This window comes from Mixophyes fleayi, chromosome 1 (assembly GCF_038048845.1).
Source record: "Mixophyes fleayi isolate aMixFle1 chromosome 1, aMixFle1.hap1, whole genome shotgun sequence".
NCBI classification, from domain to species: domain Eukaryota; kingdom Metazoa; phylum Chordata; class Amphibia; order Anura; family Limnodynastidae; genus Mixophyes; species Mixophyes fleayi.
In genome coordinates, this window is record NC_134402.1 from 426,333,563 (window position 1) to 426,385,328 (window position 51,766).

The window sequence follows — 51,766 nt, forward strand, 5'->3', positions numbered from 1 at the left end:
TGACCCCCATTACCTAGACGTATCTAAACATTGGGACAAGGATGACCAATGACATGTCCTGATTCAGTGCCAATTCAGAGGGAGCACAGATTCAAAATATGCCATTTTTATGTGTATTGAATAGGCACTTTTTTACACCAGCTTGATGATCTCTCCAATGTTAGGTATACGGACCTCAACAGAGACCAATTGAATTGTATGAGTATAGAGTTGAAACCATTTTTAGCTAGGCATTTTACCTGATTATATAACTACTGTGTTATAGCAATATTGAATGGGATAATAAACCCCTAGAACCATGTTCACCTATAGCAGCCCCCTTTTCAAGAAACGCTTTATGTTACAAAGGTACTCTGTTGCCCCCAGATGTTAACTCATTGTAGTAGAGGTTTTGCCGATGGAGTCAACAGGACGCTGAAAGAGGTAGCCGCTGCCTATCATCCGGCTAGACAGCGGCAGTCCGAGATCCAGGAAGCTGGTTACCATTACCTGGCAGCCATCTGTAACCGAGGCAGCTCCAGCTGAATTTCTATAGGGAAACTGTGGTCATTGCCAGGCAACTGGTGGAGAATGGTACCCACTGCTAATATTAACACACTGTTATCATTTTTATGTTTGTTTGGTCGTAGTATGTGCAGTATCACTTGTATTTGTAGAGATGTTATGGTGCTCATTGGCAGTATCTGCTTACCTCTAGTCTTAACTTCCCAGTCCACTCATGAGTAACATCTCATTATGGGCAAGTTTGTTTGATTTTTTTATAGTGTATAATTTATTTATATTGTCTGATTTAACAACTGGCATACATACTGCAGTTAAAGATGGATGCCGTTTAGATCAGATCGGTGCCCTGGCTCCCACATTTTCATCATCTCATAAATATAATATCAGTTAAAGGTTTGTGTACACAGTGGGAGATTACAAAGTGGTGCCGGGGAGTGTCCTTAAGACAAGGACTGGGTTGTTTAGAAGATCTGCTAGATTACCCTCTCAGTTCAGCTGCCGGGGAGTTTGACTGCCATGCTGTCAGTGTTCATTGCTGTTACTATCTTCTTGGTGACAGCAGGTGCCGCCGAACATTAGGAAAAACATTCTGGCTCTGTTCCCAGCAGTACGCATGGTACTACAGTAAGACACCAGGGTACTCACAGCTACTCTAAGTTGTCAGTTAATCACAAGAGTGGACAAAAGCAAAAGTCTCCACATCCAAAAGTGGATGGAGGTAGTATTATAATTGAAAAGGACAGTTATGTTTGGCAGCAGCTGCCTATTTAAAGATTTCTACAGTTTTGTGTTTCCACTTTCTGATGTCTTCTTATTTCGTCCACGACGCACCACCGGTAGCTGACCAGAGACGCCATCCACCAAGGACTGTTTTATTAGTGGCTGCTGATTTTGCTGCTGTCTTGAAATAACAGCGCACACTTTCCCGTCCAGCTGCCACCATTAGTATTCTGCTTCCTTATGTATCAGATATTTCCAAACCTCTTAGATTGTAAGCTCCTTTGGGCAGGGCTGTCTTTACCTTTTGTTTCATGTCATTGTATGTAATTTGTTTATGTCAAAATACAAATTTGGGCTGTAAAATACGTCTAACCCATCCTACAACAAGATCCTGATCACAATCAGAATACATAGAGCGATATTGTGGAATCTGGTCTCTCTTCTGGAATTTGGTGTCTTTCTGCTTTGATTGCTGAATTAGTACTAAATTGAAGTGCTTAATGTATAGGACTTGGTGAGCCTTCCCTGCTGACACATCTGATTTGAATTGTAAGTGTGAAGATTTTTTTTTTTTTTGTTTTATGATTTTTAATTTACAAATTTTCACTGCGTGTACTTTTCTTTTTACTTCATAAAAAAAAGTTTTGGCACCACCTGCTGTTATGTTAGTACTCTTGGGAGAAGGGCTTTCATTGAAAATTTCAACTCAAAGGTGGTCCAGAGTGTATTTTAAAGACTTGTAAGTGATCAAACACGGAGAGCTCAAGGCTTGACATCTCCCAAGACTGTTGATAGCTTATTTACTAATTTTTACATATTGGAAACAAACTCTGTTGCAGAGTGCAAGACAATGTAACACATTGAAAGACATTCATGTACACAAATGTTCATTCAAAACATCATATATACTGTGAATATCCACAAAGAGATATTTCCTTTTTATGTGGAAAGTCATATAATAAATATGAAATTAAACAGGGCGTTTCATCATTTTCCCTTCCTTTGAGATATATCTCCTTTAAAAGATGTTAAGTCTGTTCTGCGTTGCTACAGGTTACTGGCATTAGCATTCATTCCATCTGTGTGGTTCAGTTTCAGACTTTAATTAAATGTACACCATGAACCAGAATAAATCTGATTTCTTTTTTTGGCACTGAACGACAACTTGCTTTTTTCAACACATCTTTGACACCTGAAATATCTTTTCCCCTCTCACCTCTGCTTTTCCGGACTACTTAACTAAAGCCTCACAACTATACTAGGAGGCATTAACGTATCCACATCACCTTTCTGTAATAAACCTCCATGCTCCTTATCCCAAGTTTTTTTGGATCATGTGTATGTTTAAACATCACTTTCCAACATTCACATAGATTCACATAATAGTTCTTACCTTGACCTAATTTCAAATTATGACTGTTTCAAAAAGCAAATTGTGATTGCACACCTCAACTAAAAATGTCAGTGGTACTGATTGTGCTGGAGGTGTATAACAGAAGGCCATAGTTACCGAATGTCTTAGTTTGATATAACATGTAATACAAAGTTATTGCTGGCTAGGGACTTGTCAATATTGGCAAATTAGCTCAATATTGCCATTGTGGAGCCCCAAATTAATCATCATGTATGAGAATGAGTTGTTCAAAAGCAATTGGATTTGTTGGTCATGCTTCAAGATCTTGTTGACCGATAATTGCATTAACATTTGTGTTATCTGGCCACTTGGTCAAAGTATCGGATTTGTACAATTCGGTCTATCGTGACCAGATTGCAAGCTGACTACGGCACTTGAGCTGACCGTGGCATTTGAGCCAACTAGAAGGATCAGCCAGTGTGGCTACCACCGTTAAAGCACGGGGCTTGGGTATACATTTTGAAACTGAAGTCAATCCAGGACAGTTGGTCTCAATTTATACAAAAGTGTTGACCCAAGCATTATTTTAAATGATTAAAAATCAGCAATTTTTGCAGCGCACCACATTTTCTTAGGCCTTTTCTGGTGTACTAATCAGAGCAGATTGGAACTCCTAATCCGATATCAGTGTCCAAATATAAATATTTGGGTTTATGGCTTCACCCTCGTCTGTGCTTTAGTTTGCATAAAGACACCCTGACATCCAAAATGGGCTTGATCTATAGAAACAATCCTGTCTAATGCCCAGAAAGCACATAGCACAATTAACATGTTTTTTTTTTTTTGTTTGTTTTTTTGGCTAAGGAGATACACTGTGACTTGTCAGATCTAGTTTGGCTGCCACTTCCATAGACTTCTGGACAAATTACCCAAACACCTAAACAGAATTCTTACCCCTACAGGTCCTGATTTCCTAAAATGTTCCTAAATTCCATAAGTTATGTGAATGATTTGCCTTCTCCTACCGTGCTCCCTAATTCTGGAACAACCTTCCAGAGTCACTTAAAACTGCCACCTGTCTGGGCTCTTTCAAACCTTTTGTCCCTCTGTTTTATAAGCATGGTGGTAATTGTAATGCTTAAAACCGTCCCTCTGTAATCCGGTCACAGTTGTCTTTGTTGTGTCTACTCTAGGACATCATTAATACAAAGGGTGACTCTCAAATGTGTTTCTTCCTGGTAAAGCACTTTATGAATTGGAACTGTTACATACACTGTATATGTGTATTGATACTAACTAAATGCAATTTCAAACTTAAAACCAGAACTGGGCCAAAAAAATAGTTTCCTCTTTTTTAAAAACATTTTCAAAGACGGTTGAGGATGAATGTGGGTTATTATGTTGGCAAGCGGGTGATTCAATAGGAATGGTGGATGAGACTAGATGTTTGCAAGGGTAATCATACCTAATAGTATTCACAAAGAGGTCTAACTTGCACAAGTGGGAGTATCTACTGTAATTCTAAATATGTCCAGTTGTGTACATATCCTTAACCCTCCGTCATAGCCGTTTGGTAGGGGTCAAATCTGTACCTCATAGTCACTGCTGGAGTTGCCGCACTCTAGAGGACTAAAACTGTTTAAATTTGTTAACGGTTCCTCCAGTAGTCCAGAGCCCTTGGGCACTATGTAATGTAAGTGTGAGGGTAGCCACTCATTGGGCCCCTGATTATTTTTGAATAATGCTCTTTACATATTACCATCTCACAGCTTAGTGCATGGTGCCCTGTGTGATACCAGCTTACTTCGTAATGCAGGGCTTGGATGTTTGACACCACAGCATTTTGAATTGAAATTTGAACCATGACATTTCCTGACAATCATTGGTCTCTGAGCTATGGGCTCCATTTTACTGTGTATTCAAGGCATACACAATTTCATTCATTAATATCCCATAGGTCACTGTGCTTTAAAAACTCAAGAACATAAAAACATTTGTTTTAATTGAATTGATCATCATAACATGTGCAACTGTCCCTGTAAAAAAAAAATGTAATCAGTACCTTGGACAGGGACTAAGGGGACCATACAGTTCACTTTAAGGACCTCTAAAGTAGCTTTCTAGAATTGCATTCACAAATTTGTATGTAACATTTAGGCATCTAATTAGATATGATATGTAAGATGATGAAGGTGTGATTATAGTGGATGTTTGACACTTTAACCGAGTGACAGTATATGCAGTGGTCCACGAGTTTCTAGTGCAGTGTTCAGAGAAAATGTACTTATGCACAAATGATTTATTAGAATATGTTAAATGTCTTATTGTAATACTTTGTATGAAATGTCTCCTGTTGTCAGATTCTGAGCTATAATTGCCAGAAGTGGCATGTTGCATGTAAACCAAATAAACGTTATTGTAGAATTTAATTGAATATGTCATTGACTAAAGCAGTATTATGGAGTTGGCAAAACTGAAATATCATGGTTAGTACATCTACCCACATTTTTGGGAACGGCCCTACAAAAGTCAAAATACTGAGCAGAATAGGGAGTGTTTGGAGCTTCTTTATCTTGCATCAATCAGGCATAATGAGGGAGAGGAGGACGCTTATAACTTAGAGCCTCAAATATAGTTAAAATGCTATCAACAAATATTGGATTCAATAGATAACTATCCATGCTTTATAAATGATGATGTGTCCTTGTGTTCTGTATGCAACATTTCCTCTTTAGAAATGTCCTTGGAGCCCTCTCTCTGAAAGAATCATACTTCAACAAAGAAGGACTAAGTCTTACCCAGATTCTCTCTCCAACGACTGCCCGATTTCTCTTCTTCCCTTTGCCTCCAAACTACTGAAGTGATTTGTGTACAACCACCTGTCTCACTTTCTCTCCTGTCACTCCATTTTCGACTATCTGCAATCAGGCTTCTGCCCCCAATATCCCACTGAAACTGCTCTCACAAAAGTGATTAATGATCTACTTACTCTGTAAAGTCTACTCTCCATGCTAATTCTCTCCGACCTCTATGCTGCTTTTGACACTGTTGATCACCTTCTTCTACAACAGACCCTTCGCTCCATTGGTCTTCATGACACAGTTCTTTCCTGGTCCACCTATAACTTATTAAATCACTCTTTTAGTGTTTCTACCTCTGGAACATTCTTCCTTCCACTCCCACTATCTGTTGGGGTCCCACAAGGCTCTGTTCCTTTACATTTTTCACTGTACACCTTTTCTCTAGGGGAGCTAATTTGCTCATACTACCTATATTCCTTTCCCTATTCTCTCCCCTTCTGTACTATTTTGTTTAATCAACTGACTCAACTCTACCTGAAGCTCAACATGTCCAAAACAGAACTTATCATCCTCTCTCCTCCGAGACTCACCACCTGCCATCAAATCTCCCTCATTATCAACACCACAATATTTCTTCAGTCTCCCAAGACCCGCAGCCTAGTTGTCACACTTGACTGAGCCCTCTGCTTTATTCCTAACATCCAGACACTTCCCCAGTCATGTCGATTGCACCTTAGGAGCAATGCCAGAATGCAATCTTTTGTTACCCAACATACTACCAAAACTGTTATTCATTCTCCCATCATCTCCCTTCTTGACTGCTGCAGCTTCCTGCTATCCGGCATTCCCGACACCCATGTATCCCCACTTCGATCCATTCTAAATGCTGCTGTAAGAATGATATTCCTCTCTCACTGCTCCACATCTGCTGCACCACTTTGCAAATCCCTACTCTGGCTCCCTGTGTCCTCCAGAATCCAATTCAAGTTACTCACCCTTACCAACAAAGCCCTCAACAACACTACCCCTGCATACACCATAAATCTCATATCAAAATATTCTCCCACCCGTTCTCAGATCTACCTCTGTCCTGCGCCTTTTCTCATCTCTGGCAACCTCTCACTCCCGCCTACAAGACTTCTCCCCTGCTGCTTCCACTTAATTCCACTGGAATTCCCTACCATGGGTTTTCGGAGAGCGTCTAACGATTTGAAGGCTGTGGGAAAGCATGACTACCCATGTTTTCCCACAGCCTTCAAATCTTTAGAGGCTCTCTGGAAACCCATTCCATTTTTAGAGCTTTACCTTACCCCCGGTGATACTACTAACACAAATTCAACCTCAAACTGTCCCAATCTCCACTCTGAGCTACACTCACTCTTCTTGTTTCAGCTGTGCCCTCTTCCACTTAGGATGTAAGCTCTCTAATGAGCAGGGTCCTCCGTACCCTTTATTTTCGTGTTTGAATTTATTTTGTATACCTTGTATGTCCCTGTTTTATGTTTGTTCTGTTTTCTCTACTGTACAGCACTTTGGCACCTTACAAATCTACGATAGTGTTAATATTATGGCTGCTACCTATTTAGGCCAGTTCTGTTTCTAGGAAGCCCCTTCCTCAGTTTAGAGTCACCCCATATTAAAAAAGTTGTATATAGCGCCAGGCCCATTACACTTTCCTTATCTCTGATTGGACCCCTGTAATAAATAAATTAAGTAGCACTGAAACTAGTACTATAATATTTGACAAATTAGAGGATATTGAATGATGAGAAAAACAATTTCCCAAGTTTTGTAATTACTCACATATTGGTTGGGTCAGGGATCTTAAATACATTTGCTATCTTGCTCTTAGGGGTATGTTTACTAAACTGCGGGTTTGAAAAAGCGGAGATGTTGCCTATAACAACCAATCAGATTATTTTGTAGAATGCACTAAAAATGATGATAACTAGAATCTGATTAGTTGCTATAGGCAACATCTCCACTTTTTCAAACTCACAGTTTAGTAAATATACCCCCTAGTCTCAAATAAGGTGACATCGCACAAAAGGATGGCTTAAAAAGAGGAACTTAAGAAAGGTTGGCTTGCCCATTTGAATCATACTGCCGACATCATTAAAGAGGGCAGAGACTGACTGAGGTCTAACAGGTCATCAAAATGGGCATTTTGTGGAGGGTTTTTGAACACAAACCAAGTGCAATTAGTGTGGTATTCAGCTTCATGAAGTTTCTAGAATCCTGATAGTACCTGTATTCTATAATGATGGCCAATCACCATATGTTTTATAAGATACTTTGAGACACTGCTGCTAATGTCATCAAACAATTTGCATTCATTGTTTTTATTATATTTATTAAAACAATTAGATTTGAGACAAAACTGATTTATTTATTTTTTATTCTCAATGACATTCATTTGTATAAAAACAAAAAAAGTGGTCTGGGAACAATTGCCCTACTTACTAGTTGTCCACTTTCAGTGCTGTACAAACATCTCAATACAACATACACAATACATGATCTAACTAATGTAATTCCCTAGCTACACAATGACTTGGAGAAAATATAGTTTATAAATATATGAAAATGATAATCATAAGAGCTGTAAATACTTCACTGATATTAAAAAATAAGATGAAATAAATTAAAAGTACAGTTTAAAAGGAAATGTGTAAAACAATAAAAAAGTCGGCCAATTGCAGCAACTATTTCATTGAAGTTTTACACTCCTTTGCATTTTAATGTGTGGATAGTTCATTGCTCAAAACGTGCAGATCGCAAAATCTTGAAAAAAGTTTAACTCTGTTTTGTATAGTAATCAATGTTTTTTTAACTCCCCGCTGAACCATGCTGCCAATGACTATGTGGGTGTATTGCAAGATTAACAATATTTAAGTGCAACAATCTTTCATTTAGCAAGACTTAAGGGAGTGGATATGTGGAGTGTGCGTGTGTTTTTTTGGGGAAAAAAAAAGGTTTAGTCTCTGGTATAGAAAGCTTAACCCAAGTCAGTAACAATAACACCATCACAAAGGGGGTAAAAACAGATGAATTCCTAGTGCAGAGTTCTAGAACAGCCTCACAGACTAACATGTCTACTTTCATGAAAACACTGACGAACCAAAACGTTTACTTTTCTGATTGAGCAGCATTTGGGGAAAAGCACTTGAAGCTGTCATTTAAACTCTCTCATGTAAATTCCTGTGGAAAATATCCGGTGTGTTGACATGGGGTTGCAGAGGAAACAATGAAATGACATCTTACCTGCAAATTCCTTTTCCCTTACTCAACCATGTTAGAACATGGATTAAAAAAAATATTTTGTTTTAAATGGTGTTGAAGTGTAAATGCAAGAAATACTCAGAGGCCATAGGGGAAACATATTCTAGAAAGCATAAAATATAGCTTCTTATTGGGAAATGCTCAGGAGATATTTACAGATAAAGGAAATTCTATCCAAATTTAACGTGCATGTTTCACCTAAACACGGTTAAGGCAGCCATTTGGAACCGAGCCTGTATACATGAAGTGGAGGTATCCGTTCACTAGGATTTGACATGCAAATGGGATTGCCAAGGTTTAATTAAATATTCTCTGTAAATTTTGGTGACTCATAGCCTATACTTTGTGGGCAAATTATCAAGAGAAAAGGTATTCATATCATTATTAATAAGATTACAACTACACATATGCTGTATTCAGTATAATTAGTATTAATTGTGACACAGCAGCACACCTCAATCAGTCTATATTTCCACATTTGTACTGAGCTTCAGGAGTCCAGATAGCTGCTTTTACGCAGATTCACAGGATTGCTGTAGCTGATGGGTGTTCTGTATGCATAGTTATCCAGGCACCAAAATGTTGACTTTGTCTGAGGTAGAGAATGGTAAATCTTAAAACTTTTTGTTATGAGCCGCAGCAGTGTCCATAGCCGCCGCGGCTCGCTCTCCTCTGTCCTTGGTGTCCCGGCCATCTCCTTGACATCTGGGACGTCACTTACGGTTTCCGGCCGACGGTTCCCAAGGCAGCGGCCAGACGCCAAGCTGTCAAGCGCTGCGTCCCGGCGGGGAAATTAGCCGGGCGCGTGCGTATTAGGGAAGATTTTATTATCAGCCTCCTGTGGCTGATTAGTTTAGGCTGGGCTGCTTGGTTTCCATTGGCTGCTCTGGGTATTTAAGGCAGGGAGGACTGGACCTCCCTGCCGGTTATAGCGTTTCCAGTCTTGTGCTGTGTTGACCTTCCGTTTGGATTCCTTTCTGCCTGATCTACTGTTGCCTGCACCTTGGACCTTGCCTGTTTGCCTGTGTTCCCTGACCTTTTGGCTTGTATTCTGGACTTCGCTATTTTGCCTGTAACCCTGACCTCTGCTTGGATATCGATTTGCCTTTATGCTTCGGACCCCTGATCTTGGCCTGCCACTGACCACCCACTCCAGTCTGGGCTAGCACCCCTGGTTCCATCTGCGCTACGGGCTTCTTTGATGAGCATTTACTACTCTGAGCTTAAGACTTGGGGGCATCTGAGTACCTGTGAGCACATTAAGCTCTACGGGAAAGGCGGCTGCTAAAGATGAAGATCTCTACACTACTGTTCTAAAAGCTCATCTTGGTGGTCGTGGGCCTTAACACCTTTACATGTTTTGCCGTAACACATTGTTCCCAATATCTGCAAAAACACTTGTTTTTTTTTACTTGTGTTTTGGTGCATTGCAGTTATCCAAACGCTTCTTGCTCCATTCAATGGGTTTAATGCAAGCTAGTGAACAGCTGCCAACTAAACGCGTTTCGCTTTTATTTTTAAATGCAAATCATACACCAGCGGCTACCTGGGCCGCAGAGATGCTGATAAATTTAAATTTTGCTTTCTAACTATAAAACAATATAAAAATGAATAAGAATGTTAATTAGGGAATATAAGTAATTAAGTTGGAATTTCCTTTAATTAATATAGTAGCTTTGGACTTATACACATACACACATTAAAAAAAAAAGTAACAACCCTAGTTAAAAGCATAGACAAAACCTTGTACGTTGTCCTTGCTTTTACGGTGCATTTATTAACATGTCTCTAACTCTCCCTGCAGCATAGTGTAGTATGTATTTATTGAGCATTCCCATATAACTCCATTGTATTTTTCTTTTTACAAGTGTTAACATTTCTAAACGCTGCAGGTAATGCTGAAATTGACCGTTCTATTACATTATTTTATGGACTATCAGTGTCAAAGTGCATTTAATAGGCTTTAAGAACATGCTTAAACCCTTAACGTTAATTCCCATGTGTACAAGGCCTTCATGAGACTCAGGTGAACATTTCACTATTGGAAATCAGGAGAAGGTTAATGTAATAAAGGGGAGACAGCTAGCCTGGCTTTGTACACTTGTGTAGGGAAACCACAGCATTTAGTGTGCAAAGCCATCTGGGTAAATGGGCAGCTTTATGTACGTTGGGGCATGAATCGAAGTGCGCACTGTGTGGACAGACAGGTACAATGCCATGAAAGTCATTTGAGAATACGAACGACATAGAAAATTATCCCAATGTTTCTTTAAACCTAATTTACTTTAGGTGTAGGTTGCAATTGAAAGATTGTGTTAATTGTTTTGCTTGAAAGCTATTAAAAGGAATATGTTTCCATCCAGTTTCTGGTTTTTCCTTAACCATTGCTGAAACAAAGCTTCGTAGGTGTCTCCATATTTACTGGCCAGGTGCAGGACCGAACAGGATGTTCCTGTGCCTGGATCGTGCCCACCTGCCTCACCATTTTACTTGGCATGAACATTCCTTTTCATTTAAACAAAACACTATGGTTTGTTTTTCTATCTGTGCTTTTTTTATTTTATTAAATTGACTCATTGCAATGCAGGATATAATACAGGCATGAGATACATTGTGGCAGCTCCAAACTCTGTAATCCATCCTCATTTGTACTTTACATTGTGAGTCTTAAAGGCACATGCTATTTGTTCTGTAATATATTTTATATGTGAAGATAAAGAAACCTTAGTATATAGACTATGGAAAGTCAAGTGTGGTCTGTAAAATAACAGGGTAATTGTATCAGGAGATCTGTTTGTGCTTCATTGATTTTGTGATTTCTTTTGGTCGTAATTAACGACGTTCTTGATTGGGTCATATTTATTAATAGTTGTATCTTCTGTATACAAGCTGCTGTTTGCTCATGATTCCTGTAGGCCACACAGGTCAGCTGATCTAAGGTACACTCCATACCTGTTCATTTATCATGTCTAAATAGTTCTAACGTTTCCCTCTGTCTTCTTGATAAACTCCTTGTATGTATAAATGGATTTTATTAAATTGTTCACCAACCAATGTTGGTATGGACAACTCATGGAGAAGCAGTGTCCGTCAGTAAGAGTAAAACAGCCAAGTAATGGAAGAGCTGACAAAGAAAAGGGGATAAATTTGGGACTTGGGACATTGTCTGGATGAAGGCAGTATTTGTGATAGTGATTTGGAGCCTGCCGCCAGTGTATGTCCATCTCCAAAATACACGTACACCACCCAAGACACATCTCTGACCACAGGTTAGTGGTCTGTTTGTATGTAGGATAGCTGCAAATATATCTGCAGTTTTGTCCAACTGGAGAATATTTTTTTTTTTTCCCCTCCATTTATTGTGAAAAGACGTTTAAGTCTCCAGGTCCACATCACACGTGACCCCAATATGTGCTGATATTGCGTGTCTTTCAAGACAGCTACATTTATTACTAACTATTTAGCTGCCAAGTTCCAATTGCATTTCTAAATAAACATGCATTTAGGGAAAAAAACTATAATATAAATTAAAACGTCATCTTTGTCTTTCCTGTATGCTATGACCACAAGATACTGAGCTGCTACCTCTCATTCATTTGTACCACAAGTAATGTATCACATACTTGCCAACTCTCCTGGAATGTCTGGGAGACTCCCGAACTCCAGGTAGGTCTCCCGGACTCCTGGGAGAGCTGGCAAGTATCCCGCATACTGCAATTTACTCGCCTAAATGATGCAATTCGCTTTGAAGCGTGTCATTTTGGCCCCGCCCCATGACAAAATGACGTTGTTGTCGTGGGGGTTGGGCCAAAATGATGCGATTGACCGTGCCCCGCCCTCCAACCGCGCTCCCTGCCCGGCAACTCCCGGAATTCACTATTCAAAGGTTGGCAAGTATGATGTATCTATCACCCATGGGCACAACAGTGCTTTGTTGGGGCCAATAGTCAAATTTGGGTAGGGGCGGTGATGCTGTTCTCACCACCCACGCCCCCTCTCTGCTATCAATAGTGCAGGGGCCTCGGAATGTGGCATGCGACGGCATTGCCGGGCTCCCTCACCTGCAGGCCACGTATCGGCTGTACCCGCTATAGTTCCGCCTGTGGGGCAAGCCACTCCCAAAAAATATCGGGGAAAATGGAGTGTGGCCACATGGAAAAAAGCAATGTCTTACAGGTCGATATTGCAGATTTAGTATGTGGCAGCAGGCAGATTATTATAAAGCTCTGTACTTGGCCCTCTGAGTAAGTAACAGCACTATGACACAAGCACAGTGTTTCCTTTGGGTCCAGATGTCATCTGACTTTGAGGTGCTGTTAGAATAGAGTGCAAGAAAAGTTCAGGTGCTGCAACCACTAGTAACCAACAGGTGGCGGTACAGAGACAAATCATTACTTTAATGTTTATTTCCAGAGACTTCAAGTGAGTGGTAAACTATTGTCATGTATGGCTACATAGGAAAATAAATATAGACTAAACTTACCTTGTGTTTTGTGTAATTCTATTTTTTGAGTTTTGTTTTTTGGTTTTTTTTGTATTAGTATGTGGTTTTGTAGATAGGAATGTTGTAAAGTAGCAGTTTTGGTGGTGGCAGCCATTCTGTGGACTGAACCAATGTTCATTAGAATGCAGCCTATCAATTCATTAGGAACTATTAATTCATTGGGAACTAGTGCCTCATGCCTCAGGATTGTTAGTTCCTGCTGAGTTGATTGAATAGGTGAGGGGTCCACTTGATATTCCCCAGGAGCATCCTGCTCTTGCCGTTGTGTCAGTCCCTGGTGATGGAAACCTTACAAGACTCGCTGCTTTATTTTTGCAGCTAAGTGAGTTACAAATTGAATAGAAGTGATAGCGTAGACCAGCAGCCGGCCATCTGGACCCACACTGAGGTTCTGCAGGAGAGAATGTGTCTCATACTGTGCAACACATTTCAGAATCAATCTCTCTCCCTCTCTCTCTCTCTCTCTCTCTCTCTCTCTCCCTCCCTCTCTCTCTCTCCCTCCCTCTCCCTCTCTCTCTCTCTCTCTCTCCCTCTCCCTCCCCTCTCCCACCCTCTCCTGAATCTAATCTCTATCTCCTCTTCGGTGCATCACCTCCTTCCCCCTTCTACCTAACACGTGCCCTCTTCCTTTAGATTGTAAGCTCATATGTATCTAGTCTCAATAATAACACTAGTTACTCCTTCCATTAGAGTGCTGTAGCGTATGCAGGAATCTGCTAGAAATGTGAATATCTTCTGCCTGTATGATCGAGGCTGTGTCAGGGTTGGTGATAAATCTGTGACAGCAGGTGGGTGATGAGGAGAGGTAAGTGAAGGAAGCAATGGGGCAGAGATTGTTAGAATGACACAAAGGGCTCAGAATCATCTTCACATGGGTTATTGAAAAGGACACTATGCAGCACTCCAGATCATTACTGCATTTATCACTTTTAACTTATTTTTTTTAATACAGCATTTAGCGTTCTATTGGGCCAGCCCCACAACCCATTTTTCTGATATATAGGCATAGGTTGGGACTTTCACATATCCTTACTTCAACTCTGCACATTGAGTCCTACTTTGTATGGTCCTGATTTCTACAGTGGTCTCTGGGGAATAGGCGAGTCCAAGGGGAGACCCATTCATCATCATCACCATTTATTTATATAGCGCCACTGATTCCGCAGCGCTGTACAGAGAACTCATTCACATCAGTCCCTGCCCCATTGGAGCTTCCAGTCTAAATTCCCTAACATACACAGACAGACTAGGGTCAATTTTGATAGCAGCCAATTAAACTACTAGTATGTTTTTGGAGTGTGGGAGGAAACCGGAGCACCCGGAAGAAAACCCACGCAAACATGGGGAGAACATACAAACTCCACACAGATAAGGCCATGGTCGGGAATTGAACTCATGACCCCAGCGCTGTGAGGCAGAAGTGCTAACCATTTAGCCACCGTGCTGCCCATTGTTTAAATTCAGGGAGGGATAGTTCTTATCAAGAAATTTTCTAAAGTGGAGTTGCCCTTTAAAAAAGGACAAGTTTATTTTTTTTCAAATGTCAATGCTACTATTTTGAGAAATGGATTGGAGGATCAGCTCTGCTTTCTTTAATCAGTAATTTAAACCACACAGTCACACCAAAGGTGCATCTAGACTTATTGGGGGGAGGTTAGCAGAAGTTCGGAATATTCATTTTGTAAATTGCCAACATCTATCTTTATTTGTGGAATTTCTTGAATATGGCATAATTGTTCCCATGTCATGCTCAATTCTTTACTTCATTTCATTTTTTTTATCTTTTTTTTTTTAAAAAAAAATTTCTTTGTTATCATTCAAGCATGTAATGCATTTTGTAAGGAAACAATTAGCTTCTACTAAGTTTTATCTTCTCGTCTACATGAAGTTTCCTTAGTATGGATCAAACATTATTACCATAGAATTTATCTCTTAATCAGCTTTCTAATTGCCTCAATAAGTTTGGCATAACACCATTAACATCTAAGGCTAAACATAAACCACTCCCTAAATTCAGAAACAGCATTATCAAATACTGCATTTAATTGTGGAGACCAATGTAAGCCTAACATACAAGTTCCTTTATGTAAAAGAGCTACTAATAGCATCAAAAATAAATATATATATAAAAAACAATCTAGACCACTGCTCCTTCCACTTAAGCCAGATACTAAAGTTATAAATCAATATAACAAGATCAATATGGTTCAGTTGCTTCTCCGTCTTAAAGGTTCTCAACCTGCCAAAGACTAATCTATAACATTGAATAGAAAGAGGGAGAGCACTAACAGTGTATTCTTTGCACATCAACATGGGAACAGGACCAAGTACTTGTATGGAACGTCAGTACTCCTAGGAATAAGAGGCTGCACGTGTAAAATTTCTTGCGTAAATCTTTAATAAAAAAATAAAAAATCCTTACAATTGGTAAACTTGTATAAAAACTTATCTGGATATTTCAAACTCGCTGGGTAGTATTGGAATGTTTAGAGCTGTTCTACAATCCTGTCAATGACCAGAAATGATGTAATTGACCGGTGTACAGATTCCTGGGAGACTATATGTGGTAGGCCATCCTTTGTGCTTCGTCACCAGACTTTCAATTCAAAGATATTAATTACTGTGCAAACTCCATATTAGCAAGATCAAAGTTGTACAAAGAACAGACCAGCACCAATTGAGAAAAATCTTTTAACATTTTAATGAAAAAAAGAGAAATACATTTCAAAGTAATGCCCTGCCCTACAATCGTTACAGTACATCATGACTTCATTAATGGCTTAGGGAACAACTTTAGAATTACACACACACTCTCTCTCTTGTCGAAGTGCGTTGGTATGCGATGATATGCCAATGTCAGACTATCAAATTCGGTTCACGTGTCATTGTCACCCCCCCCCCCCCCCGCTGTAATAGGTTAGAAATTGGGATGACAGTTTAGGGGCATGGCCAAATGTCACAATTTGACGGGCCCCATCCCCACACGCCCACCTCCTCCCGGATGTCCTGGTCTTACCTCATTTAGAGCCTCTAAACATGCAAGTAGTATTGGTGGGATCAAGACTGCTCTGATTAAAAACAAGTAAGCGTCTGTATTTTGGATTGCATTTTCAGTGCAGCACTTTTAATATTGTTGGAAATGAGGGTGTGCAGACCTACCCCCACCTGGAAGTGTTTATATTTTGAAGGTTGTGACTGCCCAGCACACCCTCCATCTATCCTTAGGTGTTTTTAAACAGAGCAGTCTGGTTCCTACCAATTCTTCTCCTACAAGTATGTACAGCCCAAAAATGACTGCAATAGCCAATAATGAGCCTATAGAAATCAATAAGATCTTTATCAGGAATAAATGAGGTTTGACGATGACCGCGGATGGCCACTTCTGGCCTCTATGTGTCAGACACCGGTGACACTGCAGTGGCGGAATATATGTACAGTATGTATGTGTGTGTGTGTGTATCTATATATATATATATATATATATATATATATATATATATATATATATATATATATATATATATATATATATATAAAATTTTGTTTTATATATATATATATATATATATATATATATATATATATATAATATATATGTATATATTATATACTGTATATGATGTAAATGTCAGTGGTATTTTATAGTTTACTTATTAGAAATATTCTTAGTTTTTACCTTTTTGACAAAGTGAACAGTGAAATAAAACAAAAAAGAAGAGGGGGAAATAGTTCTGAATCATCGTTACCTATTAGTGCATCAATTTTATTTTCTAACATAGCAAACTTCTTTCTACCTAAACCCTGTATTCCTCATATCCAATCAAAGAGCCGCTCGCTTGTTTCAGCTGTCTGAGACCACCAGGATTGCTGTGCAGACCGGACTGCTAGCTAACCTTATGGTTTTTGTTTTTTTTATGATTTATTATAAAGTCTTGCGCCTTAGCACCATACGCTACGACAAACAGTATCCAAATCACGTCCTGGAGCTGGAACTCAGACCAAACAGGGCCCATGTCAGCACTAATCAACTGCACATTTGGCATGTGTAAATTCCACACCTGTTGTCTGGACAAATCTAGAGACATTTTATTATACAGCCAATAAAAGCGAGCCGTAGCCTGATGCATTTAGCAGTATGCCGTGTATGAAACATAAAAAAAAAAAAAGCAGCCTATAGACTCTCAGGTTTGACAATTGCTTTAAAATAGAAATATATTAAGTGTTTACTGAGAAAAGGGAATTATTTAGAATTTAAGTCACGCAACAGAGAAAGGAAAAATTAATGGTTTACATTCCCACCTTTTGTGTGTTTAAAGTGGACCTGTCACGTATACACAGCTGTTGTGTGAACAGAACCAATATTCTTGAGAATTTAGGCTATCCCTATATTCTTAGCAACCTGTGACATCACTGAGGTATGAGGTACCTCCTGCCTCAGGATGGCTCTAGTTCCTAATACATTAATCAGCTAAATATTCTTTCAGCCTCAGAATCATTGCCTCTGCTGTATGTATGTGATGGTCCATAGTAAACGGCTTATCTTGGAATTAATTTTGGAACATGTTTTTTTAATTTGTAACCCACTTTTTTTTATTTTATTGGCATGCTGTGATAAGGAAAGGTTTTTGTGCTCTTAAGTTTCTTGAAACTTAAATATCTCAAGAGCTCATGGTTCTCCCTTTGCAAAAATCTTCTTTAATTTTTGTATTATTTCATACCTGCTGAATGTCACTCCTTTCCTCAACGTGCAAACAATCCACGTTTACTTTTCCCACTTATTTTGCAGCTGCAACAATGAGCTGAATTAAGCGTCTGTCGTTAAAGTATTTTTATTGGACCCAATTGGCTAATTCAAGTCAAGTTTTTGCCATTTGAAAATAAGTTGGAAAAGCAAAAGCGTTACTACTATAGGCTATGATCACAACACGAAAACGATCCAGGTTGGTATTATGATATTTAAATTATTTTAATAACCTCTGGGGTGAAGCAGAATATTGAATTCATCCAGCAGCTGTATGATATTTAAATGCTATTATATATAGCAGGCAGTTATATTTCCAAACATGTCCTATCTGTATAATAGTACTTACACAATTGATTGCAATATTTTATTTATATGTTCCTCCTCTATAGTTTTCTGCGGAGAACTTTTACTTACAGGCGAAATCATGACTAGTGATAGACATAGACCCCAGTCCTTAAAATAAGTCAGACAACTGAAAAATATATATAGTAAAAATGGAATGTTTATTATTTAAATGCCAGTAATGAATAGCCAATAAATAAATGGATAGATTGGGGGCTTGTGTGGTTTTATTATTTACACTTTACATTACACTATTATCTTTTGAGTTTCATGTCTCTAAGGGGTATATTTACTAAACTGCGGGTTTGAAACAGTGGAGATGTTGCCTGTAGCAACCAATCAGATTCTAGCTGTCATTTTGTAGATTGTACTAAATTAATGACAGCTAGAATCTGATTGGTTGCAATAGGCAACATCTCCACTTTTTCAAACCTGCAGTTTAGTAAATATACCCTTAAATGTTTGTCCCATTTGGTCTTTAGAGGAAATGAATAAAGAATATTTTTAATGCTATCGTCAATACGTTTTCTATTTTAGTTAATGTGAGGAATTATTTTGCTTTCTTCTCTTTAACTAATTTGGCACTATTTCAAAATGATATGTAACAGGAAACACTTAAGATATCCCCCGTGTTTTTTCTCCAGGTATAAGAGCGTGATCTTGTGCAACTTACAGAAGCAGAGACTGGCCACCTATCAGAAGTGCTCGTATGCTGTTTCACTATGGCTGCCCACCCAATCTTACATCTTGTGGTTGTTGCTGCTGCTCTTTATCTGACTTCTGTGTCATATATGGTGATTAAGAGCATCACACTGTAATTATTATAGAACATTATATCTGATAATTTTCCTCTAACATTTGTTAACTATTTATTCTCCAAATTTGGCGCTGACAAAAAAGGGGATAACAGTGTATTTTGAATGTTCATTGTATTTTTCTTTGTTTTTTGTGTTTCAGGAAAAATCCAGGATATAATAAGTGGTTTATAATGCTGGGCAACTGAACACATGATTGAATTGTATGAGTGGATAGCACATAGGGGGGTATTCAATTGACGGCGGGATCGCCGAAAATCCCGCGCTCGAAAAATATTACCGTTAATACGGTAATATCTCGCTGAATTTCAGCTCGCGGCTCCCTGGAGCTGCGAGCTGAAATCCAGCGAGTAAATTACCGTATTAACAGTATTTACGCGCAGGATTACCGTATTAATGGTATTTACGCGCAGGATTACCGTATTAACGGTAATATTTATCGAGCGCGGGATTTTCGGCGATTCTGCCGTCAATTGAATACCCCCCATAATGTGTTATTTCGGCATTGTTTCTCTTACTTGGATAATAGATGCCATGTTTGTATTAAAATTAAAATTGTTACTTAACAATCATTGATAAATCAGTGCTTCCTAACGATTGTCCCATATAACCATATTGGTGCTGATATCAGCGTAAAGATCCTATAGTACAATTTGAATGAACCGACAATGATCAGCATTCCAGGCAACAATATTTTCTGGTATATCTGAAGGTCAATCAGCAGATGCATGTGCTCATCCACCTGTCACACGCTCATCGATCAATGTGATCAGGCTGATTGGATAAAATGTTGGTCATCTTTACCTGCACATGTGAGTGGCTAAAGTGTAAAGGGATCGTATTGGTTTGTGCTTTGGGGTAAATGACAGGATCAGCCCCTGTGTGTGTGTCAACAATGAAAAATTGAGTCTAGGAATTGTGGATAGGAACATATTGTGGGGTTTTACATTTCCCTACCGACATTCCGCTTGTATTATTTTTCTGCTACCTGCATTAGTGTGGGGTTTCCACTAGTGGGGATTCAGATACCTGGTAAGCCAAAAAGATTGTCCAAAAGATACTATTAAGATAATAAAATGCATGTTACAAACCTTTCTTCTATCTTTCTGTCTACGTATTGACTTGCCTATATTATGTGTGTATGTACACCATATGGACAAAAGTATTCGGACGCTTGACCATTACACCAACAGGGACTGTAATAACATAGTATTTAAATACATATACCTTAGTATGGAGTCGTTCCCCCTTTTTCAGTGATAACAGCTTCCACTCTTCTCGGAAGGCTTTCCACAAGATGTTGGAGTGTTTCTGTGGGATTTTGTGCCCATTGATTATGTTGAGCCTTTATGAGGTCAGGCGCTGATGTTGGAGGAGAAGGCCTGGCTCGCAATCTCCGTCCAAGTTCATCCCAAAGGTGTTCGATGGGGTTGAGGTCAGGGCTCTGTGCAGGCCAGTCAAGTTCTTCTACACCGAACTCATCAAACCTATGTAGTCCTTGCTTTATGCACTGGGGCACAGTCATGTTGGAATAGAAACAGACCTTCCCCAAACTGTTGCCACAAAGTTGGAGGCATAGCACTATCCAAAATGACTTGGTATGCTGAAGCAGTAAGATTGTCCTCCACTGGAGATAAGGAGCTCAGCCCAAACCCTGAAAAACAGCCCCATGCCATTATCTGTCACACTTCTGGTATCACAAACGGAACCCAATAGCCAGGTAGTTCTGTAGTAAACAAGATTTATTTTGATATATATATAAATCTCAAGTATTCAACAAGTTTAAATCCAAACTGTCAAGGCAGAAAAAGGTCTGATAGAAATATCAAGCAATTGCAATCCAAATCACAAGAGGGAGCAAGGTTCTGTGGAAGCATCTAGTTCAGATACAAGCACAATACTCAAGCAAAGGCTTCAAAACAGGAAGTGCCTTTTCTAGGCACAAACACAGGTAATGAGATCCAAGATGGAGTCTTCATAAGACAGTCCCGGCCATCTTAGATAAGAGCAAGTAAGGGCAAGTCCATAACATAGATCCAAGAAAGAATCTTCATGAGGCAATCCCGGCCATCTTGAATGAGGGCAGTTCTAAGGCCAAGTTCATAACATTATCCCTGCTCCACCAAATTTCACAGTTGGCATCATGTAGTCAGGCAGGTAACGTTCTCCCGACTTCCGCCAAACCCAGACTCACCCATCTGATGGCCAAACAGAGAAGTGTAATTCATCACTCCACAGAACAGATTTCTACTGGGCCATAGTCCAGTGTTTGTGTGCTTTACACCACTCCATCCAATGCTTGGCATTGGTCTTGGGATGTGAGGCTTGCATGCAGCTGCTCCGCCATGAAAGCCCATTCCATTAAGCTCCCACTGCACAGTTTATCTGCTTACATTTATGTCAGTGGAAGTTTGAAACTCAGCAGTACATTGGTGACTTTTACGCACCATGCGTCTGAGCAGTCGTTGACCCTGCTCTGTGATTTTACGTGGTCTACAGCTTCATGGCTGAGTTACTGTTGTTCCTAAATGCTTCCACTTTCTAATAATAATAATAATATCACTTACAGTTGTCAATGGAACATCCAGCAGGGATGAAATTTCAGTAACCATCTTATTGCAAAGGTGACGTCCTATCACAGTACCACGCTTGAAGTCACTGAGCTCTTTAGAATGACCAATTTTGTATCACAAATGTTTGCAAATGGAGACTGCATGGCTAGGTGCTTGATTTTATACACCTCCGGCAACGGTTCTGATTGAAATACCTAATTTCAATAATTAACAGGTGTGGCGAAATACTTTTGTCCATATAGTGTATATATAATATGTATATGTATGTACACACACAATGTAGTTTGTAGACCATACTATGCTGGATTCATCTACGGTATACTTGTTTGTTTGTGTTTATTGTAAGTAATGGTAAAAAAGTGACCTGTGTACCTTTTAACACTAGAATCTGCCCTTTTAAATTATGGCTGCACCTCTGTACTCCAACTATATCTTTAATTGGCAATTTTAAATGATCAGATAGACAAAAACACAATGGATTTATCTTTAGGTTCTGGGTTAATACCTCAGCTCTCATTGACATGATCCTCCAAGTGCTAAATAAGTAATTTTACCATGGACCACAAGAGAACTTAGAGCAAAAAAAATAATGGCTGTACAAGAGACTTGGGGGTATATTTACTAAACTGCGGATTTTAAAGAGTGGAGATGTTGCCTATAGCAACCAATCAGATTCTAGTTAGCATTTATTTAGTACAATCTACAAAATGACTGCTAGAATCTGATTGGTGTCTATAGGCAACATCTCCACTCTTTCAAACGGGCAGTTTAGTAAATATACCCCCTGGTATGTGATCATTTAGTTTATAAAAACAAAATAGAAGGTGAAGACTTTGACCCCAACAATGTTGGCAGTAGCACTATTTGGCTAAGACCCTATGTCGGAATTAAAAGTAGACGACTTTGATTTGAAGGTTTACAACTGTTCTTTGCAAACCAAGAAGGATTTTGAAGTACATATTCCCTGGGCAGAGTTACAAGAGTTCAGTTCTGACATATCTGCAGAAACCATTGACTTATTTTCTAATGTTGAGCTGCCTTCAAGTTGTATTAATGGCTTTACATGTCTGGCTGTAACTCTGCTATTAAAATATATGTATTATTGCCCTCAAGGGCAACTCAGGAACAATTGCAAGTTTCTGTACATAATTCCAAGAGTTTGGATTAAATCTTCTTTCTCTTCTGAGGAGTAATGTTGGCTATTCTATTTACTGTATGATATGCAGTGGAGAACTTTTAGGCTTCTTGTGTTGTAGCCCACTATTACTTTAATATAGCCTTCCAAACCCAGCGACGTAACTCATTCTGATCCCATGACTGCTGTTACATAAAACTATTTTCCTTTTGGCATATGGACTGCGTTATTTACTGCATAATCTCAACCCCCTGTTGGACCCGAACTGTAAATCCCTCCTTTCCAAATTCCAAACAGACTAGAAATTTTAGAATACTCTGAATTCACTTGTTTGAATGGGAATAAGTAAAATTGACATTCTTCCTTGATATCTATGTGTATTCCAGACTTTACCAATCAATTGTCCTTTCTTCTTTTTTCCGCTCTTTCTAAAAAGAGATCTTTATTTAAGTTTTAGGTATGCAGCCCTCAAAACCTGCGTATGTGCGGGCACAGGGTGGTTGGGAGCTTGTAATTTAAAGAGGTTCTATCAGGCAATTGTTTTTGGGATCCAGGTATTAATGCCTATATGTTCAGGTGAGCTTGCATTCATTGAATTTCCTAGAATCCTAGAGGTCTTGATGATTTTCCTTCACACACAATCCCCAGTGTCCATCTAGCCTGGGAGAAATGTCATGTAAAAATTAATACCCCTCAAATTTCGTGATTCACCCTTTTTATTTGCACAAAGTCTTCACGGAATTTGGGGAATTGAAGGACTTGAGACAGGGAGCTGGGTTTTTATTACATTATATGATATATAATTGGACTCGTCTCCCTTCTCCATAATTAGCTTTATAATTTCCATATTCCTTTTGAAGATTCAATCTGTCTACATAGTATATATTTAACTAGTTGAGCCTTAAAGGGTGAATGAGGCCAAATTCTTGATTTCACGGCATTGTAAGGACAGTGACTCCCTTAAAGGAGACTGACCGACTCAACCTGCAGTTGTGGACATAAATGAAAAAAAGCTTCATATAATAATGTTATAAAATAAACATATTTGTGTACTTTGCATGCCTCCTGTTTTTTCCTGCTATTTTGTCAGTACCTTACTCCTTGAAAGCTTAGCTGAAATGGCAACGGGAGCCCCAAATATCTTCATATTCTTCCATGGTTTCCTATTGGTTGTGATTGAAATGTCCGTTATAGAGATAATCCTTTTGGTGCCAATTAAGGGGTGTGGTTAGTTTTCTCGGCTATTTAAAAACCGACGCACCTAACACCGACGTTAAAATAGCGAAGACTATAACAGCGACATCCACAATATGTATAATTACCATCAAACAGACTGACGTTATTTCCGGCACGCTTAATGAGCGGCACACGTAAAAATATCTCTTCATGAAAAAATTACGTCACTTCTAATGGTCAGAGTGAAAATGATAGCTTTAAAGCGGCAATGGGCAGACCCGCCGCATGTATTACATTATACAGGCAGCAGGTCCGGTGTGGCTTTCCTGGTTATTCAGGATCATGGCGTAGAATCATGGCTGGACATTCACATATCCACTATACGCAGTCTTTTCCATTCTTGCAACTTAAGGTACTGCACCGACTGAACTATGCACTTGATTTACTATAATATTTATAATTTGTACAGTATAACGACCCTTTACTCCAATTGCATCAGCGTGTGGTACCTGAATGTGAGGAACATTATAACAGAACATGACACCTTGGGACAATGGAATGCACACACCCAGGATACTGACTTGCATTGTTGAAACTGGTGCGGTAGATCTCAAGCAGTTACAAGCAGTACTGGGAAAAATTTCCATGTGACTTATACCACTTTCATACTGCCGCCCCTTCAATATCCCGGGTTTTTGAAGCCGGGTTTTTGCAGGGTCTCGGAGCGTCCCAGCTCAGAAACACCATTCATACTGCACCTCGGACCCGGGAATTTCCCGGGTGGACCCCATTCATACTGTACAAGTCTGTGCCCTGGCAATTTGTGGGAGTCATCACCAGAGCAGTTTTCATTGGCTGAAAAACGGTGAAGTCATTGAAAGGTGACTGGTTTGTTGACGCATAAAGATGATGCTAAAGTGGGTGGTGATTGTTTACCACATTACTTTTCATCATGGCCGACGACTCACTTTTGTGTAGCCCAGAGTTCATGTTTACTAGTATTTTTTTGATGTTTTATGCAGCAAATGAGAGTTTGCTGCAGCTGCTGACACTGGGCACTCTTGCACAGTCCCAGTTCAGGAGGAGGAAGGCGAAGTTTATGGCACAACAGAAGAAAACTCGGTGTCTGTATATGCGCAGGAGGAGAGCGTTTCTCAGGGCCAGCATTGCCTCAATTTTGAGATTCAGTGCTGCCAGTAATCGAACCATGCGTGCCAGAGAGCGTAGCCACGGAGAAGCTTTCTGGTCTACTGTGGAAGCGTTTGAGGAACAGCAGTGGATGCAACACTTCAGAATGTCACGTGGGACATTTTACTATGTGCTGGACCTTATTACCCCAGCACTTTCCAGGAAGGCCACTAACTTTGGGAAACCTATTCCACCATGTAGGCGCCTTTCTATTGTGTTGTGGTGGTATGCTACCCCTGGAGAATACCGGACAATCTCCTGCTTGTTTGGAGTGGGGATATCCACGGTGTGCACTCTAGTGCATGAAGTCACCACGGCATTGCTGGAAGCCCTGTATCATTGCTTCATCTCTTTACCGCAAGGTCAGCGCCTGGATGATACAATTGCAGGATTCCTGAAGCGTGGGTTTCCACAGTGTGCTGGAGCCATAGACGAGACACACATCCCCATCATTGCCCCCACAGACAACCATGCAGATTACTACAACCGCAAAGGCTGGCATTCCATCATTCTGCAGGCTGTGGTTGACCACAACTATTGGTAAGCATTTTTTATGGTTTTTTTGTATGTGACTGTGCCATGTGTAATGCGTATTGTAAAACATATTTATATATGGTTTTTTTTTATGTTAGTTTCACAGATGTTTTCATTGGGTGGCCTGGCCGTTCCCATGACGCCAGAGTTCTAGCAAATTCGGACCTTTACCAAATTACTGAGGAAAGACAAGATGGCTGGCTGTTCCCTAGAGAGGTAAATATCGGTGTAATGTTGTATGATGTATTTGTAATTGAAGCTTATATACTATTGTTTGCTATCAATATTGTATGTATTTACTGCCCCTTTTTATATACAGATGTAACACTTGCAAAATGCATTTTCACCATATAGTACCAAGTGTACTGCGTTATTTGACCAATATTTTAAACATGGTGACGTGAAACTGCATGTTTTTATTTACAGAAATCTACGTTTGTTGATGGTGTGGAGATACCGGTACACATCATTGGGGATGCTGCTTACCCTTTGAGGCGCTGGCTGATGAAGGGGTTCACTCAGCAACATCACCTGTCTCAGGAACAGATCCGTTTTACACATACCCTCAGCTCTGCTTGGATGATGGTGGAAAATGCTTTTGGGCGTTTGAAAGGACGTTGGCGCTGTCTATTGAAACGCATTGTCATTGACACCAAGCTTGTGCCCCACGTGGTTGCTGCTTGCTGTATTTTACATAACATTTGTGAAATTCAAAAAGACCAATTTCTACCTGAGTGGAATGTGCAGGAATCTGAAATGCCAGTGCTGTCGGTGGACTCCAGTACTTTTGAAGGAGAGCGCACCAATACCTCTGCTGAACTTATTAGGACCACCCTCACTGCCAATTTGTCCTCACTTGTTTGAATGTACCACACAAATGTAAAATTAAAAAATATATTTCACATATTGTATTTTGTTTTGTACATATTTCCTCATATGTCTCTTCACAACAAAATATAAAATGACACAATATAAAAGTGCTTACTTGCATGTAGAAAAAAAATAAAATATATACATAAGTAGTAAACCCAAGACACAAATGTGCCCAAACAGTAAGTGCAAATTTGCTTTTCAGGTTATATATATATATATATATATATATATATATATATATATATATATATATATATATATATATATATGAGAAGCTAACGGTGTGATTCCAGATCACACGTAACATACATGATAACAATTAACAGTGAAACATTTGACCATAAAACATGATTATTACAATTGCCTATATTGTGGCATTTCTGGTGGTGGTGTGGTTTGGAGTGGATAACCTGGTGGGTATTCTATGTTGGGGTTACCCATAGGTTGAGCATGTTGTATATTGTGTACCGGGTTTGGAGGGTTTTTGTTGCCTAACATGGGTTGCCCTCGCTGGTACATAGGATAATGTCCGTCATAATAGTAAGGACCTGCACCCGTGAGAGGAGTCTGTCCATGAATCCCATAATACACTCACGATTTTCGCGTAACACGCGTTCCTGCATGTTCATGATTTGCATGAAGAAAGAGTCCTGCAGTTCCCGCTCATTGTTCATGAAACGCTGCAGTTGTGTATTCTCGTGTTCCCTCATGGTGCTGTCCATCTCCCGCAGTTGATCCATCATGACAGTTGTCATTGTTTTAGTTGCTTGGTCCATTTTGTTGAGCCTTTTGCGTTTTTTTGGAACGTTGTAAACTGTACGTAGAAAAAACACAGTAAAACATACATTAGAATATATAATGTGGCAGAACAAAAAAGCAGTGTTGTAAGCTGATATGTGCTTGAGGCCTCCTCCCTCTTGCTCAGTAGTTTTGCACTGCAACATATGCGTGTTAATGTTTTAATACTTTGGAGTGTATTATATTTGTCTTTTGGGCTTTTTGTTGATATAGTTCTCTTTTTAAAGTTATGTAGAAACATTGGTGTTTGGTTTGCATTTATGTTGATATACTTCTATTTTTTTGACAGATATGTTCAAACATTTTTTTTTTGTTATGTAGATATATTTATTGGTATTTGGCTTGCATTTCGGTTGATATAGTTCTCTGTTTTTGGGACTTTTGGTTATACAGTTCATTTTTTTTTTTTTCAATTATGTAGATATATATGTATGTAGATATGGTTGGTTATTATGTGAGATTATTAAAGATACTTACTGTTGGAGTGTAAACTGGGACCTGGTGTAGACTTTGACACCGGCACTGGTTCTGGCTGCGTTTCTTGCGAAGTCTCTGTAACGACTTGCGCAGCAGGGAATGGCTGTGAATCGTTCAATTCCTCCCAAGACATGTTGGTGTCATCTGTTGTGGCAGAGCACTCCAGTTCTGGGGTGTCTTCAATAGAATCTTCTATTATTATGGTTGCAGTCTCGCTTGTCTGTGTGCTCTCTGGTGGTGTTGGTATAGCCGCATCCACATTGCTAGAAGATGACAGTGCAATTGGATCTGTCAGAGGAGAATGTCCAAAGACCATATTGCACTGGTCATAAAGGGGCCAGTCCATTCTTTCAGCGCCACTTTTGCGCCTGTTGTGGTCATGGACTTTAGTGTACTGCTTCTTCAGGGACTTCAATTTGTTCAGGACTTGTTGCTGTGTCCTCTTTATGCCACGTTGAGTGAGTATTTTGGCGATGTTGTAATACACTGTGGCATCCTTCCCAGTCCCAGTCACTTGCCTTCTAATTTCTTCCTCCCCTCTGACATTCAGCAGCTCACGCACCTCTTCCTCCATCCAGTGTGTCATTATTGCTGTATAAACACTGTTTTTGCAAACTAATAAAAGCAATTTTCTCAGTACAAAAACGCTTCTGCTTCAGCTTTAGCTTGAGACCACCATCCACCATCTCTCCTAGAAAGCTTCTACAATGTTCCAAGGGCTTCCAATGATGACATCATCCTCCAGAGACAGGCAGACAGCCAATGAGCATGTTTTCTGTGCAACCCGGGTTGAAAAACCCGGGTTGCACCATTCATAGTGCAGGCGACCCGGGTCCGACCCGGGAATTACTAGGTAGTGAGCATATAAAAAACAGGGTTCTCTTGGAATTTTATTCAGCACCCTATGCTGTTCCCTGGGTAGGAGTAGAGTTAAGACATGCAGAGAAAGCTAGCCTAGGGACGGATTCTCTAATCTGACAAGTCAGCTTCTTGTATATATCACAGCTGGTGACAGGTTTGCTTTAACAAAACATGCTACATTGGTGTGTCTATATGTATGTATTCACTATACATCAGTGTTAAGCTACAACTCTTATCGTATTTTATCTCTTCTGTCATGTGCAAGCTAATTTTTAGGCATATAAATCTGCAAATATCTGTTTGTGAATTAATTCCTAGAAATAACGTGACGTGGTTCAGAGGAGCTGTTTAAATCAATGTGTTTGTTTATGTTAAACTACCCAGAGGGTGCTGGTAGATAAGAGCCTAGATCAACTATAGCACCTTGTATCATTCATGGCAGGTTGCTAATGTAGTCTTTGAAAATATCTCTTTCAGGACAGTGAAATCTAACACACCTCTGGGAAGCCTCAGACAGGCCGACTGCAGAGACATGGTTATATGTGAATGGCAAATTCAAGCTGAATAGGATCTTAGGAAAATATCATATCCTGTTCTCTAATATCACACTTAACAGGTAAGTTCCCCTTCATCTGGTATGCAGATGAAGGGGAACTTGTAACATGTTGTGTGGATGTAAAATCATGTTTGTACGCCATACTGGTGAAAAGTTAGGACAGAATAAATAAATCCGGACTAGAAAAAGTTTTGTCAACAGCAGTCATAAAACCCTAATTTGCATTTACATAGACCTTTCAGTTCTGACATCACACACAGGGGAGCTGTGGGCCCTCCCGCAGTCTTTAAAACTGTAGTATACCTCTAAGAAATTGTTCACTTTTGGGAGTCAATCTGATATTGAAGAGTGTCCCATTTTCTGCCCCATTTTTATCTCTCTTCCCAGCACCAGAAATTTGATTATACGTGAGTTATCAATTCTGTGTTTTATCATTTTTATTTTATAAGAAACAATTGCATTATATTTGTATGTCATTTTATTAACTGTTTTATCTTAAGCATCGTGGATGTATTTTCTTGAATTATACTTAATAAGTTCAAGTCTCTTTGTTCTTACGAAGTCATGCGACAAAACGCTACATACTTGAAACCGGGGAGAACATTGTGGTTTAGTTGTTAACTCTGATTAAAGTAAATTGTGCTAGATTAGTTCTAAGGGAGAACCGAAGGCTTCCTGAATAAGAGTGTCAGCTCTACATAAAAAAAACTTTGGTGGTGGCATAGTTGGTACGGCAAAGCTAGTGTGTGGCATAGATAGAGAAGAATTTAATCATTTTAGACAGACCAGGTGGTTGTTTTTGGTTAACCCTTTGTCATACACACGTCACGCAGGCTCAGGTGAGTGCTGTTCATATCTTCCTTACAAGTACTCTTTCTCTGCTTACTCTTGACCTATTGTGTTTTAATTGAAAAATAATACATCAATACAGATATATGCATTATCCATAATAAAATAAGAGTGTAAATAGTACTTAAATTGTTTATTTTATGTTTGGACAGACTTTAAAGTTTAGTTTTCCATTAAGTAATTGTACCACCTCCCAACATAAAATCATAATGATCAGCTGGAATACACATAACAGGACAGGAGCATTCCAGGCCGCAGTTGACGTCCAATCAGGTTCCAGAACACCTCACTTCTGCCAAGTGTACCCTTATTGATCATTGTCAAATGCAGTGATTGGCTTTGCCATAGGCTGGCATAACCCCTTTAAGTACAAAATGGTTTAAATAGCTAAATATTTGTCTTATTTATTTGAAAATGTATATTAGGAAAAATAAAGTAGTATGCATTTTAAATTAAATAAGCCCACTTTCTCAGTAGGCAGTGTTTTAATTTTATATTTGGGATCACGTAGCCTCTACCTGAAAATATATGGATATAAGAAGTCCCCACGGAATTCTGTGACCATACAAAAAGACACAGCTGTAGGCAGAGTGAATTATTCTTACAGACCTCTGAAATACGAGGCGATTTCAAATTTTAGCAATAGTTTTCAGTAATCTGTGAATTATTTAATTTGCTTTACAAGGTTTCCTTATTAAAACTGAAACTGGGACTTTTTACCATATCTGGTGGCAATGCCCTCACATCTCAACTTTGTGGTGACAGGTGACTGCGCTACTTACTCAGATCATGGACAGTGACGTAACTCCTGACCCCCTGGTCATGCTGCTTTGCTCTCCAGTGAAAACCATTAATAAGCATAGGGACAAACTTGTACAACACGTCTGTGCAGCTACCTGCTTACAAATTGCTGCAGATTGGAAATCCTCAGCCCCTCCATGCCTCCAGGCAGTGATCTCTCGGGTGTGGTATATAGTGTCGATGGAGTACATCACAAGCCTAAGGTTTTAAACTTTCACAAGACATAAGATCATGGTACACATTTTATCACACTCCATTACCTGGTACTAGATTAGCCACTTCCTCACTTCTTGACATTTAAGTATTTTTCTCTTTTCTTCTTTCTCCCAAAGTATTGTCTCTTTTACCCACTGGGACGGTAGCGGTGCAGATAACCCTGCCCTAGATGGACATTTTGTCTTCCCTTACCACCCCCTTTCCCTTCCCTGGTCCCTTCCCCTTTCCTACATTTATACAGAAAAATCCAACAACATTGTTCTTTTCCCAGCCTGGATTCCCGGGATTAGATTCAGATCCAGACATTACCTCTCAGACACCAGTTTACTGTATTTCACTATTGCAGTAAGTTATTTTGAAACATGCTCCCTACTCTACGAATGTATCTAGTAGCACATGTATAGACTCTATTTTCTAGCTATATAAATTATATGCAATAATGTCATTTTTATTTAGAAGTCCAATATCTAATGCCAATTGTTTTTCCCCTTATGTTCCTGTTATTGTCGAAAATAAACAGATTTAAAAAACAAACAAACTGAAATGATGATACCAAGACACACTGATTAAAAGCAACAGCATCTAACTCGCTCTTTAAACCGGTCTTTGTATTGAGATAATGTACCCCGACTAAGATACAATTCACCCAAAAAATCCATGACGATATTATGGCACGAGACTGAAGACAGGGTGTTTTTATACATATCTGGCATCTCGAATGTCATTTCAAATGGAAGAGGGTTTAGGACTACCTGGGCTTATTGCTGTGGTGCTGTCAGGATAGTGCTGTCAACAGTAAAGGTAGTAGGATCTGTGTCCTATTACTCAGTTGTACTGAAGGGTTCTGTGTTCGTGGATCTGTATACAAAGAAAAGAAGGATGTTAATAGGGGGAGGAGCTTACCTGTGTAGCAAACCTCCTGGGGTTGGTGTGTATAGGGTGTGGACGAGAGTAAATGTTTAAAACGTTGGCTGTACCGATTCTCCTTGAAGTCTGGGTCTGTTATCCTGAAGGTCTTCTGTAGAAAATGTAGATGGGGGTATCAGTTGTCCTTGTAAGGATGTATCAACTCTTGTAGTGTGTACCTGGTTTTCTTGTGGTTCGTCCAGTCTTCAAATCTGTGATTGTTAACCTTTTGGTGAGAGAAAAAGAAAAAAGGGGGCGGATGAGGAAAGGACAGAAGGGTAATCCTTGGAAGTGGGCTTGGTATAGCTCTGGAGGTATAAAGGAAGGAAAGCAGGGATCAGTATGGAAGATGAGAGGTGAGGGCAGTAAGGGAGGGTAGGGGAGTGTATAGCTCTGATAGTATAGCTCAGTATACCACCCTGGTGGTCAAGGGTAGCTATTGCAATTAATATAGTTCCAAACTTTTTAAGCTCAGGAATGTTTATGCTCAAAGTCCTGTAAGGGAGCACTGTATGTAGCTCAGATTGCTCTAAGAAGAGCAGTGTGTTTGGTGAAGAGGTATGCATTGTACACTGCCTGCTGTTATGTGATATTCAATCCAAGATGGTCACCGTGGAATGCAGATCAGGTGCAGTGGAACATACTCTCCAGTTCTGCTTGCTGTTAGAAATGGTGCCTGGCGGGGAGCCTTGGGGTCTGATAGGTACTTGGGGTGCTGTGAAGGTTCTGCATTGTAGATAACCAACTCGTTTCATCTGTGTCGCACACTTCTTCAGGGATTACCATGTAGATGCACATGTGAATAATTGAGGGGGCAGAGGAGGTGGATGGAAAAGAGAGAGGCTCAATGCTTGGAGAGGAGGGCACAGCATGTAATAGGAGTAACTGAGTTCCTGGTTTCTATGTTGATGAGAGCAGTGTTTGGAGAAGTGAGTAGGCAATGGAGGATATGGACAGTAATGTTTAGATGAGAGAAGAATAAAAAATGAAGTAATGGATAAAATATATAAAGGAGTGGAAGTTAAATGATTGAAGTGAAAGAAATGGTACTAAAGAAGAGTGGAATAGAGATGGTTAAAAATGTATGGTGCAAATGTAGAAAGGTTGCGGAGGATGAAGGTGGTATGGGACTCGAGGAGTAGAGGATAGGGTTGATTAGGTGGAGAAGCAGGGAATGGTAATGGAGGAGGGGATGGAAATAGTGTGTACGGACGGTGAAAGGGAGATGGGGATTCAGAAATGGGGCCAAAAATCAAGGCAGGTCTAGAGGTTTAGGCCTAGTTCAAAGTCGATGCTGAGGCCTCTTGGGTTGAGGGTGGTCAGTTTGTGGTTCCACTTTGTTTCTTCCCTTGACATTTGTGCAGTGAAGTCACTTCCTCTGCAGAGTTATTCGACTAGTTCAATGCCTATGAAGGTTACTTGTGATGGGTTGTGGCTGTAATGTGTTCTGTAGTGTTGTGGGACATTGTGGTTTCGGACTTCTTTCTTTATGTGCCTGATGTATTCTTGTATTCTTGTTTTTAGGTCTCTTATTGTTCTTCCTATGTACTGCAGGCACAAGGAGCATTACAGCAGGTAGATAGATAGATTTTCCTATCATTTTGTTGGTCTGTTGGTTGTTGTTTGCGATTTCTCTTATAGATTTTGTGTTGTTACATTTTGTGGTTCTGCAGGCTAGGCATCTGTTGCAATGGAAGAAGCCTTCATTCATGTTTCTTTCGACTCTTGCTGTGTCAGTATGAAGTTCTAAGTCAGGATGTTGCTTTCTTGTAGATGATACATGGTTTGGCAGTGAGGATGTCTTTCAGTTTCTTATCTGTCAGAAGAAAATGCCTTTGTTTGTTGAGGATGGTTGAGAGTGGTCTGTGTTGGCTAGTGTATTGGGTGATGAACTTGGGGGAGTGTGATATTCATATGTTTGCTGTCTTTTCCCTTCATTGTTTCTTTGTAAGTGAGTAATTGTTCTCTGCCGAGATCTTCTCTTGTAGAGTGCTTGGATTTTTTTTTCAGGGCAGATGCCTGGTGCTTGCATGTGTTCAATATGGATCAGTTTTGGAGCCAGGGTTTGTGGTGGTTGCAGTTGGCTGGTATGTAGTTGTTGCAGTCTAGTGATTTGATATAGGTTTTCATATGGATGAATCAGTCATCAATGTAAATTGTGAGCTGCAGCAATTTTACTTGTTCCTTGCTGATGTGTGTGGGAAATTGGAAGTTCAATTTATTTGTGAAATTGTACATTTTCAAGTTTCTAGAAGTCTCTTCCCCACACAAAGATTATATCAACAATGTATATTCGCCACAGTACTATATCTTTCTGGTGGATGTTATTGTTCCATATAAGGTCTTCTTCCCACTTGGCCATGAAGAGGTTGCCATAACTTGGTGCAAATTTTGTTCTCATTGGTGTTCCTTTTACTTGCTTGAAGAATTTAAGTTTGAACCAGAAATATTTCTGGTTAAGAATGAATTGCATACCTTAAATCAGGAAGTTCATCTGTTTTTCTGGTAGTATTGTCTCTGTTGTGAAACAGTGTGTCGGCTGTGGTTACATCCTTGGGTGTGGTTTATTATGGTGTAGAGGGAAGTAACTTCCCAGGTGACCAATGTTTAGAACATTGCCTATATCAATTGTCCTTGAAGTCTGGGTGTGTTATGCTGAAGGTCTTCAGTTGTTCTTGTAGGGATATATCTATTCTTCTTGTACAAACTACCTTTAAACATTTGCTCTCACCCACACCCTGTACACACTAAACCTAGGCGGTTTGCTACACACAGGTAAGCTCCCCCCTTTACCATTAACACCCTTCTAATCGCATACACGGAACCCCTCAGCACATTTCAAATATCTGTTAACACTTACTCTATGGTGCATTAGTCCTTTTTCTTAATGGACACTATAGTGAGTACATAGACATTTGCTGATATCAGGCGATGATATAAGAACTTACCCATTATACATATGTTATTTCCAGTAGTGTACATGTATATTGGGATCACTGGTGTATTATTGTTCTATAAAGGTTGAATAGAACATGTGAACTTAAATTATTCAGTACATAGAACCTTATATTTGCTGCACACATTATTTTCAGAAATGATATTACTAATGCTGATTGTGTGGCATATGCATAGTTCCCAGGGAAATATTCAAGTAATTATACTGTAGATCAGTTGACCACCTGCAATGCATGCTAAAACAAGTCATGTTTAATAATTATGTCCATTTTGGTACTGTGGAAGCATAATAGAAATGTTATATATTGATAATAGCTAAATTCTTTATTAGTCTCAAACCTTTATTAATCTCAATCTTTCAATCTCAAACTTGTGTTTTCCTCCAGACAGAGCCTCAGGGTTTGGCTAGAATCTGTTTGGATTATATCAGAACAAGTGGAAGGAATGCAAAGATTGCTCCTGATTGATGGCTGATCAGACGTTACAAAACTGTACATTTCTTTTAAGTTAACTTCTTAAGCTATATCCTTCAATAGTCTTTTGAATACTCTCCAAGCTGACTTTTAGTGTAATTACTCAGATGGTGGGTGCTTGTCATCCCAGCTGGGATTCTACATAACAGTCACTGAATAATGGTATTTAGGTTATAATTAGGATACGTTGAGCCCATTGAATCTAACTAAACGTAACATTAGTAAAGTTCCACATAGAAGATTTATTTATTTTATTTAGAAAGTAAGTTAAGTACCTTTTAAGCATGCATCATTTTTCTTATCTATCATGCTACAAATCATTATCCCCTTTTCAAATGCTCTCTTGTTGGCCAGCGAAACTGTCTGCCAGACACAGTCAGTCTGCTACACAGACACAGGCTCACAGCTCCTCAGAATGTCATGTGATGACAAAGAGGGGAATAATGGAATGGAATGGAAAGAGCTCAGAGGGGCACTCAAAGCCTCTATGTTCATTACAACATATGCCATGTAACTGTGGTTGCCATGGGAGTCCAGAATCATATTTTATTATTAATAGCAACCTGAAAAAGTAAGGGAAAACTGTGCGAAGATTCTTCTTAGAGTCTGCCACAGTTATTTATGTTTAAAAAAATTAAACACCTGATTTTTTCATGGGATTGCAGCTTCAATCACTTCAATAATGATAAAGTGATGAATGGCAAATATTAGTAGCCCTGGAGAAATTTGTTACTAAACTTTTGCTAAATAGTGATATATACTGGGACATCTATCCTAAACAAGAAATAAACTGATTTGTATTTTTTGCAGCTGGTGATCCTCATACCTGGATGTGTTTTTGGAGATGGTTAGTATATTTATATGGGTTTACATACAGATAAGGAGCTTGGAAGTATTTGCCTTTTTTTTATTTTTCACATTTTTTTTTATTGGTAAAGAAACAATACATCGGAACCTAAACCTCTGCTTGGAGGAAACCTCAAATGACAATGTCTCCTGTTACAATTAATGGGTCTTTTCTATCATCACGTTGCTTTCTGTTGTTTCATTACTAAAATTGCCCATTATTTATTGCTTCATTTCTTATTTAAAATTGGTCATCCAAATGTGCTAACCCAGTGAAGAAGCAGAAACTGATTGCCAATATTTCAGATGTGAACAACTAGTAAACTAAGTTACTGGCATGCATTTGCAGAAATATGTTACGATCCTCGACTAAAACCTGCCTTCAATCACATGTATTGACAGTATAGTGATGAGCTTTAAGGTCCAGAAGAGCTGGATTTACCAACCAGTCATAATACTGACAGCCATGTGAAGAGGGCTTTATTTTATATATTTTTTAAAACACAATTTTGATTAATACAGGCTGAATTTTCCTGCCCATAAATGAATATGTTAATAATAATTTTAGTATATATATTATATTATATGCAAATATATTATTTGCAAATATATATATTATATTTCTATTTGGTACGCATATTCACACATGGAGTGTGCAGTGTGGTGGTGGGGCCCACATATTATAAAGTGATACACTATGGGGTAAATGTATGAATCTCCGGATTCTTCATCTCCGGCGTGTTCAGCCTCTTCAGCGCTTAAATTTAAAGCGGCGCTGCATTGTAAAGGGAAGTTTCCCTTTACAAGGCAGCGCCGCTTTAAATTTAAGCGCTGAAGAGGCTGAACATGCCGGAGATGAAGAATCCGGAGATTCATACATTTACCCCTATATGTGGTTTTTTTTCTGTTTCCCTATTCCATGAGAGGATCCATACATCTAAGAGGGTGATCCGATCGATTTAACACTACGTGTTTTTGATGTGCGCAATTTTCTTCCTATTTCTGGTACGCTTATATAAGTAAATGTTCCGGATGCTATTTAATAAGAGGCGCTCACTTCCTTGTTATGAACTTGATATAGAGATATATATATATATAATGTGCATATGTAAGCACTATATGGACAAAAGTATTTGGCCACACCTGTGCTACTGCCAACTTTGTTGGGGTCAAAGTCTTCCCCTTCTATCTTGTTTTTAGAAAATAAATGATCACATACCAGGGGTATATTTACTAAACTGCAGGTTTGAAAGAGTGGAGATGTTGCCTATAGCAACCAATCAGATTCTAGCTGTCATTTTGAAGACTGTACCAAATAAATGCTAACTAGAATCTGATTGGTTGCTATAGTCAACATCTCCACACTTTCAAACCTGCAGTTTAGTAAATATACCCCCAAGTCTCTTGTAAAGTCCTTAATTTTTTTTGCTCTAAGTTCTCTTGTGGTCCATGGTGAAATTACTTATTTAGCACTTGGAGGATCACGCCAATGAGAGCTGAGGTATTCAGTATTAACCCAGAACCTAAAGGCAAATCCGTTATTTTTTTGTCTATCTGATCATCCTAAATTGCCAATTAAAGATATAGTTGGAGTACAAAGGTGCATCCATAATTTGGAAGGGCAGATTCTAGTGCTTAAAGGTACACAGAGACAAATAATATTGTCATGGGCTTCACCTCACCCTTACATTTTTGTCAAATGTCACTTTTTTACCATTACTTACAATAAATATAATAAACACAAACAAACAAGTATACCATAGTTGAATCCAGCATAGTATGATTTACAAACTACATTGTGTGTGTACATACATATACATATTATATATACACTACATGGACAAAAGTATTTGACCACACCTGTTAATTGAGGTGTTTAAATCAGACTGTTGCCAGAGGTGTATAAAATCAAGCACCTAGCCATGCAGTCTCTATTTGCAAACATTTGTGATACAAATTGGGTCGTTCTGAAGAGCTCAGTGACTTCAAGCGTGGTACTGTGATAGGACGCCACCTTTGTCATAAGACTGTTCGTGAAATGTCATCCCTGCTGGATATCCCATGCTCAACTGTAAGTGATATTGTTAGAAAGTGGAAGCATTTAGGAACAACAGCATCCTAGTCACAAACTTGAAGACCACGTAAAATCACAGAGCGGGGTCAACGACTGCTAAGGCGCATGGTGCGTAAAAGTTGCCAACACTCTGCTGATTCCATAGCTGAAGAGTTCAGAACTTCCACTGGCATAAATGTAAGCACAAAAACTGTGCAGCGGGAGCTCAATGGAATGGGTTTCCATGACCGAGCAGCTGCATGTAAGCCTCACACCACCAATACCAAACGTCGGATGGAGTGGTGTAAAGCACACACCGACACTGGACTGTTGAGCAGTGGAAACGTGTTCTGTGGAGTGACGAATCACGCTTCTATGTTTGGCAGTCAAATGGGCGAGTCTGGGTTTGGCGGATGCCGGGAGAACATTACCTGCTTGACTGCATTATGCCAACTGTGAAGTTTGGTGAAGGAGGGATAATGGTATGAGGTTATTTTCAAGGGTTTGGGCTAGGCCCCTTATCTCCAGTGAACGGCAATCTTAATGCTATATCATAGCAATTCATTTTGGACAATGCTATGCTTCCAACTTTGTGGCAACAGTTTTCTATTCCAACATGACTATGCCCCAGTGCATAAAGCAAGAACTACAAAGACATGCTTTGATGAGTTTGGTTTGGGAGAACTTGACTGGCCCGCACAGAGCCCTGACCCTCAACCCCATTGAACACTTATGGGATGAACTGGAACGAAGATTGCGAGCCAGGCCTTCTCATCCAACATCAGTCCCTGACCTCATAAATGCTCTGCAGAATGAATGGGCACTAATTCCCACAGAAACACTCCAACATCTTGTGAAAAGTCTTCCAAGAAGAGTGGAAGCTGTTATCACTGCAGAAGGGGGGTCTCACTCCATATTAAAGTATATGTATTTGAATAAAACAACCTCATGCTTCTAGCAATAACAGAAACATGGCTCACACAATCAGACATTACCTCACCGGCAGCCCTTTCACATGGTGGTCTCCATTTCACCCACACCCCCAGACCGGGAGGCAGACAAGGTGGGGGGGGTTGGACTACTTCTCTCCCCACAGTGCACGTTCACAGTTCTACCAAATGAACCATCACTCGCGTTCACATCTTTTGAAGTACATGCTGTTAGGATTTTAAACCCATTCTCTATGTGTGTTGCTGTCATCTATCGCTCCCCTGGACCACACCAACAATTTCTTGAACACTTCTCTGCGTGGCTCCCTCACTTCTTATCCTCTGACATCTCCACCATCATCATGGGTGATTTCAACATCCCTATTTCTAATCCACGTTCCAATGCTGCTTCCAAACTACTCTCTATAACATTCTCACTTGACCTCTACCAGTGGATTGAATCCGCCACTCATCAGGATGGCCACTGTCTTGATCTTGTTTTCTCTAGACTATGCTCAGTTTCTCATTTCCTTCACACTCCTTTCCCCCTCTCGGATCATCACCTTATTAGCTACTCGCTCACCCTCAGTTCTTTACCCTCCTTAGTGTCAAACTCTTCCAAGCCTCCTCACAACCGCAGGAATTTCAACTCTATTGATTTTCAAAAGTTTTCTACCTTTCTACCTTTTCAACACCTTCTCTCCCCAATTTCTACATTCTCCTCCCCTGATCGGGCAGTACCCCATTTTCACCCAACCCTAGCAACTGCCCTGGATCAAGTGGCTCCAGCAACACTACATACTTCGCGTAGACTTCGTTGCCAACCGTGGCACACTACAGTAACACAAACACTACAAAAACTTTCTCTTAAAGCAGAACATCACTGGCGTAAATCTTGTACCTCTAATGATTTCATCACATATACTGATATCTACCACTCCTATAGAAATGATCTGGACACTGCTAAACAAGCATACTACCAATCTCTCATTTATGCTCAGGCTTCTAACCCCAAACGCCTCTTTAACACATTTTAATGTGTTAAAGAGTTAATTTAACTCTCTTCTGAATCCTCCTGCTCCAAATCCTCCAACTAACATCAGTGCACAGGATCTTGCTTCCTATTTCAAGGACAAAATTGATAAGATCGGACTTGAAATGATATCATCTCCCTTGACAAGCAATCGGCTCAATTCCTTTGCAGCACCCTCTAACACTCTCTCTTCATTTGATCCCACAAATGAAGAGGAAGTTTCTACTCTCTTCCCATCTTTCTACTCTACCTCCTGTTCTCTTGATCCTATTCCCTCGCAAATTGGTAGATCCCTGTCTCCTGTGCTCATTTCACCTATAACTCAAATCTGTAATCTATCTCTTTCTACTGGTATTTTTCCATCACTATTCAAGCATGCAGTGATTACTCCCATTTTAAAAAAACAAAATTCTGACCCTAACTCTCTCGAAAATTACCGCCCCATCTCCCAGCTCCCATGTCCCTCCAAGCTTCTCAAGAGAATTGCCTACACTTGCCTCACACACTTTCTTAGAGCAAACAACCTATTGGATCCTCTTCAGTCAGGCTTTCGCTCTCAACACTCCACAGAGACTGCGCTGACCAAGGTTGATTTGATCACAGCAAAAAGTAATAACCATTACTATCTTCTAATTCTCCAGGATCTCTCTGCTGCATTTGACACTGTTGACCACTCTCTCCTCATACAAACGCTACAATCCCTAGGTCTTGAAGGCACTGTCCTATCCTGGTTCTCATCCTACCTATCTAATTGCTCTTTCAGTGTTAATTTCTCTGGATCCACCTCTGCTCCGCTTCCTTTATCAATTGGAGTACCACAAGTCTCAGTCCTAGGTCCTCTGCTATTCTCTATCTACACCACTTCTCTTGGAAAACTAATAAGCTCCTTTGGATTTCAGTATCATCTCTATGCGGATGATACACAAATTTATCTATCCTCTCCTGATCTTTCACCATCTGTGTTTTCTGCCATTACTGACTGTCTTTCTGCCATTTCATCTTGGATGTCTTCTCGCCAACTCAAACTCAATGTTTCAAAAACTGAATAATAATATTGCCACCCAAAAACAGAAGCTCCCTGCCTGACATTTCTATTTCTGTTGATAACATGACCATAAATCCCACCTCGCAAGCTCGATGCCTAGGTATAATCCTTGACTCGCAACTGTCGTTTATTCCCCACATCAACTCTATTTCTAAATCATGTTACATACACCTAAAGAACATTTCCAGAATATGCACATATCTGACACAAGACACTGCTAAAACATTAATTCATGCACTCATCATCTCCTGCATCGACTATTGCAATTCCCTTCTTACTGGTCTTCCGAAAGTCAGACTTGAACCCCTACAATCTATTTTGCACGCAGCGGGTAGATTGATTTTCCTTGTGAACCGTTATTCCTCTGCTGAGCCACTCTGTCAGTCTATACATTAGCTGCCTGTATTTCAACGAATCCACTATAAAATTCTTCTACTAACATATAAGGCCGTCAACAAATTTGCACCGACATACATTTCCTCACTTGTCTCAAAATATTTCCCAGCTCGACACCTCCGTTCTGCACAAGATCTACATCTCTCTTCCACTCATCACATCCTCCCATTCTCGGTTACAGGACTTTTTTCGGGCTGCACCCAATTTGTGGAATTCCCTCCCTCACACGGTAAGACTTTCCTCTAGTCTTCAAACCTTCAAGCGTTCACTGAAAACCCACCTCTTCAGAAAAGATTAAGATATTCCTCAACCACCATCTTAATCTCCTAAATTACCCTATTACCATCCTCTACACAGCTAATGCAAGACAACAACCCTCTGACCAACATTGCCACACACACACACACACACACACACACAGTATTGTCTTATTAATGTTTGTTCCCAATTGTAAAGCGCTATGAAATTTGCTGGCGCTATTTAAATAAATGTTAATGTTGATGATGATGATGATATAATGACATTACAGTCCCTGTTGGTGTAATGGTCAAGCGCACGGATACTTTTGTCCATATAGTGTGTATATATACATATTTATATATATATATATAGAGAGAGAGAGAGGTATAAATATATATATATATATATATATATATATATGTTTTATTTTTATTTATTTTAAAAATATACCCTAAATGTCCTATTTATGTTCATGGCCCTCATTTTTTAATGGCTTGCCAAATTGGTCTTAATTAACCAAAATATGCCTGTCCAGACATGGTGTGGAAGGCAGGCATGTGCAGCTTATGGAAAAACTGGGTCAATATCTGTAATATCTTCCCATATGGCTTGCCCATTAACATACGTTTTCCAACAAGACTGTGAAACTGGTTACTGTTCTCATATATTTTTTTATGTTTATTACTGCATAGGGTTTATATTGGGATGCACATGATATTTATTGAATGTCTTTTTTTGTTTTTAGCCATTGACAATCTACAGACTGCAGAAACAGGCAGAAATAACATCAAAGGGATAAACATGTTTTTATAACCAATGCCAGCTAGTGTTTGCTGCCTTCCCGCCATCGTTTCTCTTTTATGGACTTAAAAATAATTTATGAATTACCTGCCACATCTATAGAATAAAATATTATATATGATTCTGTGCTGCTTATTATTATTATCATCTGTATACTAATACAGCCCTATCTGTGATGATGTAAATCGTTCATGTAAATATTTTTGGCACTTAAAAGTCTAGGGAGGTCATATATGGACGTAAGCTTGACGTACATCTGATGAGTTTTGCATGTGCCAAAAGGGCACCATATGTACAGGAAAAAATATCCTGTTAAAGATATGCTGCTGTAATGTGTGATAAAAGTAATGGGGGAATTGAAAACTTTCTTTTTTCCAAAAGGTTACAAAAATAACAAATGTTATGATTGTTCATGACAGTCTAGAGCAGTGGTCGTTGCTGATGACAGTCTAGAGCAGTGGTCGTTGCTGATGACAGTCTAGAGCAGTGGTCGTTGCTGATGACAGTCTAGAGCAGTGGTCGTTGCTGATGACAGTCTAGAGCAGTCATCGTTGCTGATGACCGTCTAGAGCAGTGGTCTTTGCTCATGACAGTCTAGAGCAGTCATCGTTGCTGATGACAGTCTAGAGCAGTGGTCGTTGCTGATGACAGTCTAGAGCAGTGGTCGTTGCTGATGACAGTCTAGAGCAGTGGTCGTTGCTGATGACAGTCTAGAGCAGTCATCGTTGCTGATGACAATCTAGAGCAGTGGTCTTTGCTCATGACAGTCTAGAGCAGTCATCGTTGCTGATGACAGTCTAGAGCAGTGGTCGTTGCTGATGACAGTCTAGAGCAGTGGTCGTTGCTGATGACAGTCTAGAGCAGTGGTCGTTGCTGATGACAGTCTAGAGCAGTCATCGTTGCTGATGACAGTCTAGAGCAGTGGTCTTTGCTCATGACAGTCTAGAGCAGTCATCGTTGCTGATGACAGTCTAGAGCAGTGGTCGTTGCTGATGACAGTCTAGAACAGATGTCATTGCTGATGACAGTCTAGAGCAGTGGTCGTTGCTGATGACAGTCTAGAACAGATGTCATTGCTGATGACAGTCTAGAGCAGTGGTCGTTGCTGATGACAGTCTAGAACAGAGATAGGCAACTTGTGGATCTCCAGCTGTATGGAAGAGGTTGCCTCAGCTTGGTCTTGAAGAAAACGCTAAACAATTAAATATTTGAATTTCACTCTTGATTATATATATTCTGTACTCAGACATAGCTCATGATTCCCGTCTGAATCATATCTCATATATTTTTATTTGTCTGGAGGCTAGAAATTACTTTTAACATTATATTTCCAATTCACCATAAATGTTTCTGAGGCTTTCAGTTGCTCTCCAGAGGTGACCCATCGTCTATTCATGGTTCAAGTGACCCCATCATGGCTGTGATATCTTCTTGGAGTCCCTTGTCACCTTATTATATATAAAATCTGATATGGAAATGCTGGCCAGAATGTTATGACGTGCACAATTTTTCTCCATGAAGAAATTATTGTTTGCTGTTGATTGTTAACTAGTGGATAAACCATCTCAATATATATAAAATCATAGCAATGCACTTGCATTGTTTAGGCTTCTTCGCGAAAAGATTCACTTGCACAGCTTTTAACGCAAAATGTACTGTTACCAATAGCCAAGCATCCTTGTGCACAGGGGCTGACTGGCAAATATTAGCCCAGGGGTCAAGACTCAGCTCAACAGCCTATTAGGAGATGCAGGTAGCCCAGTGACCCAGCCCAAGGTAGCCCACTATGGGACCAGATCGGGGGGTGGTTGCCCCCCAGCCCAGCCAGGCCCTGCGTGTGCACAATCAAAGGGTCCCATGCTCCTCCTGTGTTACTATGGGCAGCGTCGGACTGGCCCAGCGGACTACCGGTGAAATTACCGGTAGGCCCAGCTACCTTACGGCCACACCCCCTTTTGAACGTGGGCGGAGCTTACCTGGAGGCCCGGCGTCCCAGCTGCTCAACCGCAAGTGCGCATGCGCTATAAGCCGGCTTTCGTGATTCCACACTTCCGGTGGACTCGTCTTCTGAGAGGCAGTAACGTGGGCGGAGCTTACCTGGAGGCCCGGCGTCCCCGCTGCTCAACCGCAAGTGCGCATGCGCTATAAGCGGGCTTTCGTGATTCCACACTTCCGGTGGACTCGTCTTCTGAGAGGCAGGAAATGTCTTGCATGGGGGATACTGTAACAGAGGTGGCTCCAAAGCACCTGATGATTAGCACAACTGGTCATTTAATTTCGTTACAATGCTGCATGTTTTTTCCCCAACATCCCCCTCTCCCTGGTCTGCCTGACTTCAGGGGGTGTGCTGTGGCTGTAGGTAATATGCTGCTGTATTCTATAAAACTGCTGCAGTATGAGTGAAGTGAGTACTATCCTGCATCCTATCTTCTCATTAACCTCTCTTGACAGCCTCCTTTGCATCCAAATAATGGTACAGGGGATGGAGGCAGGGCTTGACTTCTGATTTAATGGGGCTTTTTTTTTTTTTTTTTAACAAAGATATATAGCAGCTGCATTATTATCTTCAGGAACAGAGCTGCTTCTGCTGCAAGGATGCGGATGTTTTTACGCTTACTTTTGACAGGGTTCACTGGGAACTTAACTGTTGGCTGGCTGAGGGCTAACACGAGAGTCATGTGTGACTAGGAGGACAAACTAAGGACCCGGACACCTGGAGGATGCATCCTCTGGAAGAGTATGTGCACTGCCCTCATCTTTTATCATTACCGTATTGCCTCAGAGTCCAGATTACCAAGTACCGGCTTCTTTTCACTTATGATCGGTCTGGTTCATGGATTTATAACACACGGCAATTGTTTATGGACTGTATATTTATCAGCCTCAGAAACATGACATTGATCTCTCTATTCTGTTCTAAGTAGTTCAAGTTTTGGGACGGGACTGTTATATTTCTGTGCTTAACCGCTTGCCCCTTGATATATTTTCTGTTCATATTGAGTCACATGAGCAGAGACTTTAAATTGAATTCCAGGCTTTATTTCTATACCATAACCATCTATCAAAGTCTAATAAGCTGTTTCCTATGGACAAACGACTGTGTTGACTCCTATCTCTTCATGCTTGTTTGCATGTAATATAGATGGCTTAAGCAACAGGAGTTATCTACTGTTATCTAAAGATTTATGTTTCTAAGACTGCAACCATATACTTCTGAATCGCATCTATCTTTACTTGTATGGGTCAGTTTTTGCTGATTTATTGAACGAAGTTATTTAACCCACAATAAACACAAGTACGCCGGCTGGCCTACTTGTTAAAATACATTTTTTGTCTTTCAAGTGTATATGTTGTTTGGCTCCCCTCTCCTCCATCCCCTTTCCCTTTCCCGCGCCGGGGAAATCGACCGCTGTGTCCTTCGTGGACTGACCACTCCCCCTCTAGTGTCAGGTCCCGCCTCTATGATGGCTGACCACACCCCCTCTGGTGGGCCCCTAGTGTTGCAGTCCCCCGGTGGGCCCTTCATGCCCCAGTCCGACACTGACTATGGGTGCAGAATGCTGCAAAATATGGTGATGGCTGTTCAGTGGGAGACACTGAAAATTGTTATATGCAAAGATAAGGAAGAAAGTTGGCAACATGCAAATACTCTAGTGTCCTCTTTCCTCAGTAAATGTGTTATTGTTAGTTGTGTAAAGAACCATTGTCAGACCTTGAACACTAGAATTTAAATTGTGAAATGAATAACTAAATAGTGCAATGCAAATCCCAGCAATTCATAAGGTACTGTTCAAAATAGTTAATTATTACATAACTACAAGTTTGAAAAACATTATTATTTCAACCTGGTCTCTATTAAGGCATCAGGGAACGGCATAGTTTAACTTTCATCCCTTTATCATCGGTAATCATGGCTGATTATGTGAAAACAGGAAGCGATTTTATCAACTATTCATTATAAATTCTTTTGCAATCTTCAGATTTGAAATCCTGCTCTCTCCAAATTTACCAGCATTACTTTTCCTTCATAACAGATTCAATTCCCCAGAAGAACATGGAGATCAGAGTTAGACCACCATTCCTGGGGCAAAATTGAATATCTCGTCTACAACTATTCATACAAAACCTATTTTGTGGGAAAATAGCTCTACGCATGGCGCCAAATGGACATTACGCAAATGAACGCAATTGTGTGAACGTAAAGGACAGTTGTGACTGCCTGCAACTTGAGAGGTGGATCGGCAGATTAAATGGTTGGACTAATGTACGACATGTGCAGTTAGGGCACGTCAAAGCAGATGCAGCCGATTCGAGTCATGGGTTTCTCGTAAGTACGTTTGATTTCAGCCGTATCATTTGCACACACTGCGGGGCCGGTGTCGCACAGCACAAAACAACTGTTTGCAAATAAGTACAGTATGAATTGAAAGCATTTTTATTTATGTAATAAATGTAAAACAAATGTACTTGAAATGTAATATTTATGTAAATGATTATACTGATTTTTTTTAATTTTATGATCAAAATATGTTTTATTTGTTCTTATGTGACCTTTTATTGTACACAGGCTTGTGCATGTATTACAGTCTGTGCATCTATGTACAGCAAGTACTGTGTAGACAAAGCGTACTTACACCTAAATTCAAATGGAACCACTTGAGACACGCTTTGATCTGAATACGATCGGAACTATGCACAAGTTCCGTGCTCTTTTGTTGTCTTCGGACATGAAATAGGCCAGGGTTTCCCAAACCCAGTCCTCAGGGCTCCCCAACAGGGCAGGTTTTCCATATCTCCTTGCTGGAGCACAGGTGTATTCATTACTGACTGACACATTGTAACAGATCCACAGGTGGTCCTAATTATGTCACATGTGATCCAGAAAACCTGCACTGTTGGGGAGCCCTGAGGACTGGGTTTGGGAAACCCTGAATTAGGCTCTTTGTGAGTCCAGATGCCACTAGCCTAAGACTGACAGGGGAAATTAAATAGCAGTTTTACTGAAACAAGACATACCTATGGCCAAACAGAACCTAATGCGATTCAGTTAAGATCACAAGTTGGCATTAATGCCATCTCTAGTAGTTAAATATTCCGCTTATTGAGATATTTGCCAAATACTCCATTAAAACACACAGCTTATATGACCCTAGAAAGCAAAACATGATCAGTGACTTTATTACTATAATAATATGCTTACGCTACTCCCAAAGCTTAATCACATTAGACATGAAGAATGAGACTTATCTAAAACACAAAAGATTAAAACATTTTTTTTGTAATACTTTGTAGACCGAACTATGTGCTGTGACTAGTTTTGGACAAGTACTTGAAAATCTAAATTGTCTGCGAGACAACAAAATAAATATTTTTGTTTGGATGATTGTAGAATATGTTTTGATATGATACTGATGTGAGTGAGTTCTCTGTACAGCGCTGCGGAATTAGTGGCGCTATATAAATAAATGATGATGATGATGATGATGATATGTTAAACAACACACAACATTCTGATTTCAAAGGCCAACATATAATGAATAATATAACCCAAGCAGAATGTCACACTGAAAACATGGATGCTTTTAGATTATAATTTGTTACAGTAAAATTAAAAATACGGTACAGTTCACCAAAAAAAAGTTCTTAACCCTTTCCCTGCTGGTCAACAGCTCATTATATGTTTCATAATTATGCAATGTGTCAGGTACACGCTATTAGCTTGGTTGAAGTACAGATCCTCCAATTAAGTAGAGTTGAATATAATGCTAGCTTATTGAGTGATTCAGGTCCCAAAGTTGAATGAGTGTGCCTTGGTTTCTTGCTTCTCGGATGCGCACTGCTACTTAGCACTGACAACGTTAAATAGATTTTTTTTTCACATCTAACATTGTTGCTACCATCAGAGAAACTATTGTATTTATTATTCAAAACCAGGTACACACTTGTAAGCAGAAGAATAAGTGGGCAAGATTAGAGCAAAATGTAGCCAATCCGTGCATTAGAATGTGCTGTTTTAACTCAGTTTACTCCTGAGTGTCTCCTGGGTTTAAAGTGGGGGAGGACAACAAATAGGCAATGCAAGCATCTTATCCAGTGTTATTCAACTGAAGGACTGCAGCTGCCAGCTGTCTGGTCCTTCAACTATGTACTTTCTCTCCCTCACACAGAGACAGGTGAGAGAGAGATAGCTTTAGATGAAAGGTCCAGGTGTAACGGGGCAAATTGTTGGCACCCCAGAAGTAGTGTAAGACAGGAATCCACAGGTCCGTTGGGATGGTAGACAGGCAAAGGTCCCCCCAGTAGTGTTGGATTGAAACAAGAGACAAAGGGCTAAAACAGCATAAACTAGTGGGTTTATTCTCTTTGCCTATGGCGTAAGGTTTTACCACAGCGGCAGATAAGTAGCAGTAGTGTAGGAAAGCGATAGCGTGAGACTTTCAATATGCAATGTTATTCTACATAACACAAAAGGATAAGCAATTTAGGAATCATGTTTCAACAAAATCAGCAATAAGCAAACAGAAATCGCTACAACACATAGGTTACTAAATAAAAATATCTCACTTTGAAGTTAGGCACTAGTGTTTCAGGGAAATGGGTTTCAAGGTATAAATACATTTGAGAGACAATCAGTTACTAACGTGTTAGCTAAACAATTACACTAAATGCTGCTGCAGCAAATTATCTAGACAAATCAATCACAATAGACATTTAGTGCAATTATATAGATGACACAATAATCAGTAGATACAACAGGGATTAATCAAACTTGATCAGGTTAGACATTTTAAAAGAAATTACTGTAGACTAGGTTCCCTCTATAATAGACAGAACCCCTAGGGGTAAATTGTAATCTGCAGGTTTAAGCAAAATTTTGCTGTACACATGAAGCATATTAACTTGATACATAGGTGACTCCTGAGCTCAGTGTAAGAAACAGTAATTCTGCACAATACACAATTTACAGTCTAAGTAACACAATCTTCATTTAGCAATCAGTCTAATGGAATAAGAACATCTCTCCCAGCAACTGTAGAGTAACAACTTACAATTCTCTCCTCAACAAATATTTTAGGCAAATTCACAATAGGATCAAACTTCTTATGCAATATAGACAAACTTTTGTGACAAATGACTTCTCTCTATGTCCCTTGCACACTGCGTCAGCTTGCAGATAAACTTTAAATACAACACATTTGGTTTGAATAAACTATTCCTACAGGCAGCATCTTAAACTCTCAATAGCAATGTTATAGACCTGGTCGGAGATTTTAATAACAAAACTTGAGGTATCACTTGTTTCAATTTAATAACCTGAACATAGCAAGCAAAATAATCGATAAACTTATCTGTCTTCATAGTAGTCCTGTTGACATCTGATGGGCTTTACTCCAGAGATGCATCCTTATGTGCTGGCTTTTAAAACTGGAACTTTAGCTGCAAAAGTCTCTCATTCCAGCAGCAAAACTCAATAGCTCCCTGTAGGTAGATCCTCCATTATCCCAGGCAGCATTAAAACAGCACACCTCACAGCAGACAACAACTAGCTTCTTGCCTTCAGCAGTCCATTTTTGGCCGCTCCCCCTTTTTCCCCAAGAGCCTCCAGGAGCCTTCTAGCACATTCTGATACCAAAATGCCCAATTTTAGCAGGCTTTTGTAACTTGCTGTAGCGTCTAACTGTCTCTGCATGCTTCTATTGCAGTCTGGGGCTCTAGTGTGCAGCCTGGGGCTGTAGTTTGCAGTTTGTCCCCCTCAAAATGACCAACATGATTTGAAATGACTTCCCAGAGGCACTCTGGATGAATTAGCTTTTGAATGAGAGTATGTCATAATATACCTGTGATTTGCAGGGTATAAGCAGTAATTGCTTTACTTTTCAAATCACCACCCAAAGGTAGTGTCTCGCTTTGGAGACCAGAGCAACATTATCTGTCCTCAGGGGGTGATCTCAATGATTATGGGAGCCTTGTGGGCCCACTCTTTAGAGGAGAGCTCGGACCTTCCCCGCAGTGCATGCAGGAGTGTGAAGAATAGAGCTGTGCTCATAATACCACAATAATCCTTATTGTCAGTAATAGGCTCCCATTAGTAGAGCAGAAAGAGATAAAACAGGCCAGAAAGCTAGAGAGAAAGCAATTACTTCAATTGTTATCTAGGTATGTGCAGAGCCGTTTTTTCCGACTGCGCACAATGGGCAGGTGCCCGGGGGCCCAGCGGACAAGGGGGCCCGAGGCAGGACTCCTACACAAAGAATCAACAACCAAAAAAAAACTTACCTTTTGCGGTCACCTGACTGTTCAGGTCAGGTGGTCATCCAGCCTCCTCCCTGGTCCCCTCTTCCCTGCTGCGCTCGCAATGAATATCGGGCGTGATGACCACGCCCAACATTAACTGCAAGCAGAGCACGGAGGAGCGCAGAACAGCGACGAAGAAGAGAACAGGGCGATTGAAAAGTAAGTTTAAGGGGGATTTGAAAAGCAAAAGTGATATATATATGTGTGTGTATGTATATATATATATATATATATATATATATATATACACAGGGTGATTCAAAAGTTGCAGTACACCCTTTTATTTCAAAAACTCTACAGGAAATTGGGAAAACTGAATACTCCGGTGAGATATGGGTGACGTGGTCTATCTTTTACGGTATGTACCAAACATGGGCGCCATCTTGAAATCGGCCAATCAGCCCAAATCCTGTAGAGTTTTTGAAATAAAAAGGTGTACTGCGACTTTTGAATCACCATTTATATATATATATATATATATATATATATATATATATATATATAAACACTTTTTTTTACATATATATATGTATGGGTCCTGGTGCACTGCTTTGCCCTGGGGGCCCATGATGTAGTTAAGATGGCCCTGAATACACACGTACGTACACACATATATACTTACATACACATACATACATTCATAGATAGATACATACATACACATAGATGCATACATACACACATACATATA

At 39.8% G+C, this 51,766-nt stretch overlaps 2 long non-coding RNA genes across 3 annotated transcripts; one reads left to right on the forward strand and one right to left on the reverse strand.

Annotated features, from left to right (window-relative positions):
• Positions 1 to 23,472: 23,472 nt before the first annotated feature.
• Positions 23,473 to 24,095, reverse strand: LOC142109570 (uncharacterized). Its single transcript, XR_012680417.1, has 2 exons — positions 23,868 to 24,095; positions 23,473 to 23,758 (listed from the first exon to the last, which is right to left on the reverse strand). It is a non-coding gene; the product is annotated as an uncharacterized LOC142109570 (long non-coding RNA).
• On the forward strand, positions 24,019 to 48,160 carry LOC142109554 (uncharacterized). 2 transcript variants are annotated; one of them, XR_012680416.1, is made up of 4 exons: positions 24,019 to 24,362; positions 36,248 to 36,284; positions 37,210 to 37,288; positions 46,815 to 48,160. It is a non-coding gene; the product is annotated as an uncharacterized LOC142109554 (long non-coding RNA). The 2 variants fall into 2 exon arrangements; XR_012680415.1 differs by lacking the exon at positions 46,815 to 48,160 and adding an exon at positions 42,725 to 42,862.
• The last annotated feature ends 3,606 nt before the right edge of the window (positions 48,161 to 51,766 follow it).